Raw genomic sequence first — 71,292 nt, forward strand, 5'->3', positions numbered from 1 at the left:
CCTTTTGCCCTCATTTGAAAGTTCCTGTTAAGATCACCAGCACACCTCATTTTATGAAACCCAGTGGTGGGTTCTCTACCTTTCCTGTTCACTCAGTCACATCTGACAAAACCGATTGCACCCTCCTTGTTTACATGAATGTCTTTTATAGAATTTTGTTTTCTTTTCTTTTCTTTTTTTTTTTTTTTTATTCCCTTTCTGGTTTTGAGACAGGATCTCGCTATGGAGTGCAGGCTGGTCTCAAACTTACAGCGATCCTCCAGCCTCAGCCTTCCAAGTGCCAGGAACACAGGTGTGCATCACCATGCCCTGATTTGCTGAGCTTTTGATAGACCAGGCAATGCTGGTTTCTGCTTTATGTCCTTGCCTTTTCTCAGCATTTCTAAGTGCTGGTACAGCTCCAAGTCCAAACTCTCAGTTCTTTCCTCGCACTCCCTCCCCTGGCTCTGCTCAAGGTCACGGCCCTCCATGTCACCCACAGCAGATCTCAGGCACAACTTGGACTTCATTTTCACTATCTCCGAGCTATAGACTTGAGGTCACCACAGCCCAGACGCTGACAGGACTCTCAAGTGGAAGAGTGTTGTGGGCTCCCAACCCCTCTCCCAGTCTCCCACCCCAGAGGCTCAAGCCCGAGCAGAGAAAGCCCGCTCCACCTGTCCCCTGCACAATGCATGGCCCTGGCCGCCTGCCCCTCCGCCCAGCCCCCTGCGACCACGAGGGTGTGCGAGTCACCGCCTCGGCCTGCCGGTCCCTGTCCTGCTCCCCGCCAGTTCTGCTTGTCCAACACCCCAAACACAGACCATTCCCCAGCCCACAGCCAGTGGTTCTCAGAGAAGGTTGGGCCGGTGTGGTGGAACCACCCGGTGGCGGAAGGATAGGGAGTCTGAGCGTGGCCTGGGTGATTGCCTGGGTGATTTGGGATGACCCTGTGTATGCACAGGTAGATAGGAAGATACATGGGCTGGGGATGTGGCGCAGTGCAAAGGCCCTGGGTTCAGTCCTCAGTACCACCAAACAAAACGACAAAACACCGAAAACTCTGGCTCTCTCTCTCTCTCTCTCTCTCTCTCTTTCACACACACACACACACACACACACACACACACACACACACACACACACACCCTATGTCTCAAAAATCTTACTGGTCGATATCCCCGCAATCCGCCTGTGTCATATTTAGAATCAGGGACTACAGGTGCTGAGAGATGCTTCACAGCCACCTCCCACGTGGCTTCCCACAGCTCTGCCCTGGGGCCCCCCTCCCCATCTTGTTGGCTTTCAATCCACCAGGCCAACAATGATCGCAGGGCCTAAAGCAGCCTGTTATTTTATTTTTCTTAACTTTTTTTTGAGTGAATTGTAGATTCCTGTCAATCGTAAGAACAAATACCACAGAGCCGGTATAGTCAGCACCTCACCTCCCTAAGGGCGACGTCCTGCCTGCCATCCTGGTTTGAATCTCCCTCAATTTGGTACACAGTGAATTTGGCTATAAAACGCTATCAGTGCTTGTCACTGATTTGGAACTTGGCACACGAGCTAGGATTTGTTGGTGTGGACTGGGCTGTGACTCACTGCCCTTCTCCAGCAGAAACAATCTGTGTGGTACTCGTCTCTTGGCACTCACAGGCGCTGTCTCTTGTTGCGGTGAAGTGGACAGGATGTCATCCTCCACCTGGAACTCCGATTCCAGCAGTTTCACACGCACTTGTGTGTGTGTGTGCTGAATTCTATGCAGTTTAGCACACCTATAGATTCATAGGATGCCCACCAGTCATGACACAGAACCACATATTAGCAGTGAAGCAGCCTTTCCTGGTCACAGCAGGTCACCTCTTCCCAGCCCAGCCACTCACCTACCCTCTGCCTCTATAATTTGGTCACTTTACAAATAATAGAATTGTTGGCTATCTCACCTTTTGAGACAGCTCCTTTCATTCACTGTGACTCCCTTGAAGTCCGTCCAAGTCAGTGTGTATCAGGAACGACCTCACCCCCTCTTTTTTGTACTGGGAATGGAACTCAGGACCTTGCGCTTGCCAGGCAGGCACTCTGCCATGGAGCTATGTCCCCAGCTGACCCTTTTTATTCTGAATCATGTTCTATGGGAAGTATGAGTGGCACAGGGTGTTTGCCAGTTCACCTGTTAAAGGCGGCTGTGACAAAGCTGCTATGAGCATTCATAGGTTCATAGGACTCTGCTAGGATTTAGGTTTAGACAAATAAAACTGCTATGAATATTTATACGTTTAGGCATAGGAGGGTTCTGTATGGTCATGTTTTTATTTCTCTGGGATAAATATCCAAAAATGCAGTTGCTGGTCATGTGATAAGCACACTGCTTGCTTTTGTAAGAAAGTGTCATATGCTTTAGAGTGGGTACACCATTTTACATTTTTACCAGTAATGCGGGATGCTCAAGCTTCTCACCAGCAACTGGCACACTCAATATTTTTCATCTTAGTCATTCACATAAGTACACAGTGATATTTCATTGTTGTTTTATTCATATTTCCCTAATGGTTAATATATTCAGGATCTTTTCATGTGCTTATTTGCATCCATACAAGGGCTGATTATAGATTTTAAAATTTAAAAAATTATTACAGGGGGTTAGCTCAGCGGCAGAAGTGCCTGCTTAGCAAATGTGAGGTCACGAGTTTGATCCCAGTACCAAAAAAAAAGATTATTAGAGTAAAGTAGGGCACAGTGGAACACACCTATAATCCCAGCACTTGGGAGGCTGAGGCAGGAGGATTGTGCTGAGTTCAAGGCCAGTTGAATGAGAACTTGTCTCAGTTAAAACAAAGTATGGCTGGGCATTGTGGTGCATACCTACAACCTGAGCACTTGGGAGGCCACGGAGGATCACTGTGAGTCTGAGGCCAGCTGAACTACATGGTGAGAACAAAACACTACTATTCTATTTCATATAGACTGCATTTGAAATTTTATAAAAGACAGTTTATAACATGGTCTAAAATGCTGAAACAGGCCAGGGATTTAGCTCAGTGGCACAGGGCTTGCCTGGCAAATGCGAGGTTGTGAGTTTGATCTCCAGTACCTACACCCATCCCCGCAAATGCTGGAACATAAATAAGGACTATGCAGTATTATGATCGTGTGCTGTGTGTATAGTTACCTGATGCTTACATCTTTCAGATTACAGTGTGTTGTCATTCACTGTGTCTTCTTAGGGCTCACATTAAACTACAGAGCAAGGATCATCACCCCCATAGCACAAGGGAGGATCCTGAGCTGGAGTCAGATCACAGGCCCTGCAGTATCCACCTCTTCTCTTCCTGCTTCCTGGAATGGATAATAACCTACAACTAAACACAGGGCTTTTGCTTTGAAACTGAGCCAATACACAAACAAGTTAGACCAAATTTGGGCTCATATCTTCCCATCAGAAGAATTCTGCCATTCTAAAAAGGTGATCCTAGGAGTAAAGCATAGAACTCAACAGAAGTGATTAAATCATAAGGAGAACACTCCTACCAAGAGTGGTGCACACCTGTCATTCAGCATCCGGGAGGCTGAGGCAGGAGGATCACTTACAAGTTCAAGGTCAGCCTGGACTACACAGTGAGTTCAGTGTCAGCCTGACCTACACAGTAAGACCCTATCTCAAAAAGACAAACAAAATTACTAAATAGCTGTGCATCACAGACACACTTGAGCACTTGGTCAGCTCTCTGTTGTAGTTTCCCTGCCATCAGGCATGGGCCAGTGGCCTGCGAGTGTAGGAAGGACACCAGCGGGGTGGGCCCTCTGACCCCACTCTGGTACTCACCCTGTGTCTCCTCTCCACATTATTCCTTTCATCTTATCCCCGTGTCTCCTGGGCACTGAGAACAGACTCTACTGCTGCTTCCTCTTCAAGCCCCAGTTTCCTGTGGGGTGGTCAGGGGTGTGTCATTTAGTCACTCTGGTTTTCTTTTCCTGTGTGCATACTGGAGGTGGAATCCACATCACAAAAGACCCTGCCTACACAATTTATTTTTTATTTTTATTTTTGGTACCAGGAATCAAACTCAGGACCTTGTGCTTGCAAAGCAGGCACTGTGCTGCTGAGCTAAATCCCCATCCTCTGTCCAGGCAATTTAACAAATTTATTTATTTCTTCATGTCAGGTTACATTCCCAGTCATATTTTTATTTTTATTTATTAATTTTTTTGGTACCAGGGATTGAACTCACAACCTTGAGCTTGTCAGGCAGGTTCTTATGCCACTGAACTAAATCCCCAGCCCCTGTGTTTTTATTTTTTCATGTTAAGACAGAGTCTCCCAAAGTCACTAAGTTGTCCAGAGTGGGCTTGACTTGGGATCCTCCTGCCTCAGCAGCCCACAGTGCTGGGAGCACGCCAACAAATACTCCTGAAGGGTGAAATCCCATGATTCTGTGGTATCTCAGATAAACTCAATTCTGGGGCCAGCAGTACAGCTCTTTCCCCTGGTCACAAGCTAAGGGGAAGAATGTTATTCAGGTTAAGGCTTCTGGGGAGAAAAAGGGAAAGACAAGGTGAGTATGGTGAAGCAGCACCTCTGTCCTCCCGGCCCAAGTCCTTGCTTCCCATCCACTAGGACAACTTCTCCGTCTGCTGCCAAAAAATCTGTGATTTTGTTTGTTTGAGACAGGGTCTTGCTATGTAGCCCAGGCTGGCCTCGAGCTCATGGTGATTTTTGGCTCAGCCTCCTGAGTGCTGCGATTACAGCTGTTCGCCACCCTGACTGGGCAAATCTGTGATTAAATGTGGCTTATTTTGCCACATCTGACACAGCCACTTCCTGTGCCTTCACCACAGCCTGACTCGCCATGAGCTGCGTGGCAGGTACGATGACCCCAATCCCAGCATCAGCGTGGAGACCTCTCCCCTCCAGCCTGTCCCACCTTGGCTGGGGGTTGAGAGTGGTAGATGCACCCACTGAGACAGCTCACAGTCCAAGAGGACGCTGAAGCAGGACAGCCTGTCCTGTGAGGGCCACCTCCCCTGCCCTGCCCCTTTCTTCTCTTGCTCTGCCAGCTGTGCTTCTCTTTTAGGCCATTCTCACTTGGGGAACGCAAAACCAAACCAAGCCTGGTAATACAGGCCTGGACTCCTAGTGCTCTGGGAGACTGAGGCGGGAGGATCCAGAGTTCAAGCCCAACTGGGGCAACTGAGCAGCTTAGTGAGATCCCAGCTCAGAGCAGGAGGAGCAGGCTGGGGCTCCAGCTCAGTGCTGAGGCCCTGTATTCAATCCCAAGGACCTGAAAAGAAATAAACCAAACCCCACACCCCGAGTCCAAGTGCTACTCATTCAATCCTGATAGATGGACTTTCTGGGAAAGGTATTTCCCAGAGGCGATATTTACTGCAAAGCTCAATCTTCTCAACAGTGCACGGGTCACACTGCCTGCTCATTCACTCCGCAACTTGAGGGTTCCTTGTCTTCTGCCCTTATTCTAACACTCTGGGAACCTGAGGCAGCAGGTTTGCAAGCTCAAATCCCGCCTACACAATTTATTTTGTTATTTTTATTTTTATTTTTATTTTTGGTACCAGGAATCAAACTCGGGACCTTGTGCTTGCAAGGCAGGCACTGTGCTGCTGAGCTAAATCCCCACCCCCTGCCCAGGCAATTGAACAAATTTATTTGTTTCTATTTTTAACAGAATAAAATGAAACAAAATAAAACAGAATAAAGCCAATGAAAACAAAACAGTGAAAGTGATGCAGGACTTCAAAACAAGGTAACAGGAAATCAACAATGGGGATTGGTACCTCCTGTCTCTCAGTCCCACAGGAAGGGGGTAGCCTGGCCCACACCGCCACTGGCTCACAGGAAGGGGTTGGCTTTCTTTTTGGTTCTCTTCCCAGATCTCAGGGCTGCAACTGGCTCCTGTGTAGCAAATTTAGCTAAGCCCTGTCTCAAAATTTAAATAGTGAAAAAATATTTTAAAAGGACTGTAAATGTAGCGCAATATAAAGGTCCTAGATACCATAAAACAAAAACACTGATCCTTGTTTGCCTTCTCCATGTTACTATAAATGTACACACTCAGGAGGCTGAGGCAGGAAGACTGTCACCAGTTGGATGTCAGCCTGGGGTACTTAGTGAGTTCAAGACCAGCTTGAACTACATAGCAAGACTCTGCCTCAAAACAAAACAAAACAAAACAAAACAAAACAAAACAAGAACAAAAAAAACCTTAAACAACAGTAATTTTATAACCTCTGCATTAGGCACTGGCAGACGCTACGGAGACCTGAGAGATTTTTCTGCCCTCAGGAGTTCACAGTCTAAGAGGCAGCGGGAAGCAGAGGTCATGGCGTGGGAACTCTGCTTGACACGAGGCTGACAGGGAAACCAGAGTACAGCGCTGAGCTGTGAAGACAGCTGGGGCAGGAGTCTGCTTCCAGACAGTTTCCGAGTCAGGAGGGGCTTAACATCCTCCTGGGACTCCCACGGGTAGAGTGAGGGGTCACCTCCCTCAGTCTTCCTGGAGGTGGGACCTTCAGGGATAGATCCACGGTAGTCCGGTGTCCAGGGTGTTGTCTCCCAAGCAGGGACTGAACCTGTGAAGTATCTCACACAGGCTGGCACACAGAGGAGTGCAGTCCTTTCAGGGAGGCCAGTGTACTCATCTATTTCTGTAGTCCAAGCGCTCTGGGAGGCTGAGGCAGGAGGATCACAAAGGCAAGCCCAGATTGGGCAGTTTAGTGAGTCTATGTCCAAAAGAGAGAAAAAAGAAAGAAGGGGGGCGGGCTTTGAGTGCTGGTGGCAGATACCTGTCACTCCAGCCCTTAGGAAGCTGAGGTAAGCATCACTGCAAATTTAGTACCAGAAATCAAACTCAGGACCTTGCACTAGCCAGGCAGGCATTTATGCCACTGAGCTATATCCCTAGTCCTGAGTACTGCAAATTTGGGGCCAGCCTGGGCTACATAGTGAGTTCAAGTTAGCCTGAAGTACATAGTGAAACCTCATCTCAGCAAATAAATAAATCAATGAGCCAGTACACAGATGATCTGGGATGCAGCTCCAGTGCCAAGGTTCTGTGTTCAGTCCCCATACTGTAACAACCCAAAACAAAACAAATGAAACAACAACAACAAAAAGGCATGAAAGATGAATACCAGACTAACAGCACTTCTTAAAGCTGGCTGCAGGGGCTTTAGCTCAGTGGCAGAGCCATTGCCTAGCATGGGCCTTGGTTTCTATCCCCAGCATGGGGGAAGAATCTGGGTCATTGACTAGGACCAACTGGCATAGGTACAGACTATAAGCTGTAATCCAGGTTTAAATTTATTATAATAGTCTTCAAGGAAAAAAATGGACCAGAAGGTTACAAGGTTAAATAATAGATGTGTGAAATTATAAGGCAACTACGAAATCTATTAATCTAATGTCTTTTTGGGGGTGGGGGCAGGGGTGCGGGGGTGATGGGGATTGAAGCCAAGATCTTCACACTGAACTACATTTTTATTTAGAGACAAGGTTTCACTAAATCACGAAGTTCCGCAGGCTGGACTCAAACTTGGTCATTCTCCTGACTCAGTCTCCCAGAGCACTGGGATTATCAGTGTATGTCACCATGAGTCGCAAAATTTCTTAATTTTTAACGAATAACATTTTTTTTTACACTTTCATTTTGGGTCCAAGGATATACCTCAGCTGCACAGCACCTACCTGGCACAAGGTCTTGAATTCTATTCCTGTTACCCAAGAAACAATACTTGTTCATTTTATTTATTTTCTGAGACAGGGTCTTACTATGTAGTTCAGGCTGGCCTTGAACTTGTAGCAAGGGATCTCCTTGCCTCAGCCTACTAAGTACTGGGATTACAGGCATATGCAAGGCTATATGTTCATTTTAGAAAGTGTTTCTTCTATATTTTTCTTCCTTCTTAAATGCTCATTGATAGTACTAAGTTTAATTAGTAGTAAGTGAAGTCCCAGTGGCAAAATAACTTCTCCAAGACTGTGTAGCAATTCCTAAGCAGGCTGGCCTCCAAACAGTGCTTCTTCCCTGCTGCTAACACCTCAGTGTCCTCACCCTGTCACACTGGAAGAGTGTTCAACCAGGAAGTAAAGGGCAACATACTATAGATTTTGACGTTGGTTATTTAATCCTTAAATTCCGAGTGTTTTTGGTTGGTTTGTTTTTTGAGACAAGATCTTTCTGTGAGATTCAGATTCAGGCTGGCTTTGAACTCACTTTGTAGCTTAGGCTGGCACTGAACTCAAATTCATGGCAATCCTCTTGCCTCAGCTTCCCAAGTGCTGGGATCACAGGCATGCATTACAATGCTGGGTTAGCAAGGAAAATTTAAAATGTGGTTCTTATAGATTTGTGGATATGGCTGATCCACGTTCTTCTTTTGCTGTTTAGATTTCATTAATAATTTTGATATGAATTCTGTGATGAAACCTGGAAAGAGTAACACTTTTCTGGTTGGCATGGAATGGCTCTGTCATAAGGTATGAATGTACTCTTGAGTTTATCATTCTATAGTATCTGTGTGCGCCCAGGAATTCTTCTCAGTAGTCTTCTCTCTGTGTCTACATATGCTTTTCTGTACTGCTAAGTGTGGAAAACAGAAAACTGTCTTGCAAGTTTCTTTGCAGTTGGGCCTCTAGATGTAAATTAGGATGGATCAGTAACTGACTGAAAGGGTATAGTGGCGTGGGTCTGTAATCCTAGCACTCTGGAGGCTGAGGCAGAAGGATCACTGTGAGTCGAGGCCAGTCTGGAGTACAGAGTAAATGTAAGATCAGTGTGAATTACATAGTGAGACCTTGTCTCAAAAAAAAAAAAAAAAAGAGAACTCCCTCTACCACCAACAAAAATAAATGTCTGAGAAAGTAGAAGTGAGGCCAGGCCATTCTCCTGGCTGCCCTCCTGTCACTATGCACCTTGTGGCCATGGGTGACCTTTGTCTCCACATGCAGTGGGCTGCCGGTGCCCAGGCACAAGTTCCGTGGCTGCTGATGCCTGCTGAGGTGTGGAGAACAGGAGCTCTCCAGGTCCAGGTGACAGGCAGCCAGTGTGTTCTCAGGCTCAAGCCATCCAGTCTCCACCGCTCACTTTCTGGTGGGTGGTGGCGACCTTAGTGGTCTCATCTATGGAGCCCTCCCTGGAGTACCAAGAAGATCGTCTCCTGCCAGGATCCACAATTACAGACTTCTTTTTTCTCTTTTCATCTTCCTGAGACAGTTTTGCTATGCAATTAGGCTAGCCTGGAACTCACTTTGTAGCCCAGACTGGGCTTGAACTGAACTCACAGTGATCCTCCTACCTCAGCCTCCGGAGTGCTGGGATTACAAATGTGGGTCACCATGCCAGGCAACCATCTTTTCTACATAAGGTGATTTTTTCTGGAACCAACCATGGCAAATTTATCTCTGTGCACAGTAAGCACAGTGTATCTTTGGTCTTCTACCAGCCCTTCCCTACTTGGCGTTCCCTTTCCAGCTCCATAAATTCCAAATGCAGGGTAACCTGTTGCTTTCCTCTGTGGTCTGCAGAGTTCTTGTAGCTATTTTAGTCCCCTAGAGACAAAAGAAAGTTTTTATTAGATTGTTATGTTGATACATTGTGTCAACTTGAGAAGTTTAAAAATTTAACCAAGAGACTCAGCAGGAACCAGGATCCTTATTCTGTAAACATCCTCATCCTGTGCAGGAGGACACAGAGATGGTGGGAGTGCTACACCTGCCCTAGGGGTAGGAGGAGAGTAGCCTGTTTACAATATAAGGGAGAAGAGGCTTGTTTTCCATTTTGTTCTGGGTGCTGCTTTGTAGTGTTACCCCAATGCCATGCCACTCTGCCTTGGAGCTATGTAGTGAAACCTCCACAAACAGTGAGCTAAATAAAACTTTTCCTTCATTTTGGGCATTGGGTATTTTGTTCCGGTAATGGAGAAAAATAACCAAGACATCATTCAGGGGAATAGGCATCGAGGCCCAGGAGGCTGAAGATTTTCCTAAAGCCCATGATGCTTTTTCACTTAGTATCTTAAATTCTTACCAAACAAGTAACTTACCCTGAGTTGGCAAAATAGCTGACAGTGCTTGCTTAGCATGGTGAAGCTCTTGAGTTTGATCCCCAGTGTCACAATAACAACAATCACTACTTTACATATATACTGAGAGCCTTGGATCTGTGATTAGTAACAACAGCAGTGCTAGGTGTGGTGATGCACACCTGTGATCCTGGCACTTGAGAGATTGAGGCAGAGGATTGCCGTGAGTTTGAAGCCAGCCTGGGCTACATAGCAAGACCCTGTCCCCCCTCCCCCCCCAAACAATAACAACAACAAAAAAACCAGGAATCTATTTCTTTAGAGTTGGTACTGGGTTCTACACTGTCAGTGCCCCCCCCCCCCACCAGTTCTGCCTTGGCTGATTTGGTATAATCCAAGGGAAGTGACAGTGCTACAAGGGGATGAATTATTTTTCTTTACAAATCCATTTTATTTCAAGGAGAAAAAGAAAAAGAAAGAAAAAGGAGGAGGAGGAGAAGAAAAATAAAATAAAATTTCAAAGCACATCAGTCAGGGTAGGGGATAAATTACTGACCAAAAATAATATTTGTATGCTTATTTAACATTACTAGCAACAGAATGCATCCTTTCTTAAAGACTTCTTAAAATTCTGGAAAATGTTAACATCAGTCCTCTCTTTTGGTATAAGCAACATCTTTACCATGCTTGGATTTTATAGACTAGTAATCATTTGTCCGTTGCATTTTTCTTCTTGCAAATAACAAATCTGCTCCTCTTCTTGCTTCTCAATTACTGGAATGACAAGTACATTAAAAGCAGTAGGAGCACTTTGGTTTGCACTTTTATGTCATCTGGTCTAGAATATCCTAGAAAACAACGAAGGATAGGATTACTTTGGATAAATAGAAAATATCTTTGGCAGAATCTTGACCAATAACCCTTCCAGTCCTAGAGGGTAGTCACAATATTAAGGGGACATTTTTGAACTTTACCTCCAAGTTCAGAACACAGTGCTTTTTTTTTTTTTTGGTACCAGGGATCGAACGCACGACTTTGCTTGCAAGGAAGGTGTTTATGCCACTGAGCTAAATCCCCAGCTCCTAGAACACAGTGCTTATAGACATGGTATTGCTGAAATCTAATTATTTAAAAAACTAGAATAAGAAAGTGTACATGCACACTGGAAAGCAAATGATTTCATATTATCATCTATAAATGAGTTTCCTCAGTGCTCTCAAATTCTGAGTTCCTCTTGGAATGTAAATTCTGATTCTAGGTAAAACATGTTCTTATTTGTCACTCACTGGACCTAAAAGTCTTCTCTCCACTAATTGTGTCTATCTTTTCCCTTTTTCTAAAAGGTAGCTGCAGGGGCAAACTGCTTTCAAATGTTAAAGGCCTCTGTGTGTTAAGATAAATGCACATGCATTTTCTCAGGTGGGCTGCTGGTCTGGGAAAAGGTCCACTTTTGAATTACAGCTGAATTAACCATGTGATGAGTATGAAACATTTTTTCAGCATCCTAAATTTGGCGTAGCTAGGTCTTTGGGGGGGGTAAGGGTGAACCCATGCCCTTTGCACAGAACTACATCCCTGGCCCATTTTGTTTGTTGTAATTTTTTTGCTAAATCATTTAGATTAGGCTCAGACTGAAGTTTCTCCTGTCTCAGCCTCCCACCCTCCCGGGACTGATTACAAGTATGGACATCAAACCCATAGTCACAAAACATATCTTGAACACATTCTTTTATTTTTTTGGTACCAGGGATTGAACTCACAACCTCACATTTGCCAAGGAGGCATTTATGCCACTGAGCTAAATCTCCAACTCCTATCTTAAATATACTTTAAAAGCCTACCATTCATCCAGATTTACTCCTACCCCTGCTCTGAGGACTAGACCCACCTTTTTCTTCTTTCTTTTTATTTTTTTTACTTTTGAGGCAGTTCTCCTTAAATTGTCCTTGGTGGTTGCTGGGCATACATTATAAAGGTCTGGCTTGGTTCAGTTCAGCCGCTGCCCACCTACCATGTGTCCCACACAGCCCAGCACTGGACATACCATACTAAAACGCGGTTCTTACCCAGAAAAGCCTCTGTATGAGGATAATGCTCTTCCTCCACAGTTTTATACAGTTCTACACAGTTCCCTTTACATCCTTCCACCCTCCAGTCACTCTGTGCATGGTTTCTTTAGCAAGCTACCTGTTTGGAGACCACGACATACTGTCAGTTTGGCTGTTTATTCGAACTTCGGTTTTTCATCCTTCGCTATAGAGAGAGATAAACTCATGTCCTTTTTCCTCCTGCATTTCACCTATTACCTTAGCCAGCATTAGAAAACGGGATGTCTGGGGCCAGAGGTTCCTGAGTCTAAGCGTATATTCCATTGTACTTTTTTTTTTTTTTTTGAGACAGGGTCTTGCTGTGTAGTTTAGCCTTCCGTTGATCTTACTGTGTAACCCAGGCTGGCCTCGAACTCATGGCGATCCCCCTGACTCAGCCTCCGAGTTAGGTGTGTGCATTTCTGAGGGCCAGCGCACACGCCCGATCTTCGGAGTAAACAGGAAATAATCATCACTCACAGGAAATGAGCTGGTGTGCGGGGTATAAAGGTGCTGCGAATTTCCCTCGTTTTCCTTCAGTTCCATTTACACTCATTTCCGGGTTTCAATCAATTTCGTCCTTCCCTATAATAACAGAGTCCGTCTGGGTCTCCCTGGCCCCACCCTGGACTTCATCCCTGAGAGTGGCCAATAAGCCTTGCCCTTTAGTGGACAACGTCGGCCTGGCTTTACATCACTGCTAACCTCAGCCAATCATCAGCTGAGGTAGGAGGTACCCAAATAATCTTCACTTCCTCCCAAATGGCCATCCACGCCTGCGTCATCCCGTGATAGATTACCTATGCTGCCAATCAGTGAGCAATGATGGACCCAGCCCACCCTAAGCACAGCCAGTTAAAATGAAGGTGGGGGAATTGGGGCGGAGAATGGAAAAGTCCCTCTTATGGACGCGATTTTAAGAGGTGCGTCCGGAACCAGTAAAGTTGCAACTTTCTCCTAGCCGTCCTTCACTCCAAACAGAGTATATCGCGGGCCCAGCTCTGTTCCACCTCGACCCCACCCCAAGATGGGGCCCAAAGCTCACATTCCACCCCGTCAGCGTTTCAGAGGCTCTTGTCCCCATCCCTGAAGTCCCTCAGGGAAAGAACTCAAGCCCAAGGCTGGCACCTGGTACGCTGCTGCCCGGGCCGGTAGACTGGGGGACCAAGATGCTCAGCGCTCGCGCCAATCTTTCCATTCAGCGCTTCTCTCCTCCCTCCTCCACGTTCCCAGACCGTAGCTGACACGGGGGTGGGAGGAGCCACAGTCTGCGCGGAGCAGAGAGAGGCTGAGGCTTCTTAAGGTGGATCAGCGGCTGGCGGGGCCTCCTGTTACGAGCCTCACTCCCACAGAGCCTTGGTTCCACTCTTAGTTTTTGTGTTTTTTAGGGATTAAACAGATCGGTTAGGGGATATAAAATTAATGTCGAAAACTTCAAATCATAAACAGCAGTCCCAGCATTTGGCCAGCTGAGACAGGGACTCCTGGAGTTCAAGGCGAGGCTGGGCTACATTGCAAGATCTTGTCTCAAAAACAACAAAATACAGATATAAAAAAGGAAGCACAAACTATGCAGAGAACTTATTTTTAAAGATACTAGGGATTGAACCTAGGGTTTTGCACTGAGTAACATCTCCTGCCTTTTAAAATGTATTTTTATTTTGAGACAAGGTCTCTAAATCACTAAATGGTCCAAATTAGGCTCTAATGCTGGGATCACAGTCCTGCACCACACCTGGTAGGAGTGTTCTCCTTTTTTTTTGTCATTTTGAGACAGGGTCTCTCTATGCAGTTCAGGCTGGCCTTGAACTCACTTTGTAGCAAAGGCTGGTCTCGAACTCGCAATAATTCTCCTGCCTTAGCCCTCTAAGTGCTGGGATTATGGGCATGAGCCACCACGACCGGTTGATTTGATCACTTCTGTTGAGTTCTATGCTTTACTCCTGGGATCACCTTTTTAGAGTAGCAGAATTCTTATGGAAATATATGAGCCTATATTTGGTCTGATCAGTATCTTAAATGAATTGTTTGTATGTAGGCTTGGTCTCACAACAAAAGCCCTGTGTTTAGTTCAGGTCATTACCTATTCCAGGAAGCAGAAAGAGGGAGGTGGATACAGCAGGGCCTGTGATCTGACTGCAGCTCCCTTGTGCTATGGGGTTGATGATCCCTGCTCTGTAGTTTAATGTGAGTCCTAAGAAGACACAGTGAATGACAACACACTGTAATCTGAAAGATGGAAGCATCAGGTAACTACACACGCAGCACACGATCATAACACTGCATAGTCATTATCTTCCAGCATTTTAAACCATATGCTAGAAAAGTATCTCAGTCGGGTGAGGTGATGCACACTTGTAATCCCAGCACTTGACAGGCTGAGGCAAGAAGATCATTTCAAGACCAACCTGGGTTACAAAATGAGCTCAAGGCCAGCCTGAACTACATAAGCAAGACCTTGTCTCAAAAAGACAAAAAGAAAAGGGGGGAAACAAAAAAGAAAAAAAAAGTCAAAAGTGTCTCTTTTAAAATTTCAAATGTAAGGACTGGGGATTTAGCTCAGCAGCATAAGCGCCTGCTTGGGAAGCGTGAGGTTGTGAGTTTGAACCCCAGCAACTAACTAACTAAATAAATAAACCAGAAGTGGTGGCATATACCTGTGATGTCAGCACTCGGGAGGCTGAGGCAGGATTGTTGCAAGTTCAAGACCAGCCTGGGCTATAAAGGGAGTCCAAGGCCAGCCTGAACTGCATAGAGAGACCCAGTCTCAAGAAAAGACCAATAAATAAATAAATAAATAAATAAATAAATAAATAAATAAATGTAATGCTTAAATCAATCTGACACTAAATACCTTAAAAAAATAAAATTTCAAATATGTATATACAAACGTTGAATAGAATTTTTATTATTTATTTATTTGAGACAGGTTCTCATTATCTAGTTCAGACTGGCCTTGAACTTGACATGATCCTCTTGCCTCAGTTTCCTGAGTGCCGAGATTACCACACCAGGCTTTTTTATTTGACTATTTTTGAAGTAGATTTCAAATATTTCATGTCTCTCTAATATGTACTGTTTGAAAAAAATTAATAAAAACAATTCTATTAAGGCATCTAAAATATAAGAATTTTTATGCCACTATCTCAGTATTAAAATTTTATCAACTGTCTCATAGTTTTTTCAGTTGCTGTGTTCTAATAAAAGTCATCATAATGTCCCCATATTGTACATGATGGACATGTAACTTGGTTCATATAAACTGCAACATGTCTTTTAAGCCTTCTTTTCTTGTGTAGTTTCTCATCTCTTATGTACTTAGCTAAGAGCACTATGTGTATGAAATCACACAGTCCTTTCACAACGCTATGGGAGCACTGGGCAGATATGAACCCATAGACTAAAGTAGCTACTGTCATTATTCCCACTTGGCTGAAGAGGAAATGAATTACAAAGCAGTAACCTACCTACATTCTCACAGTTACTAAGATCAAGGCTGAGATTTGAGTCATTAACTGTTACCCCCTATATTATGTTTCACATTATATATTGGTCTTTAAAATGATTTCCAATTTTTTTTATTGGACACATGCCGGCAACCCCAGCACTTGGGAAGCTGAGGCAGGTGGGTCACAGTGAGCATGAGGACAGCCTAGACTATGTAGCAAGACCCTTTCTCAAAAACCAGAACAATCAAAAGTATTTTCAAAATGTGTGTTCTAGAATTTAGGTAATTATTATGAAGAAGAGTTTTCCTCAAAGTAGACCAATATTAAGAATTAATATGTCCTATAACAGAGAAGCAGATCCTTAGGGTTCCCCCCCCCCCACCAAATTCATTTTATTTCAAGGAGGAAAAAAAAAATCCTGAAATTTAGTTTGGTTTTTTTTTAAAGGGCAAAAAATTATAGAAAAATCAAAAGACAATCAAGCAAATGAACAACAGCAAAAGCAACAGCAACCTTTACAATAGCAACAACAAAACAATAGTGATACAGGATTTCAAAAAAGATGGTGGGACATGGTTGTTACATTGTATAATGTTCAAAATAGTTGCTCAGATTACCAGGTACAAGTGTGCAGAATTGATCAAACAATATTTCCCTTTGAGCAGTTTCTTTCTCTTTCACTGTTCTTATTGTAAATATTTGGATCTTATTTACTTTCAGTTTCTTACACCAGTGAGACAGTATGGTATTTACACACGTGACTCTGATGGTGATGCTTAGGTTTGATTTTTTTTTTTTTTTGCATGTTTCAATAGCTTTCTACAAGCTTTGTTATTACCTTCTTTAGTAGACAGTAATGGAAGAGCCAGGTGTGGTGGAGAATGCCTATAATCCCAGCATTCAGGAGGCTGCGGCATAGAGGATTTCCAAGACTGTGAGGCCAGCCTGGGCTACACAGTGAACTGAAGGCCAGTCTCAGTTACACAGGAAGATCCTGCCTCAAGAAAAAAAAAAGAAGGATAAATGAATGTAAACAAAATAAAGCTTCTCAGGTAAAACACAATTATGTGCATATTAAAATGAAGTAAAAACCTTTAAACTATTACTTTGTAAGTATGTATATACATGTAAATATACCATATACACATTCATACACATTTTATTTTTTTACTTTTTATTTTATTTTATTTTTTGTCTTTTTCCTTTTTATCGGTACCGGGGACAAGGCAGGCGCTTATGCCGCTGAACTAAATCCCCAGCCTCTACATACACATTTTAAAAAGACAACTATCTGATCATATTGGATAAGCTTTAAAACATATGAAAAATGGTTTTTTGAAATTATACTGTTACATTTGGATTTTAGTCTTGGCGTAAAAGCACTACTTATGGGAGCCATGTGTGAACTTAGTCAATGTCCCTGCCCTAGTTCCCCATCTGTAAGAGGTATAAGGACAGCGCTTCAGAGTACTGCTGTGAGAATTTAACCTGGTAACACTTGTGACATGCTCAGCCTTAACATCTGATGCATTACAAATATCGTGTAATTATATGTGCATATAATTTAAAGAAGACATAATAGCATAATATAAGCCAGAAAACAAAGACTTTGTAACGGTGAATTGTGATCCAGAAGCTCTAATCCTGAGAATATAAAAAAATTTTTAAATGTCTTTTTGAGACAGGCTTTCACTATGCAATCCACACTGGCCTTGAATTCACTTTGTAGCCCAGGTTAGGCTCCAGTTAGCAGCGATCCTCCTGCCTCTGCTTCCCCAGTGCTGGGATTACATGTGTGGGCCACCACACCCGGCTAAATGTTGCTTTTTGAGCACTTGAAACATTTCATGAAAAAATCCTTTTTGCCTTCATGTTATCTTATGAGAGACAGTGGTTTGAGAAAAGCTTCCGTAGCAGAGGATGAATTCCGAAGCATCTGCAGCAGAGCCCTGCACCGCAGGGGCCATGCGGGGAGACCACCTCACGGGTGGCCTTCAGGACAAGTCGCTCGCAGGATTTCCGAGTAAAGTGCACAGCAGGCGTATTCTGTCCCCTTGTACACCGCACCGTTAAGTCATTTTTCTCACTTGTCTCACTTGGTGATTGCCGGGCCTGCAGGAGAGGCTGTCGGAGCATTCAGGTCTCCTCTTTCCAACTCAGGACGGTGCACCATTTACAGAGTCGCAGAAGCGAGGGGACCAGACCTTCCCACGCCGCTCGGAGCATTTCTTGAGCTCCCGGGTGCTCCGGGGACCCTGGTAACTTCGCCCCAGTACCCAGGACTCCTGTGAACTTTGCGAGGGAAGAGAAGCCCACCCAGGGCATCTCTGCGGAAGCCCAGGGTGCCCAGCCATCCGCAGGGGGGACGCGGCAGAGCCGCGCTGCCGAGCGCGGGGTTGACAGCTGCAGGGCGGGCGCTCCTCCGGGTCCCCGGCCGGTCTCCGGCCGCGGCGCCTCCTTAACCCGCGCCGGGAGGCGGGCGGGGCGGGGGCGGGGCGCGGCGCGGAGCCGGGGAGGAGCCGGGGCCTGCAGCGGAGCCGAGCCGGGCCCGATCCAGCGGAGTCCCTACCCGCGCGTCCGCCTCTGGCTCCCGGGAGCGAAGACCGGCCGCAGCCCGGGCCGCGGCAGCGCGGGGACCCCAGGTGCCGAGGGTGGCGCGAGCACGGGCTGGGCCTCGAGGGGGCGCTGCAGCCGCGGGAGCCGGGACGCCAGTCGGCTGCGCGGCCTCCGGACCCCGCTGTCCAGGCCGGCGCGGGGAGCGCGGGGAGTCGAGAACCCCGCCCCGGGCGCCCGAGCGGAGGCGGGAGCGGGGCCGCAGTGGCCTCGGCTAGGGCTCCGGGGACGCTCCCGTCCTTTCCGGAGACCCCGGGGTCCCATCCTGGATCGGGAGGGGACCCCAGAAGTAGAGAGAGGTGCTCCTGCCTTGAGGAAGCCGCCGCCCTCCAGACAAGCGCTGCGGACACTTGGGGACTTCGGGGGCGGAGAGAAGGGGTCCTGCCCGCGGGGCGGGCGCCCGGCCCCGGCACTCACAGAGCCCGGAATCTTGACGCGCGGGAGAGGAGGGCGCCCTAAGAGGCGGGGAGCCGCGGGCTGCAGCCGCCCCACGCCGGGCCGGACCGCTCCCTCCACTTCCCCGGGCCCGGACGGTGGACCGGGGCCCAGCCCCTGCGCCCGGGGCTCCTGCTGACCGAGATCGCCCTCCGCCCGCTGGAGACCCAGATTGGGGAAAAGGGGGACTCCCTCGAAGGGGAGGAGACGACTCCTGGTTGGGAGAGGCTCCTCCCCTCCTCCCCCGGGCGGCGGGCAGGGTGTGGGGGCCGCGCCACCTCCCCCAGGTGGGGCCTCCTTCGCCTCCGCCCCCTCCGCCCTCGGCTCCCCATCCTCTGGGCACGCGGTGCCCTACGCCAGCTCGGGAGGCTCAGCCAAGTACCAGAAGAGCCCCCGAGGATGAGACCTGTCATCTGCCTCTGAAGAGGGACCTCCCTCCAACCCCAAACTCCGGGACTCGGCAGTTTCCTCCCTTCGCTGGAGGACGCGTGGAGACAGGTTAGTGCTCCTCTCGGGCGTCTTGAGACACCAGTGGATGTCGGGGCTGAAGCGGTGGATCTCGGGTTTCCTTACGGGGAGCAGCGAGGCCTCAGTCTTCTGGGAAATGTGTTCTGAAGCAACTTCTGGATTTGAACTCACATCTTGCTGCAGAGGCTGAGGAATGGGTTTCCTGGTGTGTGACTAAAGGATGATGTTCATGGTGGGCTTTAGGGAAGTGGATGTCTCTATGCTGAGGACAGAGTAAGCCACGGTTAATATTCCAAAGTCCAGGCATCCTGTGTAGTGAGGCGGGGCAGAATCCACAGACGCCCCTGTGCCTGCCATCCATGAGCCTTTTTGTCTAGACATGTCCTCACCAAAATCGTGATGGCATTAGTGTCCAAGGGCACACCAGCGGGTCCTGTCCAACCCATTGTGACTACTGCCCCCTTAACGAGCAGGGGCAGCAGGCTGTCTCCGTGGCCTACCGTGGAAGTTACTTCACCTGCCGGACTGCCTGTGTGCCTTGCCCCGCAAGATTCAGAGTTCAAAATGTGAACCCAACGTGTCCTCAGATGCAAGTGGACCGGGGTGGGGGGGGGCGTCCACTCCTGGGTTGAAGTTCTTCTTAATACTGGATCTGCCCGGTTCCCTACACTCCTGTCAGTTCCTTAGGAAAACCAGATCTCGAATAGAAGACAGGAGCTTTGCTGTTTGCTTCCTTCCATCCGAGTAAGGTGACCACAGGGAGTTTTGACCTCACAGAGATTTACTAGTTTCCTTCCAGAGAAGCACCTGTGAATCTCACTGTCTCCCTTCCTGTTTCCTGATTGGTTCTGGCCCCTGGAATCTGTAGTTAGCTTTCCCTTCTAAAATGGGGACTCATCAAAGTCCAGAGGCTTCAGAAAAGGCAAAAAAAGTGCCAGGAGGTCTTCTGACCCCAGGAAGCTTCCCAGCCAGCGGGGATGTCTGCCTTTCAGCCTGAAGACACAGCTGAATGGCTGCTTGCCTGTCTCACAATAGGAAGGAACTTTCACTCTGTGAGGGGTGCTGTACCCCACAGCAAGGCCACGGAACAGCTTCATGTTTCTACTCCAGGCGTCTGGGCTATGCACTCCTAAGTTGGTTCCCTTGGTCCTGGCAGATGCCCAGTGGGGAACACACTTGTAGATCTGTTGCCGTGGTGTAGCACAGGTGTGTCTGCTTCTCAGCGGAGGCAAGTGTGGCCCATCTCTGTGTTTTGCATGAAGGGATGTATGTTCAGAGACAGGTACAAGGTACATCTGTGCTTGTCTGGCCATCCCCTGGGTCTCTCAAGTTGTGTTTCCTCTAGGACATAGAGAAGGTAGTACAAGGATGCCCAGCTGGGATGTTAGGATTGCCCTCCCCTAAGCCTGAGCCCGCTCATCCCAAGAAACAGGCAGCCCAGTCTCAGACTGGGACTACTTCTAGGGCCAGCAAGACAACCTCATCACTGATACTTTTCATCTCAAAAACACCCTGGACTCCTAAGTCCAGAGCTGCTTCCCCTACTTTTGAAAGAATTGGTTCTCACATAGCAGCAGCCTATGTCTTACAAAAGCACTTTAGCAGATGCTGTAGTGCAACTTCTAGATGGCTTAGGTTAAGCTGCAGAAACAGCTCGGTTGTATCATATCCTGCGGTGCCTGGCCCTGCTCTGGTGAGCATTTCTGGCTGCTTGCCTGCAAGGAATCCACTAGAAGCAGGTGGCTGTTGAGAGAGGTTAGCTGTGATTTCTAGACCTCGTCATATGACTCCACGTAGTTACCCTAAGAGATGAGATGATATTTCCTCCATTCCTTCATTCTTGGGGTTTTCCAGATCTTAGCATTCATTGGTACTGGCTAATACAATCTCCTAAGGAAAAGTTTGAGATTCAGACATCCTGAAGATCATCACAAACTCAGTGCAGGTTTTGCAACAGAAACTGTTGCAGGCTTGCTGCTGCTAGTCTCACCTCTATGGTCTGTCAGTTTTATGAGTTTTAATTTCTAGTATTCTTTATTTCTCTCTCTCTTGCTGCACCTCTGCACGAATGCTAGTATTATACCACTGAGCCCCACCCACAGCCCACTAGATATTCTTTTTCCCCATTCAAAATTAATAGCTACCCATAGACGGTGCTTCCTAAGTGTTTTACAGATATTATGACAATCCTCATAAACCCTCATAGGTACTTACCATCTTTATTTTGTAGACAGGTGAATTGCAGAGAGGAAGTGGCAGCCAGTGGGTAGTGGGGCTGGGATGATGGAGAGGATGTTTAGCTACTGTCCTGTTACTTTTGGCTGTAGGTACAGGGTAGGAAGCTAGCACTAAGTAATACCTGACTTTGGCACTGCCCATAGGATGATCATGAGCCATTCAGATAAAATGGGAAGGAAACTGGTGACTATTTGGGATCTTTACTTTTCATTGAGCAGTGGTCTTTCCTTCCCACATAGTTCTGCTATTTCTCTCTGCCCTTACTCAGCACTGTGCCTGTGATGTGAGGGAGCCTGCCCTTTGGCTGCCTCTCTCAGGTTCTGGGGTTGTTTCCTTTTGGGCTTCCAACCAGGGCACAAGAATGTGGCCTGACTCAGGTTCTACACAAGCCTAGTGGCATGAGGCCCACCTGGGAGAGAGGTCAGGGAATCAGGTTGGTTGGACTGAGAAGCAGCTACCTCTTGTTTGCCTTTCTAATAATAGCCCAGAGATTAGCCTCTTGCCATTATTTTGGGGAGCGTGGAATGCATGGCAGCCGCAAGCTCATTAAGCTCCATTCCCTTTCCTCCAGGGATGAAGCCTGGCCGGGCGGTGACTTCATTTCTTTTATGGAAAGGGGAAACTGAGGAGTAAGGATGGTAGTGAGCTAGCATCACAGTCAAGATAGAACTGAAGAATCTTAGTCTCCAAGTTCTTCTCCACGTTGAGCTGCCCTTGAGAATGGGGAAGTGCAGGGCTGAGGAAACGGGATGGCTAAGGGAGGATGGGATCAGGAGACAGGAGGACCAGCCCTTCTGGGCCTCTGGCAGCTGGTAAGATTGAGATCCATGCTGAAGCCCGAGTCTTGTCTCTGGAGGGCTCACCGGAGGGTACGGGAGGAAGGTTAGATTTAACTCTGGTATCCTGACCTGGTGCTGGGGTAAGGCTAGGGAAGAGCATAGACCAAGTAGTGAAAATGGAGAGGACCTCTTTTCCAGGTCTTTGGGGTGGCTGACAGGCAGCACATTCACTCTCATGCTCATGTGCTTTGTCGAGAGGGTTTCAGAGGACAGATCAGCTGAAGGTCTCTGTGCTCTTAAGATGGCCTTTTCTAGGGATATTCAGCAGGAGATAATAGGGAATAAGGAGCTGAGTGTGGTGGCACTTGCCTGTGGTCCCAACTACTCAAGATTCTGAGCCAAGATGATCACTTGAGTTTAAGGCTAGCTTGAGCAACACAGCAAGATGCTATCGCTAAAGAAAAGGAAAGGGAGAGAGAGAAAAAGAAAATAGAATCCAGCCTCCCCTTCTGGAGAGGACCGCATTGAGAGCCTGCTGGTTACTGTGTTACTGTTCAGCTGGGAAAGCCTGGCTGTGTGCGATGACTGTGCTGTCACCCAAGCTCCTTGTGATAGCCCAGGGTCTGGATGCTTTGATTTAGTGAAGTCCTAGAAGGTGTGTGGCTTCCTGGAGTGATTAAATGTCCCTGTTATTTTCCAAGTTTCCATGGTTTCGAGCAAGGGGAGGTAGTGGAATAAAAAGGAGCCTAGAGGGGAGAGGGACTGAGGCTAAAGGGGAAACCTTCCACAATGCTATTTATAACCTGGCCCCCATTTCCTCAAGCCCAAAGCTCTGTGGCCACAGTTGGGTGTCCTGCTGTTCAGCGCTGGGGTCAGCCTGGGAGAGATGTGGATGGGTGTGCTACTGCCTAGGAGCTTGGGGCTGAGTGTGAGTGCGTACAAGCAGATTGCATGCGTGGGTCCTGGGGTGGGGATAGCATAGTGGGGAGAGTAAGTGTCAAGTACAGAAGCACAGGCTAGCATGTGCAAAATGCATTCTGACTGGAAGAGGAACTGTGTAGGACTGAGCTTGCAAAGTGTGCACATGGATGTCTGTGCCCAAGCACTTATCTGCTGTGGATTTAGATGTCACCTACAACAGAAGATGTTTCCGTCCAGAATTCTGAAAGCCAGGCAGTCTGCCCTGGCCCGGCAGAGCTTTGCCTCTCTGGTGGGCCTTAGCAAGAAATGCTGAGTGGAATCTGGCAGCTGTGCAGGCATAAACCTGTCAGGCAGCAAGTGCTCTGGGGGTTGCTGGCATCAGATCTAAGTGAGTGCCAAATGGCCCCCCAGTGGCTCCCACTAGCCTTTGCAGACCCGGCCATACAGCTGTCATGCCTCCCCACCAAGATGTCACTGTGGCTGCACCTTGCTGGCAGCAGGAGTGCTCCGGTGGTGCAGTTGGCAGTGGGGCGCAAACCTCAGGCGTGGGTGGCAGCTAGAAGTTTGCATGGAGGTGCGGCAAGCCTGGCTGGAAAGGAAGGAGGGAGGAGGAGGGCGGGAAGGGAAGCCAGCTCTGAGCCCCAGAGTGGCTGAGGCTATTTTTAGCCAGGCTATCTGATTGTCACCGGTGCATGCACAGCTGGGTGTCTCCCGGCTAGGGAGAGGTGGGATGGCCCTGCCTGTGACTCCTTCCTGGTGTCTGTGTGTGGGCGGAGCCAGTGTTAAAGGTGTGAGCACAGCTGTGCACTCCAGATATCTTCTGTGTGGGATTTTGTGCCTGTTGGTGATGTGTGCTGTGCAGCTCATGTTGGGTGTGTGCTCTGCTGTTTGTGTATCAATTTTGTATCATCCTTTCCTGGTTGTCAATATAGTTTATGCCCAGATGGGTCTTGTGTGTGGGATTAAAAGGCCTAATGCTCCTACTGTATCCGATATGAAAGATCTTCACCAGCATTGGCTTGGGCTTCCTTGGCATGTGCTTGTGTTTCATATACATACACGTGTGCTACTTACCTATGGATGTGCTATGGAAATATAACAAATGTCAGGTAACTGACGAATGCACTTCAGCTAAACTTAACTGTTCTGAGTTAGGTTTTCTCCTTTAAACATAATCCATCAGAGTTTTAACATACTGAATTGTAGAGCTCTGCTCAGTAAGGACAGTTGAGGTGTGACGTTTGTTGTCTGGTCCTACACAAAGGGAGAGTCTTAGTTGTGCTGTGCCCTGCGACATGACGTTAAGTAGCAGCCCATGCTTTGTCTGGTGCCAGAACTGCTGGAAGGTTCTTGGAATGCTGGTTGAGAGCCATCCCCTTAGAGGATTTTCTTGGGAATTATAGTGGGAAGAAACTGTTTCCCTGAAATATTAGGAAGTGGGTCTCTCTCTGTCTCTCTCTCCCTCTCTTTCTCTCTCTGTTTCTTTTTCTCTTTCTATTCAGATTGAACCCAGGGCCTTTGCACTGAGCTAGAGCTCTAGTGCTTTTCAGTTTTTGAGACAGGCATTTGCTAAGTTGCCCAGGCTGGGCTCAAACTTGTGATTGTGATCCTCTGCCCTCAGCCTCCCAGATTGCTAGGATTACAGATGTGCACTACTGCATCTGGCAAGAATTGGGTGGCTCTTGCCTGCAGGACCCAGAGGGAACACTCATCTGTTTCATGCCCCACTTTGCTGTCTTTGCCACAGAGCCCAGAAGCACCATGGCTTCTGACTTGGAGAGCAGCCTTACCTCCATAGACTGGCTCCCCCAGCTGACCCTGCGGGCCACCATTGAGAAGCTGGGGAGTGCTTCACAGGCGGGGCCTCCGGGAGGCAGCCGCAAGTGTTCCCCGGGCTCACCCACTGATCCTAACGCCACCCTGAGCAAAGACGAGGCTGCAGTCCACCAGGATGGCAAACCACGATACAGCTATGCCACTCTTATCACCTACGCCATCAACTCGTCTCCGGCTAAGAAGATGACCCTGAGCGAGATCTACCGCTGGATCTGCGACAACTTCCCCTACTACAAGAATGCAGGCATCGGCTGGAAGGTGGGTCTGCACCTGTAACTCAGCCTTGGCCTTAGTCTCTGACAACTCTTTTCTCTGCTTTTGTTCCTTCAGGTAACTTGGTCCAGTTCACTCTGCCTTGTCTCAGAGATGCTTAAACTTAAAATTTCGTGTCTTACTCTTTTTTTGAACAGTTTTCGTAAGGTCTGCCAGTAAGGCCAGGCCTTTTAAGTATGGTTGTGGGGAGGCAGGATGCTGTTGGTCATCACACTCTTTTTATCTTCCAGCTACTTAGAAAGGATACTCCCTCATTTCACAAAGATTTATTTCCACTTTACCATTTTCAAATCAAGGCACAAGGCATGATCTAGTTCCTGTCACCCAGAGGCAGGAAGCCTGTCGAATTTCGCAGGCTTTGTTGCATACAGTCATCATCTTTTGAAAAACTGTATACCAAGGAAAAACAGTGTCTCACTAGGTCCTTTACCAACACCTGGTCTGCCAGGCAAGTAAAGAGTGGTTGTTTGGACAGAGATGAAGAAGGGGCTTCTCTTCCAAGTGAAGGAGGAAGAAGGAAGGCTGATGTCCTCACTATTGCAGAGCAGTTGCTCATTGGCAATAGCACTTGACTGTCATTTTCACCCTCCATTCATCATCAGTCAGTGTACCAACCAGGTGATGTGGCGTAACCTGTGGGAAGCAGCCAGCCTCCCTCTGTAAATGTGCCCCGCTGTACCACAGCTTCCAGCTCCTCATGCACATGTTTACAACCCCGTTTCTGCGCTCCAGGGGTGACCATCTGCTGGGCCATTGAGAACACGGAGGTGATTTGTGCCTGTTTCACTCCTGATTTGTATTTTCTCATAAGTTACAGAAACAGTTTTTCAATCATGCCCTGTAAATTACACAAGCACTTTTTTCCCCCTTTTTGAGACAGGGTCTCGCTATGCAGTTCAGGGCGGCCTCGAATTCACTTTGTAGCCCACGTTGGTCTCGAACTCATAATAATCCTCCTGCCTCAGCCTCCTGAGTGCTGGGATTATGGGTGTGAGCCACAGCCCAACTAAGTCACAGAAACAGTTTAAAAGGTTCTTTTGCTGTAGATGGAGAAGGCTGAGGAACTCAGCAGGTGGTGGTGTGAAGTATTTAAGTACCTGTTGCCAGTGGGAGGCAAGGGTGGGGAAAATGTATAATTGGCTCTGCAAAAGCACTGATAATCACATTTATAGCCATCGTGTCTTAAATTTCTGCATTTTTTTATGCCATTGTCCTGATTTTTCTTTTTTTTTAAAACTGGGGATTGAAACCAAGGTTTTCACACTAAGTTACATCCTCAGACCTTTTTAAAATTTTGAGTCAGGGTCTTGCTGAGTAGCTCATTTACCAAGGCTGGGCTCAGCCCTCTTGCCTCAGCTTCCAGAGTGCTTGTGTTGCAGGTATGCATCACCATCACTGGCTTCATTGCACTTGATTTCTGATACATGATTCCTGCCATTTGTATAGTCAGAGAATCCAGATTTACCTGATACTTGAACTTTATTGTGTAATGTGTTAGAATAATTGGAAGTGTTTGCATAATGCTTACATCTAATTTGCTTCTCTACTTCCCCAGAATTCCATTCGGCACAACCTTTCTCTCAACAAGTGTTTCCGGAAGGTGCCCAGACCTCGGGATGACCCTGGGAAGGTGAGGTTCGGCTGTGAGAACCAGAGGAGCAAGGAGAGGGAAGTAGTTGAGGGCCAGAGGCCATGACTGCTTTAATTATCCCATAGAGGAAATTATGCTAATTAGAGAAGCATTTTGACTTTCCCTGGGAGGAAGAGCTTGATTGTGAAGCTTGTGGGCTCCCACTAGGTGAGTAAGGGAGATTGTGAAAAAAATTTTTTTTTTTACTAGAAATCTTTGTGGTACATTTGGCTTTGAGGCCCCTTTCTTTTATGGCACTGTTTTGTAGATGTAAAAGTTTGATTTCATAAGCTTTTTTTTTGTCTTTTTGAGACAGGGGCTTACTATGCAGTTTGGGCAGGCCTTGAGCTCACTTTGTAGCCTAGCCTGATCTCAAATTTGCAGTGATCCTCCTGCTTCAGCCTCCCAAATGCTGGGATCATAGGTGTGCGCCACTTTGTTTTTTGAGACAACCTTTCAGTATGTAATTCAGGTGGGCCTCGGATTTACTGGGTAGCCCAGGCTGGCCTCGAATTAACAGCGATCCTCCTATCTCAGCCTCCTGAGTGCTATAATTATAGGTATGCGCCACCATGCCCAGCTCAACTTCATAACCTTTATGGAAACTTTTCTATAGAAAAATATCTGGTGTTTGCCTCAAAGGAAGAATGAATGGAGCAGCATACTTCTGTTTGACATGTTTGACAGATATGAATGTAAATTCAAGAACTTTGCCTCAGGTCACAAGGGAAGGGAAGGGCTCGCTGTGGACATTCTTAGCTCTCTGAACTAAAGACCATTGTCTAAGCCTTCTGAATAACTGAGGCCCTCTCTGAGTTCAGCAGCGTGCTGGGACACTCTGAGCTTGTAGGACAGTAACTCCCAGTACCCTCAGGATCCAGAGTGGATGTCTAGCCCTGTCTCAGCCCCTCTATTTGACTTTCTATCTATTTGTGATTCTGGGGATGGACCAAGGCTTCACACATGTTAGGAAAGCGCTCTACCAGTGTTTTCTAACGTGACTGTATGTTATGTGAAAATTTTGCTACATGTCTGTTTCCAAAAGATGGGAACTTCTTTTTATTCTTTTGGTCCCGAGAACCAGGATTAGGAATTTGCACTTGCCAGGCAGGTGCTTCACCACTAAGCTATATCCCTGGCTTCTATGAGAAGTTCTAGGTGATGAGAACTTCTAGGTGATGGTTTTATTCTCAGTGGGGCTGGGTCCTTCTTGCAGGGCTCTTACTGGACGATTGACACCTGCCCTGACATTTCCCGGAAGAGGAGACATCCTCCGGATGATGACGTGAGTCCCTCCTACCTGTCCTTGCTGGGATACCCAGTCCTTTCCAGAGCAGAATTGATGTGGGATGGGGGAGCTACAGGTCACGGCAAGACACTGCTCACTTGCTCATGGATTTCCCTTCCTTCTTGCCTGCAGCTCTCCCAAGACTCCCCGGAACAAGAGGCCAGCAAGAGCCCTCGGGGAGGTGTCCCAGGGGGCGCAGAAGCCTCGATGCCTCCGGAGGGGAACCCTGCGGGGCCACTTCAGAGTCCTGCCTCTGTGGCCGGCTACAGCCAGGTGGGAAGCTGCAGGCATGCAGGGCCAGCGCTGGGTGATGGGGGATCAGCTGGAGAAGAAGGGAAAAGGAAAAAAACCTGGAGAAGAAAAAGGAGAGGCTCGAGAAGGAGACAGGGAGAGGGCAGAGCAGAACTCTGGGAAATATCAGGAAAAAAGTGGAGAGAAGAGTACAAGGAAAGCCAGCAAGCTGTGTAAAGGGGAGACGGATAAATAAGAATATTTGAAGGAGAAACAATGGTGGGAGAAAGGAGGGGAAAGTGGCCTGGTGTCACTGAACATCTGGAAGACGATGAAGAGGATGAAGAGGCCAGACGGTGCCCAGCGCAGGTGAGGGTTCTGTTGGTTCCCCAGCTGGGGCATACCTCAGGGCTTCCTTGTTTTCACAGGGCACAGGGTCTGTGGATGGCGGAGCAGTGACTGCAGGGGGTCCAGGGCGGGAGAGCACAGAGGGTCCCCCTCCCCTCTACAACACCAACCATGACTTCAAGTTCTCCTACTCAGAGATCAACTTTCAGGACCTGAGCTGGTCCTTCCGCAACCTCTACAAGTCCATGCTGGAGAAGTCCTCCTCCTCACAGCACGGTGAGCTGGCATTGGGATGGCCTCAGGGACACCCACAGCTGTGTATCTCTTTGAAGTTTTTTTGCTCTGAACTCAGGACCTTCACGCTGAGCTCTATCCCCAGCCAGGGTGTCACCATGTTGCCCTATCTAGGCTCAAACTTTTGATCTTTCTGCTTCGGCATCCCAGAGTGCTGGGATTACAGGTCTGTGCCACTGGGTCCAGCTCATCCTTGTGTTTTTTAATTAAGTGGTGACAGTCTCTTCTCTCACTTTTTATTTTTCGAAGCAGCTGATAGTGGCAGAAGGAGCATGTCATGAGCTGAAACGAGAGCTGGTTCAGGAGGCCACTGGGTCATATTAGCTTCAGAAGATGAGTTCGAGGATTGCTCCATCCACTGCCAAAGGCAGTCACTTTTGTTGTTCATTTTTCGGTACTGGAGCTCAAATCTAGGGCTGCGTTAATGCCAGGAAGATAGCACTCCCGAGCTGCATCCCCAGCCCAGTTCAGTGACCTTAGGGCTGCAGGTGGGCCATGTAGAAAGTGACCACTAGGGGACAGCAGAAGTAAGTATGCCCTGCCCAAGAGGTCCTGTTTCATTAGAACAATTTATTTTCATTTTTTAGTGTATTTCTATTTACATTACTTTTCATTACAAAAATTTTGAAATAGATCCCAAAACAGAGCAAAAAGTGTAATAAATTTCCGTGTTTCCATTACCTAATAGTTACCAGCATTTTTAAAAGTTTTATTTACTGTCTACATTTTTTGGAAATGAGTAATTTCATGCAGCTTTCAGAATCATTCACTTAGAGCTACAGTTTTTTTTTTTTCCTTTTTTTCCTTATGGTGTTGGAGATTGAAGCTAGAACCTTCACTTACGCTAGGTAAATGCTTTAGCACTTACTATACTCCCAGCCCTTTAAAATATTTTATTTTAAAGAGAAAAAACAAAAAAATTAAGAAGCAAACAGACAGTCATAATACAGCAAAAGCAAACTGACAGTAACAACAACAAAATACAATAGCAATACAGGATTTCAAAATAAGATGGTAGGAATTTAACAGTGGTTGTTATATTGCATATTGTTATTTCCAGAATAGTTGCTCAGGTTACCAGATATAAGGATGAAAGATTGACCAAACAATATAATTTTCTTTTGAGCTGTTTCTTTCCTTTTACCATATCTATTGTAACTGTTGGATCTGATTTAGTCTTTCAGTTTCTTACACTAGCGAGTTTCTTACACATGCAAGCCTGATTTATTTCATTTATGAGTGTGGTTTCTGATAGCATCCATTTGCCTATAAAAGCTTCAAGTTTATCATTTTTTATGGCTGAGTAGTGTTTCATTGCATAAAAATACCACATCTTTTTTATCCATTCCTCAGTTGATGCTGTCTCCCAGGAGGGCCGGGAGGGAATCCTGGAAGTTCCAGAACACTTGTCCTTCTAACCCTACAGCTCCTCTCTGAGCTCTTCCCTTTCAAGCCAGAGAAAGTCCCATTGAGTGAGACATGCCTGGCCTAAGTCATGGTCTCCTTCCTCCCATCCCTGCAGGCTTTTCGTCTCTCCTGGGGGACATGCCACCCTCTAACAACTACTACATGTACCAGCAGCAGCAGCCGCCACCACCTCAGCAGCAGCAGCAACCAGCGCAGCCACAGCCATCTGCCCAGCAGTCACAGCCACCGCAGCAGCAGCCACCAGCTCAGGGCCCCTCAAGTGTAGGGGGCGCCCCACCCCTGCACACCCCGAGCCCTGATAGCTGTACCCCACCAGGGGGGAAGCCAGCTGGGGCTGAAGGCTACGGGCCGCCCCCTGTGATGGCCATGCATGCGGCACCACTGCAGCACAGCGCCTACCACCCTCATCAGCATCACACCCACCCGCACCCTGCCCAGCCGCCGCCCCAGCAGCAGCAGGCGCCAGGCCAGGCGCCCATCAACAGTCCTGGCTTTGGTGAGTGTGGAGAAAGCCCAAAGAGGGTAAACAAGCCTTGTTCTCTCTGCCAGGGAGGCTCAGTGGGCTGGGAACTTCATGGTGGGTCTTCTGGCCTCTGTCCCTGGCAGCTCATCTCAGCAGGTGGAAGTTGCTCCCCAGAGCTGTATGTGGTAGAAGGTTTGGGGATTGAGGAGCTCTTTGCTGCTGCCCCCACCCCCTATCCTATTTTCAAGGACGAATTAGGGTTGTTTTGTATCTTTTCCTATGAGCTGGGCCACACCTAAAGCACAGATAACTGTATCAGTCTTAAATCCAAGAGGGTGTGAAACTTAGCCAACAAGGGACACTGTCTCACAGCCGCTGTTCTCTCTCAGCCTTTCCTCCTGACTGGTGCTCCAACATTGACTCTTTAAAGGAGAGCTTCAAGATGGTGAATCGGCTCAACTGGTCCAGCATTGAGCAGTCCCAGTTTTCAGGTGAGAGCTTAGGGGATGATGTACAGAGGGACACGCAGTAGAGGACACAGCCTAAGCGGAAAAGCCTGCAGAGGTGGGCCTGGGTAGCTGAAGCTTGGAGGTTGAGGATTGCATTGTTTCCCTTCTGAGTTGTACAAGATGACTCACACTGATTACAGTTTTCAAGTTAATTTTGCCTCAACTCATGGTATGGCAGTGGCTTATTCTTGTCAGTTTTGTGTTTGGGAGAGGAAAGGCTCCTGGGAACTTGGAGACCCCTGGATCCTTGCCGTGTAGTAGAGTCACCGAGCCAGTCACTTTGAAATGTGTTATTCATCAGTAAGATGGAAATCGTGCTGCTAAGGAACAAACAGAATGGGAGTTTGAACCCGTGGAGCCCTGACTGATGTAGATTTCTGCTGTAAACACAGCTGACCTGGAGTATGAACTTCTGCTGTGGGCGGGGCAGAGCCAGGGATGGTTAGCTGAGGGCCTTTGCGCCTCTGTGAGCTCAGCATTGCTCCCTCCCTGTTGTAGAACTGATGGAGAGTCTGCGACAGGCAGAGCAGAAGAACTGGACCCTTGACCAGCATCACATTGCCAATCTGTGTGACTCCCTCAACCACTTCCTCACTCAGACGGGTCACATCCCCCCCCAGGGGAGCTCCCACCGACCAGCAGCTCCCGCCCGGATCTCGGACTCCTGTGCCCTCACCAGCGGCAAACAGGAGCCCGCCATGAACCAAGGTACTGCACCAAGTGGGTTGCCAAGGAGGTGGGGGGGGGGGTGAGGTAGAAAGGAGGGGTGGGAAGAGCAGAAGATTCAAGAGAAGACATTTTATGTACATTTGCCCAAACTGAGCTGTGGGCCTTTTTTTTTTTTTAAAGACAGGGTCTTGGTATGTAGTCCAGGCTGGCCTTGAACTCACTTAGAATGATGCTGTTGTCTCAGCCTTCCAGTGCTAGGATGACAGGTGTACACCACTGTGCCCAGCTCTGGAACTGATGTGTTAGTGGCATTGACTGAAAAGTTGTCCTGAAACATGCAAAAGAAATAGGTCTCAGTCTGGGAGATCAGGCTTTGGTCTGGGAGATTGGAGTTGAGGAAAGGGAAGAAATACCTTAGAGACCCCATTCCAAATTCTGTCTCCATGACCCTTACCTGGATCCTATCGCTAGTCAAGTGTATGAGACCAGTGAAAGGTGACTCCATCGTGTCTGTGTTTGTCATACTTGGAGTTTTGATATTTCACAATTCTGGTGTCCTACACAGTGAGGCTGGTAGCATTTGCAGAACTCCTATATTGCCTAAGAAGCTTTAGAATGAGGCAGGAAGGGAGAAAGAGATTAGAGAGAGAAAAAGATACACTTTCTCCGCCCTGTTGGGTACGATGACCACAGCCACCCAATGACTCTTGTCTTGCTTTGGCAGTGAACTCCTATGGACACCCACAAGCACCCCACCTGTACCCTGGCCCGTCACCCATGTACCCCATCCCCACCCAGGACTCCACAGCATACAGTCGCCCAGGTAAGATTCCAGAAGTGAACTTCGTTTGCTTTCCTCAACCTTCCTTCTCTGCCCTTTTGCCTGAGCCTGCCAGAATGGGTGAGCCATCATGATTGTCAAGGCTGGAGGAGGGGATGGGTCACTGACTACAAAGTCACATGTGTCATTGATTCCATTTTTCATTCATGCATGCACATTTGGTGGTGCTGCAGCTTAAACCCAGGGCTTCACACATGTGAGGCAAATGTTGTGAACCACACCTCCAACCCTAGATTGCTTTAAAATACAATTATAATTGCAATAATAAAAGAAAATGAGCATAAATATGAGCTGAAAATACTCATGTGGGCCATTTGTGTCTGGCTTTTGAATCTAGATGGAAAATATACTTACTTAGGCAAATAAAATGAATGTCTGTCACTTGACCACTAGTGTCACGGGCTTGGGATTGGACCCCCTTTTTTTTGTGTAATGCTGAGGACGGAGCTTCTGCATCAAAGCAGGTTTCTCCCACTGAGCTGCTCACCTAGCCCAGGTCTGAACTATCTTTGATAGTGGGGGGAAGAAACACTGAATTGTCACAGTAAAAATTAATGGAGCCTTCATATTTAAATACATTTGGCCAGTTGTGGTGGTGCACATCTGAGATCCCATCATTGAGAGGCTGAAGCAGGAGGATTGTTGTGAGTTCAAGGCCAGCCTAGGTTATAAAGTGAGTTCAAGACCAGCCTGAGCTACCTACTGAGAACCTGTCTCAAAAAGACAAAAACCAAACCAAAGCAAACCCCAAAAACAAAGTGAATGCAAAGCCAGCTGTAACTTCATAATGAAACTCTGTCCAAAAATGCAAAAAATATCCTTGTAAACGCGTGGTTGTAAGTTTGATCCCCAGTACCAAAAAAAAAAAAAAAAAAAAAACCCAAACCAAAAAAATCATATATACATACACACATTTAGAAAACTAACTACAGTGTTTTCCAGTTTTTGGATAACATTTGACTTTTTGTCCATGTGATGATATGACGTAAATACATATTTCTGTACTGCTATTTCATAAAATACTATATTTATATTTTATCATTATGACATAATCTGTATCAGTGAAATTTATTTATTTAGAGTACTGGAGATTGAACCCAAGGTCTTCACAGTGAGCTACATGACCAACTCTTTTTTAATTAATTAACTAATTAATTTATTTTTAGTTTTGAGTTTTTGCTATGTGTTCAGACTGGCCTTGAATTAACTATGTAGCCTAGGCTGGCCTTGAACTCAAGTGATCCTCCTGCCTCAGCCTGACAAATGCTGGGATTATAGGTGTTCCCCACCACACCTAGTTTTTTATTTTGTGACAAGGTCTGTCTAAATTGTGCAGCCTGGCCTTGAATTTGTAGTCCTGCCTCAGCCTCCCAGTGTGTGCTATTTGTCCTGCTATAAGTATAATTTTAGTGGGAGAATATTTTATTACCATGGAACCTAATTTACTCTTATGGATTTTGTGAAGTCACCCCCAAAAGCGGTGGCCTGTAACGAAAGTACCTCTAGACTGATAAAGCAGTAGGTTTGCCCAGCCTTCTTCATATTGTTATGCAGACTGAGCACTGTATCTAGACGGATGGGCAGCTTCTCACCAGGTCTCCTGTAACCCTCTTCTTCCCTGTAGCACACCACATGGTCCCTCGGCCACAGGTCCCGCCTCCGGGTGCCAGTGAAGAGATCCCTGATGACTTCGACTGGGACTTGATTACTTAAAGCATCACAAGTTTGGACATCAGCCCAGGGCCTGGTGGCGAAGTCTGGCCGGGGAAGAGAGCAGCCCGCCTGTCCCCTCTCCACCTGTACATAGATATATATCCTCTTTCTGTTCTTCCTCTGTCAGAGAAGCCACCACGAGATGCTGCCGAAGATACTCCCCTTTCTTGCCTCATTCTTCTCTCTTCTTTTCTGTTTTTCCCTCATTCTTTTATTATTATTCTAATTATATTATTATTGTTAATATTATTCTTGGTTATATACTATCTTCCATCTCTTGTCTCCACACCACGGACCCAGTATATACCTTGCTAATTTAAAATCATTGGGCTGGAAGACGAGGTCACAATAACTGTAGAGAAACGGTGCAGATTCCAGGTCACCTTTCTCTTTGAGAAACTCACTGTTAAGTTGTTAACTCAGCACTAGGTTGTTTTCTGTTCCTGTCTGTTTCAGGCTGGGACTGGAAAGGTTATCTTACCAAGTAGAAGGAATCTAAAACTTTGCAGGTTTTACTCAATGGTGCTAATTCTGCCCTCTGAGCTCTTTTTTGTCCCTCTGTCCCTTCAATCCTTACTTTTTCTGACAATCCTTATTCCTACAGAGGGTGAGAGTAAGATTTTAATAGGATAACAGCCTGGGTGGGCTGAGTAACTTTTACAAAAGAGACAGGATGGAAGCCAGGGGGAAGCCGGGTGTGTGTGCACATCCATGGGCTCCTGCCTGGGTTGGACTCTGCTCCAATTCTGCTTCTATGGTAGCCCAAGTGGACAATATTCAGCATTAGTTCAGCTTCTTGGAGATGATTTCATTTTAGCCATTTTGGCTTTCAAAACAGAATTCTCTGGAAACTAACTGCAGCTCTTACTTGGATTTACAAATCATCCTCCTTTGCCTTTCCCCATTCAGTATATATTATTTTGTCTTCTCATTGGCCGCCCAGATCGTCCCCTCATCTTATATTGTTCCTCCACTTTCTGGGATTCTGAAGAGAAAGGAAGCCGTTGTGACTGTGGGTGTCATCATGACCCTGACGTGGTGTGGGGGTGGGGGTCTGTCCTCACCAGCCATGCAGAGTCAGACCTGTGTCATGGGTGGGAGGGCTGAGGAGAGGGAAATGAGCTGGCATAGATGTGAGGAGGGAGGCTTTCTTGTGTTTAGCTGAATTGGCAGATGCTTCTCTTGAAATCTAGATCATGGGGCTTGAAGCTTTTAAGGGGTGAAGGACACTGGTGAGGGGGCAGATGGTGTAGAGGTGGGGTCAGTCAGGCTCCCGGCGGCTCTTGGAAGAAGGCGTGGGGGCAGCATCTGTCCTCTCACCAGCGTGGCCATGATTCATTGCTGCGGATTCTTAGTATACATTTAATATTCATTGCTGAGTTTGAGTTAGGAGAGAGAGGAGTAGTTTTACTTCTGTTTTTTATTTGACTAAATTTTCCCTTTCTATAAACTGCAGGAGAGACTGTGTGGTGTGAGCCAGGCCGTGCTCTCTGTGACATCTGCTTTTCTTCATCCTCTTTCATTTCTTCACTATCTCCAAGCTGTCGGGCTGCCTCCTCTCCGGCTTTCCTCCTCATCACCCCTGTCCTTTCTTGGAAGGGGGCTCTGCACGAGAGTTTGTTGAAGTCCAGTGTGGCTGAAGTAAGGGGCCAGTAGGGCAGTTCACTAAAGAGCACTTTATTTCTTTGAAGCCTTTGTAAGAAAGATGGGGCGGGTTGGGGAGGGGACTTGAGTCCCCCATTGTGTTGGAGGGCGCTTCGTGAAGGGTGATGCAATACTTCCCACTGGGGAAAGGAGCCTTTCTCATTTCTAGGAGGGGGCAAAGGCCTTTGCCCAGCGTCCTTGTGTCAGGCACCTCTTCTTTATTCCTCCTGTTCAAGGTGTGTCCTACACACAGCTTCCCTTCCGGTCTTCCTGAGATTCCCACTTTACAGATTAACCCACCTCTTTTCTAAACCCCTTTTCCCATTCGAGCCCATGCAGGGTTAGGGAGGGTAGATGATGTGGTACACACAGGCAGCCCTTGTTCTTCTGTGTCTTTCGAAAGTGAGTCACATTAAGAGCTCTGGAGGCAGCCAGAGTAGCCGCAGTGTGGGGCTAGACCTGGAGACCGCTCTTCAGGACCCCTGAGCTTGCAGGTCCTGTTCCCCAAACTCAGCCTTGCTAATAGCTCAGGACAAACCTGACTTTCGTGGGCCTCAATTTTTCCCTCCCCTACATGAAATGGAAAGAATACTACTATTGTGGGTCCAGCTTTGCTGGAAACGAAGTCCAGTCTTTGTTGTCGTATTGGGTGATATGTGCAAAATTGCAGAAGTTCACTGCCCATAAGAGGAAATAAGGGAGAAAGCTAGGGAGCGGGACAAAGGAGCAGTTGTTTGGTGTCAGTCCATCCATCCCAGGCTTCCTCTCCTTAATTCCCGCTCCCCTCTGCCACCATGTTTCTGGTTTGATGAGTCCTTAATGCCACCCATAATGCTTTGCATCGGTGCAGGCTGGGAAGGGGTATGTGGTCTCACAAGTTGTGTTGTTTTTTTTGCATGCTTTCCTAATAAAAAAAAAGATTTCCAATTTTATCTTACTTGTATTGGTCTCCAGTTTCTTTTTTCTAGGGCAGGAAAGGAGAAATGTGGAAGAATTTGGCTTCAGTTGGGTTTTAGCACTTCTCCTGCCTCCCACTACTGGGATTAATTAGTCAGTTGAACCCTGACTTCTCCTTTGTGGTAAGATTGATGATAAGAATTAAGGGTGCACCTTTAACAAAACTTCTTTCAAGTGCTGTTAGAGATAGTGAACGCCTGTTGGGAGAGTCAGTCACTCCTTATATGTTGACAGATGGGTAGACCCACATTGCTTGCATTCTAGGATATAGTTTAAAGATTCAAGGTGCTTGGTTCTGGGGAAGGATTTTGTCCCTGTCTAGGACTACCTGAAAAATAAGAGTACAAAACAGTTATATTCACTAGAAGGAACGTTTTTTTCCCTCCTGGAAATGAGACAATTCTAATTAGAGAAATTTCAAAGTAACAAAAACTGAAAAGGAGTCCAGAAATGCCAATTATTCACTGTGCATTCAGACTTCATAACCATGCCACAATTATTCACCTAATACCCGTTGGTCTTAAATTTGCAACAGTATTATTAACCTCAATAGTTTGGAAACTTATACACCAGGTTTTGTCTGATTTATTTGGGTTCCCAGAAGCCTGGGTAATCCCTTTTGTGTCAAATCTAAGTCACTGTGAGGTTTTTTTGCTTCATAGTTAGAGGTTATGATACATTTGGTATGTTCAAAAGGATCCATGAATTTCTAAATCTTGTAAGGAGCCATGGAAATACATAAATGAAATTTGAGAGGTAACCCCACAAGTCTTGCGTTATTACCTTGCAGACATTATTACCTTGCAGCCTCCTACAGAATTCCTCATGATTTGAAATTTTTCTACTCAGTACTTTACAACAGATTGATAGTCCGGTGTCTCACCTCAACAATGAAACAAATAATAATGTCTTTCAAGTCTTAAATATATCCCATTTGCTACTTTTTAGATTGTAATATATGAGGCTATGTTGTATATAAGGCTGAAATTTCAAAGGTTTAACACATAAAAGTATACACTGAGACAAAGAAGGGGGCAGGACTTGGGTATTTTACAAATCAAAGAAAGTTTATTGCCACACTTTATTGTTGGTAAGGTACAGAATCAGCCTAAGTGCCCATCAACAGATGAACAGAGAAAGAAATGGTATATATAAACCACAGAGTCTTATTCAGCTATGTAGAAGAATACAGTCCTATCATTTGCAGGAAAACAGATGGGATTATGTAAGTGAAATAAGGGAGATACAGAAAGACAAGTAATGCATATGCTCTTACATGTGGAAGTTGAAAAGAGCTAACCTCAAAGAATATTTGTCAAGGCGAGGGGTTGGATTTGATCAGTGTATGCTGCATGCATGTGTGGAAATACCATACTTTAACTAAAGTCAAGAGGGCCTATTAAACATTTAACAGGTCCCCATAGCCAGAAGTGTTGATTTAGGAACCCCAGGATGCGACTTGCATTTCTAACACTTTCCAGGTCAGGGTGCTGTCTATAGTCCAGGCCTATACTGTGAGAACAACTGGATTGATGGCTAGTTTCTGATTAGCATATCCCTCCTCGGAATATCTTAGGTTGGCTGCTCTATCTTTTTGAAACAGGGTCTTGCTATGCAGTTCAGGCTGGCCTTGGGCTCACTTTGTAGCCCAGGTTGGTCTTGGATTTGCAACAATCCTTTTGCCTCAGCCTCCCAAGTGCTGGGATTACAGGAATGCACCACCATGCCTGGTGGCTGCTCTGTATTTTTACACATTTGTACTCAAGCTGTGTTTTTCTGAAAAGGCTTTGGCTTGGATAAAACTGGTAGACTTGCTGATATCCTCAGAGAAGGCTGCCTCCAGAATGCCCTTCATGGACTGTCTCACTCGCTTCCTAAGATCTCTCCCCAAGAGGGCGTAAAGGAAAGGATTAAAGCAACTGTTAGCAGATGCAAGAGCAATGGACACGTGGTCCCAAGACAACAGAGCTGCCCCAACGCGACTTTCCGGGTTAATAAACAATATGAGGACTCCAAAAACATGATATGGAGCCCAGCAGATAAGAAAGATGGTCACCACCACCATGGCCAGGTGAAGGGCTTTGTTCCAAGACTTGACAACGCGGACCCGTCGCATTCGGAAGATGATGAGAGTGTAACAGGCCACCATGATGATCATAGGCAGCAGGAAACCCACCACTAGTCTTGTGAAGGTTATTACTTTTAAAAGTCTTGGTGTTCGATATTCATGTGTGAACGGGCTTAAATCATCCCAGAAGTCTTGTGGTGGCTCAGGTGTGGATAAGCACTTTTGGGTTGCATTGGAGACATCTAAATCAGAGGAGAGAAAAGCAGCATTATGCAATGTGTTAGTTCTGTTCTCTTCCATAGGAAGCCCACAGAGGTTTGTGGGTAAGACTACATCAACATATTTACCTTGACCAGATAATTTTGCAGAATCCATATGAAATGAATCTTCAGAAGGTCTTTGAGATGTTTGAGAATAAAGGGTAGTGGTGACTGACCAAGGGCCATCCTGTGTTTGGAAAGAAGAAGGATCTGATCTATGTTCCATTTCTCCAGGCAGCTGGACAATGGGGTCAGGAGTTCCATAGCCCCATGCATCTCGGTCATAGGCGTAGTCTAAATAGTCGAATGATCCGGGACTAAAATTATAGGTACAGATAGTGTGGTTTTCTAGAGTGAACGTTTCTCGGTACACAAACACAGGTATACACAGGACAAAAGCCACCAGCCAAATGCATCCACAGATAATGCAGGCTGTTCTCACATTGCGATGATTCTGGCACCAGATTGGCTTGAGTACCATCAAGCACCGGTCCAGGCTAATAGCAGTAAGCAGGAAAACGCTAGCGAACATGTTGAAGATGATGACAGTTGGGATAAACTTGCAGAGTATCTCGCCATAGGGCCAGTACCCTCGGAGAGCCAAATGAGCCATGGAGAAAGGCAAGGAGAGGCAGCAGACGAAGTCTGCCACGGTGAGGTGAAGAAACCAAACTGTGTTCACTGTGCGCCGCATCTTCAGGCCAGCCACCCACAGCACCAGCCCATTGCCGGGCAACCCCAGAACAAAAGTGAGGCCTAGGATGGCCATGGCCAGAATTGTTTCGGGTTGATACTGAGGTTCTAAGTGTAGGCCAGTTGAGTTGGTTTCAGCAGAGGAAGACTCCATGGCTAAATGTCTGCAAAAAGATGAAAGAAAACGTGACAGTGGACAGTGTCTTTGAAGGACATGTAGTTCTTAGAATTTTAACCTTTACACGTACTGACATGGTATCACAAACTACAAGGCCCTAAAAGTGTTTTAGTTTGTACTCCTTGTCTTCATATGAGAACGCACTAACATTCTCTGATAGACAATGTGAAATTCATGGAATTGATTTAAGTTGGTATCAAAATAATTTCATTTGAAATTATATCAGAGTAAATTTCTCTCCTCTCTTGTATTTTCAGTGTCTCATTTTCTACCAGCTCTTTTCTTCACTCAGTGTCCTCTATTAAAAATAAACAAATGAGCCAGGCATGGTGGTGCATGTCTACAATTCCAGCACTCAGGAGGCTGAGGCCTGAGGATTGCTGAGAGTTTTGAGGTCAGCTTGGAGACACAGTGGGTTGAAAGCCAGCCTGAATTGCACAGTGAAGCTCTGTCTCAATACAATGGATTGGGGATATGCTCAGTGGTACAGTGCCTGCCTGGCAAGTGCAAGGTTGTGAGTTTGATCACCGGCACCAAAAGAAAACAAAAACAACAGAAGAAGGTCTGTTTATTCTCTCCAACGGCCTTTCAAACAATTCTGCTACAATAAGAGCGAGTCAGTACTCGGTTATATTTGTTAGATGCAACTCTATCTGTTCTTGGTATCACATTTCTGAAGAGCTCTTTTTGTTTGTTTGTTTTGTTTTTTATAGACAGGGTCTCGATATGCAGTTCAGGCTGGCCTTGAGCTCACTTTTGTATCCCAGGCTGGCCTCAAACTCCAGGTGATCTTTTTGTCTCAGCCTCCTAAGTGCTGGGATTATAGGCAAACATTAGCACGTCTGGCTCTGAAGAGCTTTTGATCTTTGAATCAACTTCATCAATCATCTTTTTTTTATTATGTGCAATTTATAAATGTAACAACAGATAGTGTTATTATTGCAAAGCAGAAAATATGTGAATTGGAAAATACAGACGATTGGAGGGAATTGAAAAATTCAGACAAACCAAAACAAGAAAATATAAATGCAATGACCACCAGTGTTTGCTACTTTAATATCTTAATTTAATACCTCTAGATCCTTTATCAGGTATATGTGTTTGCATATGTGTATATATATATATATATATATATATATAATATATATATATTTCCTGTTTTACAAAATTGGATCATAGCATACATGTTTAAAATTTTTTTACATTATGGTGCATAAATATTACCACTTTAGCGGGGAAAAAGAATCATGTTATGTCATACACAGGCACAAATTCTGTATGATAAGTGTGATCATTGTGTATACCTAAAATGTACCAATAAACTTAATTAATTAAAAAATACCATTTTTAACTATTTTTAAATTTATTTTTGTTATTGAGACCGGGTCTTGCTTTGTAATACAGGCTGGCCTTGAATTCACTAGGTAGCCCACGCTGGCCTCAAATTTGAGGGGATCCTCCTATTTAATTTGTGATAATTTCCCTGCCTCACCCTCCCAAGTGCTGGGATTGCAGGCACGTGCCATCACACCCAGCATTAATCATGTTTAAGTGTGCAGTTTAGCAGTGTTTATTACATGCATTTTTTTGTTTGCTTTTTATTGTTTTTTGAGATAGGGTCTTGCTATATAGTTCAGGCTGGCCTTGAGCTCACTATGTAGGCCAGGCTGGTCTCAAATTTGAGGGGTTCCTCCTATTTAAACCTCCTGAGTTCTAGGATTACAGGTGTATGTCAGCATTGCCTGGCTATTAGGTGCATGTTGTTGTATAACTAATTTCCAAATTTTTTAATCTTGAAAAATGGAAACTTTGTATATGAAGCAATTCTTGGTTTTCTCCTCCCTGGTAGCCACCATTCTACTTTCCATTTCTGTGAATTTGCCCATGTGTTTAATGAACACGGAATCATACGGTCTTTGTTTTCTTGTGTATGGCTTTTCCTTACTTAGCATAATGCCCACCATACTGGAGAGTATGCCAGAATCCTTTGTCAGTCTAATACTGCACTGTGTGCATATACCACATTTCACCACTCCAATCCTTCCTCAGTGAACATATAGATTGTTTCCACCTGTGGGTTACTGTGACTAATGCATCCTTGAAATGGAAGTCAATGCATAGTTTCTTTTTGTTCTGTTTTCTGTTAGTAGGCTCCCACTATTCAGTAAGATTATTCCTTCAGGAATACTCAGTCTTTGTCTAATTACCTTCCAACTGTCCCCTAAATATCTTTTACAAACTGGTTCGTCCTCAATGGTATCCAGCATCACTCTTTGTGTCAAAGTGTTAGGTCTCTTAAATTTCTCAAGATCCATCTATCAAGTGTCTTTATTTAGCTTCTCTTTTGCAAGGATGTTAGCTTCTTATGGAGCCTGTTGTTTTGAACACTCACTAATTACCCTTTGTCATGTGTCGTCCGTCTCCATTGCTTAGCTAAAATTTCTTCTAGAAAACAACTCTAGATCTCTGTGGTACCATCTTTCACGATGTGTGATGTGCCATTTGATAAACTGGGTCCTAATAGGGTGTTCGCTGGACTCTGTGACATTTCCTTCCTCTAATTCTGGACACTCCCACTTCCCTGAACCACTCATCCTTCCCAGTTCATGAAATTTTGTGTTCCTTGCCAAGCTTTCACTGTGCAGTTCAGGATGGCCTTGAACTCACTTTGTAGCACAAGCTACCCTCAAACATTCAGTAGTCCCCCTGCCTCAGCCTCCTGAGCGCTGGGATTATAGGCATGTGCCACCATATCCAGCTCATTTAAGCTTATTTCCACACTTAATCTATACCTATTAAAATTCTACTTGTTCTTCAAGCTCAAATATTACACTTTCCTTGAAATATTCTCTTATAACCCTGCTCAGAAATAAATTCTTCAATTTTTAATTGTGTGTTTGAGTCTTTTCTTCCCCAATTTGCTATGCAACAGCACTTCTTATCTTGTATTATTATGTAGTTATCACTGTGGCTGTTTTGTCTGTCATTCTGTCTTAAATTTCACAATAGTAAAAATGAGCTGTGTTCATAAATGCCCATTTCACACAACTTAGCACAATGCCTTATATGACATAAAGGCTAAAGAATACTTAAATGGATGAATGCTCACTGTTGAAGTTTACTATTTGTTTTCACTTAAATTTAAGATTGTAGTTGCTGTCCTTTTAACCCTTACCCAGACTGCTCCCTTAATTTCTTTGCTGTCCTCTCCACCCGCACAGAATCTTACTATTAGTTCAGGCCGGCCTCAAACTCACAGGAATCCTCCTACCCCAGCCTCCCGAGCACTGGGATTATAGGCATGTACCACCTTGCCCTTCTCTAACTTCTTTTTAGCATTTCCAGTTCCTTATCGTACAAGAGCATTGTCTTTCTTTTTATAAAGACCCAAAATGTTTGAAAATAGTTCTGCTGAGTTAAACAGATGTTGTCACAGGGCCTCACAGGATTAGCAGAAGTTAAAATAACAAGTCAACAAAATAAAAAAGGAGAAATGATCTTCATTCTCTTTTCCGTGACTGTTTCTACTCAAACACTCAAGTCCTGGCAAGTCCTTTTTTTCCCTGCTGTGAACAGTAGCTGATCCATTGTCCCATTCTAAAACATGGATTCATGCAAAGCCATCAAATATTGAGAGAATTTAGCCACATGGATTGCTACATTTGAGTGAAAGAAAACTTAGCCAGAAAAAAGAAAAAAGAAAAGAAAAAATTTAACCTATAATCTCAGCACTTTCAGGATTGCAAATTCCAGTTCAGACTGGGCAATTTGGTAAAACCCTATCGCAAAAAAGAGGGAGAAGGGTTGGGGATAGAGCACAGGTCAGGGACCCCAGGTTCAACATCCAGGAACCCAAAGCAAAAACAAAAACAAAACAGAAAGATAATTGTCTCTTATCTCACTACTTTTACTTTGCAACTTTTAATTCCAAAGCTCAGTAAATTGGATTTTTAAAAAAATCACAACCAAGAGGACTAAGTTACTAAATCCAATGATTTAGCCAATACTTTTTCTTTCTTTCTTTCTTCCTTTGAGGCAGGGTCTTTTTTTTTTTTGGTACTGGGGAATTGAACTCACAACCTCACTCTTGCCAGGCATGCACTTATGCTGCTGAGCTAAATTCCCAGTTTGAGGGAGGGTCTTGCTATGTAATTTAATCTGGTCCTGAACTCACTATGTAGCCCAGTCTGGCCTTGAATTCACCAAGATACTCCTGACTTGGCCTCCCAAATGCTGGGATCACAGGTGTGTACCACCTTGTCCTGATTCCAAAAATTTTTTACTGCAAAGATCAGATAATGGAAAAAACCCATAGCACTGTTAACAAAGGGTACTGTTCAAACTGAAATAACAAAGGCTGAACAGGACAAAATTATGAATTCAGAGAAATAAAATTACCTGACATGAGCTATATTTTAAATATTAATCTTATTTGTTTTAAAATGAAAAAATTATGAGTTAGGAGTTAGAAATCTTTCAGAGAAAGATCACTTCATATTTCTCCAAGTTTGGCTTTAAAATATGTCTATGTTTAACAAATAGTAGATGCCTAGAAAATAAAAAAGACTTCAATACTGAATTGGCTAGCACTAATTAAAAAAAAATAAAGTTAATACTAAAATTTATGTATGATAAAAAAAGACTGCAAAACAAAAATCAAGAAAAAGAAAGATAAGCATTGCTACTTTAAGAGAAGGAAAAAAATGACATAAAACTCATTATGATTTCCAGAATGAAGATATGAAGGCAAAGGGAATTAACAGTCCAAATTTTTAGAACTGGAGAGGTGAACATAAAAATATGATCAGAGAGTTAAAATTTGGGATTGGAATTGGGGAAATAGACAGAAAACAATGACCCTGAAAATTTTATCACACTAAGTGCAAGTGACCAGGTGAGTTTAATTTTCTTACCGAAAAGTGGAGATATTAGCTGAAGGCTTCCACAGCAAGCTGTAGGTCTCCTCAGAGCGCGTCAGGTCCCCAGGCTTACCCACAATGAAGTCAGTAGTATGTTTGGGCAATTTGCTGTGTTCTCTCCTTTTCTGTTTCCTAAAGAAAGCCGCATGATCTCCACTCTCTGACCTCACAGGGAGAAGTTCTAAGTTGAGTCATTTCTGGAGATAAGAAAAGCGGTAGAGAACTGGAAGGGTTTGCTCGGAGATATTTTTCTGGAGGACAACAGAACATGACTAAGGCGACAGTACTTGTGAAATAAGCTACTCATTTCATTAAGTATTACTTTAGTTTTAGAAATGCAACTGGAGAAAATAATACCATGAAACAAAAGGGCTGTGATAGGAAGAGACTGGGGGAAGACTCATTTAAATAACCTTAGATAATACTCTTTTTTTTTTTTTTTTTTTTTTTTTTGAGACAGGATCTCAATTGTGGTTCTGGTTGGCCTTGAACTCACTATGTAGCCCAGGCTGGCCTTGAACTCAAGGTGCTCCTCTTTGCCTCAGCCTCCCAAGTACTGGGATTATAGGTGTGTACCATGCCTGGATGTAATGCTTGATGTGTGTAAAAAAGTATATGCCGTACCCAAATCTAGGTGAATAAGCAATAAAGTGGGACTACACACATGCACGCATGCACACTGTGAGATAACCCACATTTATAGTAATAGAAGTAACAATAGAAAATACCAGAACATAATAGCAGTAGGTCCCTGTTTACTCTGGGAAATCTGAGAAAGCCGTAAGGTAGAGATGAGATATAAGCAAGTCCTGCAATATCTCTAGGCTCATCAAGGCAGAAGAAAGTGTTGAGCCTGTTTGTGGAGCCCAGCTTCAGGCAGCAAGGTGGCAGGAGGAGGACAGAGGCCCTAAATTCCTGCAGGGGTCAAACAATGTGGTTCTTATAGGAGAAACGAAGACTGAAGACAATTTCTGCTTACAGGATTCCTTGTGCAGATTACTTACTTGTATCATTTTTTTCACATATTATTCCAGATGAAATGAAGTTCATTTGGTTAAATGTCTTCCAACACTGTTGTCTATGATGAAGACTTTTGTGCATATTAAATTAACTTGTCCTAGCAATTCTTTGGGTCCCCTTGTGCAATGTCTTGTGTCTGGAGGCTTTTTCAAAGGTAGCTGGGTCTAGAATGTGTTATGATAGGATTTTATTATTTATTTATTTATTTTTTGTACCAGGGATCTAACTCACGGCTTCAAGCTTGCCAGGCAGGCACTTATGTCACTGAGCTAAATCCCCAGCCCTAAAACAGGATTAAGAGTTCCTGATTAGTAAACATTTCACTGATTGTTTTGACACCAAATTTAAGCTTGATAGCCTAAGTAGAATATAAAAGGGGCAGAAAGAAGCTGCTAAAGTTGCCTTTGCTTGCTTGCTTTTGCAGTCTTCTGCCTGCCATGAAATGTTTCTCCTCTGTGATGCCCCTCTGCCATGCTACCCTCCCTAGAAGCCGCCTGATTATTGACTGAAACTTGTAAGAAGTATAAATTAATAAATCTTTCCTCCTTTACCTTTTTAAAAAGGTGATAAAGCCAGGCAAAACAAAACAGAATAAAGCTGATCAAAACAAAGCAGTGAAACTGGTACAGAACTTCAAAGCAGGATAACAGGAAAACATCAATGACCACCACAGTATCTCTTGTTATCTTCACAATAGTTGTCCACTCCATCAGGTACAGCAAAATCAAACCAAAACAAAATAGAATAAAACCAATTAAAGCAGAACATTGAACAAAGCAAAACAATCAGAACAAAACAGTAAGAACAACAATGAACCTCAAAAAACGAGACAGAAGGAAATCTCCCATATTTTCTATATTGCATAGTGTTATCCTCCCAACAGATGCTCAGACTGCTGGCCCCAGGCCTGCAAAGTCAACCAACAATACAAGCATTCAGTTGCTTTTGTGCCTCAGCTGCTATCAGTTCAGCCTGTCCTCTGAACTAGCTGGTTACTTACGATGGGCGCGGGGGTGATGGTGCTTGCATGGCTTGTGCAGCTTACTAGAAAGGCTGGCTATTTGGCTTCTTGGTGGGCTCCTCTCAGTCCCAGCATGGCTGATTCTCAGGAGGCACTGACTTCTCTCTTCCTAGGCCCCATGTCTTCCCTCCTCCTTTAACTTTGGATATCAGGTATTTTGTATCAGCAATGAGAAAAAGTAACTAAAACAGAAGTTGGTGCCAGAGAAGTGGAGCTGCTGTGACTATCTGACCATGAGATTTAGGAGCCTTTCAAGCTGGCTTGTGGGAAGGGGAAGGGTTAGAAAATGTCTGTAGATGCCAGCTGAAAAAGTAGAGCTGGAACCCCAAGGCTGTACTTAATGGGAGATTCTGGTTGGAGCTCAGAAGACCAGAATGCTGATAGAAATCCTGCAGGTAAAGACCAGGCCCAGGAGGTTTCTGCAGGGACGAAGGATTGCATTGGCTATTGGACTCCTAGCATTACTACCTTTGTAGAAAGATTGTCTGCGTTTTGCTCATGTCCAGAGACTTTCCCTGAGACTAAGATTAAGGGTGGCAGACTAATTATTCTTGTAGAAGCAATTTCAAGGCAATCTAATGTTGAAGTGTGGCATGGTTACTGTTGGGGGATTTTAGCCAGATTTATGTTGAGAATCAAGAGCAAAGAGCGTGGCGGGATAGGTCAAAATATTGTGAGAACAAACAAACAAAAAATGTAATTTTAACCAAAAAGGAAGATCCGGAAAATCTGCGGCCTGCAAAAATAGAAGAAAGATCTCAGCTGCTGAACAGAAGCAAGACAATAGAGAAGAAGATGGCCTGAGGACATCATAAAAAGCAGCAGAAATCTACCCTTTGCACCTCAAAATTGCAAATGTGTGAAAGACTTTGCTAGAGGGTAAAGGATTATGTGTATATGTGTGTGTGTGTGTGTATATATAATATATATATATATATATATGATCACTATACCACCAATCTCTGTTAGTTCACCCAAAAGAACAGTTTGTGCTTTCATTGATTATTTGATCGTTTTTTCATGCCTAAATCTTATAAGCTGAACTGCTTCTAAGATAACAATATGCAATATGTTAATTAGTGTTAATTTCCTACTAGTTGTTTTGAAATTCTACACATTTCTATCATCTATTTTTTAAATAAAAAAAAGGATTAAAAAAATAGAAGAGAACCCCAGCGTACCATGTTCCAGAATGGCAGCAGTCTAAGGAAGCTGTTCTTCAGGCTTTGGTTCATAGGCACTGGACCCCTAAACTCCAGAAAGAAGGAAGCCTCACTACTGCTCCAGTTGACTGTAGACCTTGGTGTCATCCATGTAACACTGGTTTTACACAAAAGCAAAATGCAAGAATTGTGGGGTCAGGAAGGCTTTCACCAAGATTTTATAAGAACACCTGGGAGGCCAAGCAGGGTGCCCTTGTGAGGCCAGTGTATGAGTGTAAATTTGAAGGTTCAGTGAAGACCCCAGAAACTTGGAGAAGCCAAGAACATGTATTGTCTGAGGAAAACTGCAAGGAGAAAGCAGAACCATCTCAAGAAGGAAACTATGGGAGCTACAATCACAGGCAGTGCCATAGAGGTTCTTTGGAGCTCTTTGGAGTTCACATCTTGCCGCAGATTACTTTAGATGCTGCACAGAGAGCTATAGGACTTGCCCTGCTTGATTTTGGATTTGCTTTGGTTGTATTCCTTTGTAGACCCCTTTTTGTACCTTTTGTAATGGAAATGTCTATTTTATGCCATTGAATGTTGGAAGTGTATAACTTTCTCTTCATTTTTACAGAGGCTTTGTGGCTAAGAGTTTGCCTTAAATCTGAGAGGAGACTTTGGTCTTGGACTTTTCAGCAATGTTAGGTCTTTGTCAACTCTTAGATATGGACTAAATGCCTTTTCATAAGGGGATGTGGATGAGTCTTTGGGGAGCTAGAGGTGGAATGTCATTGCTTGTATCTAGGTGTCCCCCCAACCTAATATGGTCACAGGTGAGGCTTTTTCAGAAGTGGCTAAATCTAGACTGTGTGAGGCTGGGATTAAGGATGTGTGATTACTAAATCAGTTCACTGACTAGTTTGGCACTTCTCTAAGCCAAGTAGCCTAGACAGACTATAAAAGTGGCAGAAAGAAGCTGCTAATGTCTCTTGGACTTGCCTTTTTGCTTGCCTGCTTTGCTATCTTCTGCTTGCCATGAACTGTTTCTCTTCTGTGATGCCCCTCTGCCATGCCATCTTACCTTGGAGTCAGCCAACTATGGACTGAAACCTCTACAAACTGTCAACCAAATAAATATTTCCTCCTTTAACTTTGCATGTCATGTATTTTGTCTCAGGAATGAGGAGAAGTAGCTAAGACAGCTTGTTTGCAGGCAAATTCTGCATTGTGAAATATTTCTGTGGCAGGAAGATCTAAGAAATACCAAGAATTGGACAGTGCTTATAAATTTTTTCTATTGTTATCTAATAAAAAATAGTATAAACTTATAAAAAAGGCAAACTGAAATAATACAGAAGTGTAAAGAGATAAGAAAAATTTAGTTTTTCATGATTAAGTGGGCTTCATCCAGGGATGTAAGGATGGTTCAACATACACAAACCAATAAATGTAATTCATCATATAAACAGAAGCAAGGGCAAAAATCATACAATCATCTTCATTCTGGAATCCAATGTCCATTTCTGATAAAAACACTGAAGAGGGCTGGGGATTTAGCTCAGTGGCATAAGCACCTGCCTGGCAAGGTTATGGTCGTGAGTTCACTCCCTGGCACCAAAAACAATCAACAACAACAACAAAAATCACTCAAGAAAACATGTATAGAAGATCTTTATTTCAACATGATAAAATACATTGATAAAAACATACTGTTAACATCATATTAAATGGGGGAAAACTAAAAGCCTTCTCTCTAAAAGCAGGGTCATGAAAGAAGGTCCACTATCACTACATCTGTTTAATGCAGTCCTCAAAACATTAGCTAGAGCAATCAGGAGAGAGAAAGGAATAAAGAGAGTATGTATAGAAGGGATGAAGTCAAAATATCACTATTTGCAGATGACATGAGCCTTTACTTACAAGACTCAAAAAAAAAATAAAATAAAAAACTCCACCAAAAGATTTCTGGAACTGATAACCAAATTCAGCAATGTAGTTGGATACAGAATAAACACACAAAATCAATAATATTCCTGTATACTAATATTGAGCGCACTGAAAAAGCAATTAGGAAAACAATACCATTCACAACAGAATAAAAACTTAATACTTAGGTATTAACCTAACTGAAAGACTTCTACCATAAAAATTACACAACTCTGAGAAAAGAAATCCAGAAAGATATTAGAAAAATGGAAAGATGTCCTTTGCTCCTGGATAGGAGAACCAATGTAATCAAAATGGCTCTGCTTACAAAACTGATGTACAAATTTAATGCAACCCCAATCAAAGCACCAAAGTCATTCTTCACAGAAGTAAAGAAAACAATTCTGAAATTTAGACAGAATCAGAAGAGACCCAGAATTAGCAAAAGCAATCATGGTAACAAAAGCAAGACAGGCACCATCCCAATCCCAGACTTGACATTATACCACAAAGCTACAGTGACTAAAACTGGCACAAAACATGCATGTGGATCAGTGGAACAGAACAGAAGCAGCAGAAACAATCCCAGGCACATACAGCTATTGGATCTTTGACAAAGGTGCTGAAAACATTAACTTGAGGGGAAGACAGCCTCTTTAGTAAACGATGCTGGGAAGGCTGGATATCCATATGCAGAAGATTGAGTCTAGACTCTTATATTTCTTTTTATTTATTTATTTTTTTATCATGTGTCCTAAGCATGAAACAGCTCTGGCCACCAACCAGGCATCAAGCTAGGATGAACAAAAGACTGTTATCTACTCTGCCTCTGACTGATACAAGAATAACACCACCAATGAGGTGTCTCCTTGCCCAATGCCAGGGGGTAGACTCTTATATTTCACCATGTACTAAACTAAAATCAAAATGGATCAAAGATTTAAATGTTAAAACAGAAATACTGAAATTTTCTGGACAGTAAAATAAGTACAACTCTCGAAGATATAGATATATAGACAAGGACTTTCTGAAAGAACTCCAATGGCACAAGAATAACACTGAGTTGGCTGTGGTAGTGTATGCCTGTAATCCCAGCATGCAAGAGGCTGAGGCAGGAGGATCACTTTGAATTGAGGCTAGTGTGGGCTACATGGTGAGACTCTACCCTAAGAAGGAAAGAAAGAAAGAAAGAAACAAATAAATTCCATTTGACCCAACTATTCCCCTTCTAGATATTTTCCCCAAAGAGTTAAAATTATAATATTAAGGGAATATATGGACACCCATGTTTACAGCAGCACAATTTGTAATAGCTAGATCTTGGAAACAGTATATGTCCATCAGCAGATGAATAGATAAGAAAAATGTGCTATTTATACACAGTGGAATAATACTCTGCCATAAAGAAAGAAAAATGAGGCATTCATAGGAAAATGGGTGCAACTTGAGAACTGTTAAATGAAATAAACCAAACACAGAAGTTGATCTATCACATGATTTCTCTTGTATAAGAAACAATAAAGAGCAAACCAGAAGAGAGATAAATAAGAAATAGGGAGAAGTTAAAATACCTTCCCAAATTACATATTTTTTGTTTCAAAAATATTTCTAATATGTATGTGATTTGCTCAGTTATGCTATTAGTTTATCTTAGATCATTGAAAATCCACTTTTGCGTTATTATTTGTTTGTTTTGTCCAAGAATCTTTCTGCTTATGTCTTGTACTCTGAGTAACTATTTTGAAGATAATAATACACAGTGTATTAACTATTGTTATTATCATATTATTTGTTATAAAATTTTGTTTTATTTTTTTCAACAAATTAAAAAAACAAAGTTTTCACTTCCCAGTCCACTGCTGGCAGTAGCCATTTTAGTGGGTTCGGGCTCATCCTTGCTGAACTAAAAAAATCAGAATATGTTTTTAGAAAATCACAGTTTTTGAATAAAAGTGGGACTACAATTTTCATGTGATTTTATGATTTGCTTTTTCATTTATCACTATATCTCAACTTTTCTTTTTTTTGGTGCCAGGGATCAAACTCACAACCTTGTGCTTGCCAGGCAGGCGCTTATGCCGCTGAGCTCAAGCTCCAGCCCCCATCACATCTTTCTACAGCAGTATGATTCATTTATTTTTATTTCTTTCCCCTACAATATTTGGAAATATTGAATAATGAATATACCAAGAAGGCATATAAAAGATAGGATTACCATGTGCATATATTTAATTATGTAATATAAATATAAAAGATCAATTCCTATGATCAAATATTTTAAATTTTTTTCAAATATCAAATATGGAAGAATTAAAGTAGAAGTTACAGTTTCCTGAATACCAAGTTATTATTGCTTCCTGGAGGAAATTTATTTTACAAATACAAATTTAATTCCATTATACATACAGGTTTGTTGTACTTGGCTTTTCCCACTTAACTTTTCATATTAGGGAAGTCATACTTTTTAAACTGCTTCATATCACTTTATTTAACTAATTATTTCTCTTCCTATGAATGTTCAATTTCTGCCCAATTTTATACTTTTATAAACAATGCTCAATGAGCATTCTTGCATTCCACACACTGATCAATATTTTTGTAGACTAGATCTAGGAGTAGATATAATTATTTTTGAAAGGTACAAAGCTTTCCATTAAATAAATGCTATCAATTTATTCTCTACCATGTGCAAGAAGGATGACAGTATCTTCTCTGCTTGCAGAAGATGCAGTTTTTATCACAAGTTCAGTGTTGCCCACTTACTCTGGTCCTCTGCAGACACATACACCTGCACCGCAGGTTTTGGGAAGCAGAGACAGATGTGTGTGGCTCCAGGGAAGAGGACATGGGGTATTGGGGTTACACAGAAGAGGAGAACTTATTGTCACTGAAGCAAGCAGGAAGATGATGTCCTGGAGACTTAGCATGGAGCTGGGCTGTATGGATAGGCAGAAACTTGGTGGACATCAGCAGTGCCATAGGATGAGTTGTTTCTCTGCTTTTCCAGGCATGACTTTATTTCCATCTTTAGGGCCTGTGGCTGGCCTGGTATATCTTGGTATATCTGCACCCCCTCCCATGCATGATGGAATGTTTGCTTGAAAACTCCTGCATATGATTCAAAGAATTAATATGAATGTTTAAGGTTGTTTTCGGTACAGATTTTTATTGATTTCTATCTCTTTAAAGATTACACAGAGAGAGCTGGGCATGGTGGCTCACACCTATCATCCCAGCACTCAGGAGGCTGAGGCAGGAGGATTGTTGTGAGTTCAAGACCAGCCTGGGCTACAAAGTGAGCTCAAGGCCAGCCTGCACTGCATAGCGAGACCCTGTCTCAAAAAAAAAAAAAAAAAAAAGATTATATAGAGATTTAAACCAGTTTGAGAATTTCTGCTGTATTTCCTGGATATTCAGGTCAGGAAGGGATATATATATATATACATAGCTTTTTCATTTAGCACTATATCTCAACATTATATATATAATATATATGTAATATATAAATATTATATATATATTCTTTTTTAAAAATAGGAATCTCAGGGGCATAAGCACCTGCCTGGCAAGCATGAGGTTATGAGTTGGATCCTTGTTACCAAAAAAGAAAAAGATAGGAATCTCAGCTGGGGACAGTAGGGGACACTTGTAATCATAGCACCGTAATCATAGGGGATGCTTGTAATCATAGAGACTGAAGCAAGAGGGAAACAGTGAGTTTGAGTCCAGCCTAGGCTATGCAATGAGTTCAAGGCCAGCCTGAATTACACAGTGAACCTCTCTCTTTCTCGAAAAACGGACAGTACTCTCACTACGGTGCCAAGGCTCCTCTCAAACTCAGGATTACCTCCCCTGGGCTTCCTGAGCAGATGGGATTACAGGTGCACACAGAAGTGTGCTACCAGCTCAGGAAATTGCTTATTTTTAATATTTTTCTTTTTGTGGAGCTGGGGATCAAAATCAGGGCCTTGACACATGCTAAGCAAGTGCTCTACCACTGAGCTATGTGCATTACCCCAGAAAGCAAATTTAAAACATTTCGTAGTAGTGTTCCTGTTTTTGGAGCATTTCTCTTGCTTTGTAGGAAGCGCTAGCTGTGTTGTGGTATAATGTGGGATAATTCTGGGGAATTTATGTGATTCACTTCTGTTTTGAATATTTCTTTATTTTTAAATTTTTTTTATCATTTTGAAGATAGTAAAATACAACACAGAACAAAGGAGACAATGCAGTGAAATTGGTACAGAACTTTACAGCAGGTTCCCAGGATAACAGTAATAGGTACCATAGTATATTTTGTTATCTTCACAACAGTTATCCATTCAATCTGGTATAGCAAAATCAAATCAAAAACAGAAAATTATAAAACCTATCAAAACAGAATATTGAATAGAGCAAAATAATCAGAACAAACCAAAACAGTATAAACAATGTTGGCCTTTGAATAGAAGACCAAAAGTAATCCCCCATATTTGCTGTACTGCATATGGTGGTCCTCCTAAAGGATGCTCAGACCACAGGCCCCCAGTTGCTAATCAGGGGGTGTTTTGAGTATTTCTTTTGTGTGTGTGTATCTTTTTTTTAAAATTTTATTTTGAAAGTAGTAAAAATGCAACAGCACAAGACAGAACAAAGCCAGTCAAGACAATGCAGTGAAATTGGTATAGGATTTCACAGTGGAATGCTAGGATAGTAGTAATAGGTACTATGGTAATCTGTTTCACTTCACAATAGTTGTCCAGTCAATTAGGTATAGCAAAATCAAACCAAAAGTAGAACATTATAAAATCAATTGAGAATACTGAATAGAGCAAAAGAAACATAACAAAACAGTGAAAACAATCTTTGCCTTCAAACAGAAGATAGAAGGAAATCCCCCGTATTTGCTATACTGCATATGGTCATCCTCCCAAGAGATGCTGAGACTTCTATCCCCAGTAGCTATGGGGTGGGGCAGGGGAAGGGTGCTTGATTTTCAGCCCACCTGGCAGTAGGTCACAGGTAATGGTTCTGCTCCTGGCCCACGCTGCAGATGCTTACCAAGAGGGCAGGTGAATAAGCTGCCTGAGTCTCACCGTGGCGGATCTCAGGAGTCTGTTTTGAGTATTTCTGAGCATAGTTCAGATGCTTTGATAAAAAGTGAAATTTGGAATATATATATTTTAAAAATAGGCATATTAAAATCTTTTATGAGTCACTGATTACTTGACATTGTCAATGATAAAGATCTGTATGAAATAAAAATTGAATAAAAATTTTTAAAAAGTTAAAACAAATTAAAATTAAATTAAAAAATTAGAGTATAGATTCAGTATCTCTAGTCTGTTTTGTCTAAAAGAATTAAATAATGATAAAATTAGTGTCCTTAAAGGACTTCATACCCAAAGATTAAATGTGCATGAAATAATCCACACTCTAAAACCAAGTATAGTGGTGCACACCTGTAATCCCAGCACTCCAGATGTTGAAACAGGAGGATCATGACAAGTTAGAGGCCCAGCCTGGGATACACAGCAAATCCCTGTCTCAAAAAGCTAAAACCAACTCAAACCACACTCAAACAAAAAAGTTTATATTGATAACTAAGGTAAAAAAAAAAAAAAACAAACTGGATGACTCAGACAAACGCATCAGCAAAGGCCAAGATTGATGATGATGATGATTAGCTGGAAAAAGTTCATGGAAGTAACGAATAGCAGACCAGAAATTTGGAGACATGGATTTGACTTCCGGTTTTAGGAATGACTACTTGACTTCAGGCTGGGTGACTGACCTAGGAATTTTCATTATATTTGAGGAGTTGGGGCTGGATGATCTTCAAGTTTGTGCTATATCTAACAGTCTATCATTCTGTTACTAGGGCAGGGGAAAGGGATGCCGAGAAGGCATGGCAAGGGCAGAACCCGAGCACTCAGGAAGCCAAGGTGAGCACCATGGTGAATGATGCATGGGTCTGTGGAGTGCGAAGGAGCTTTGGCTCCCAACTCTGCACTTCCTGCCTGTGCGAGTTTGCAGAAATTATTCTAACTCCGTGTCTTTATTTCCTCACGCGCAAAACAAGCATTGTGCAGGACGTTGATGCTTGGGCTCATCCCCATTGTCCCTTCTCTAGTAGAAACCTGGGTAGGTTTCCTAGACTTCTCTCTCGGGAGTCATAACTGGCGGAGCCAGGAGAGATTGGGAAGTGAAGAATAGGGGCGTCGCTGCATGAGATTCCGGAGCTTGTTTGTGCAAGGAGACCGCAAGTCTGTTTTAAAACGGGGACTGAGAGTGTAGCTCGGTGGTAGAGCACCTGCTTGCTGCCTACACACCCAGTGAAAGAAAAGAAAATAGAACGTTTTAAAGAACTAAAGCGAAAGGAGAGAAGGGAGTTAGTTGTTCAGCTCCTGGCTCCTGCCAGTCTCTGCCCTTGTGCACGGGTGTGGGGTGAGGGGTGGGGGGCACCGGACGCTGCTGGTGACAACAGGTTGCTGGTTACAGCAGCAGCAGAAGCAGCACCAGGCTGGTGCCTAGACTTTTTGCTGTGTCAGGGTTTGCCTGTACATGTCCCCCAAAGTCCTAAGTGGGACTTTTTCAGAGGTGGCTGGATCTGCAGTGTGGAACACTGGGATTGACTCATGGTGCCATTCTGGGCTCCAGGGCACTAGAATTAAGGGTGTGAGTACTACCTGCCCTGAGCAGTCTGGACAGAATAAAAAGGGGCAAAAAGAACAGAGAGGATTTGTTAAGATCCTTGCTGTTTCTGCTACCTTGTGGGCCCCATGAACTGTTCTCGGTGATGCCCCTCTGCCAAGCCATCCTGCCTTGCAGCCAGCCAACTACAGGATGAAAGTTCTACAAACTATAAACTAAGCCTTTCGCTTTCTAATTTTAAGTGTCAGGTATTTTGTCTCAACGAGAGAAAGGAAACTAACGGCAATCAGCAAGAGTGTATGTGCCCATTCCAGATTGTATTATTTTTCATTTCTCTTCCAATTCTAGGAACAGGCTCCTGCAGTCAGTGATATATGAGAACACCATTTTCTCTCCCATATTCCTTCATGTCCTCAATTTTTTTTTGAGATATAGTCCAGACTGACCTCGAACTCATGGCAATTCTCCCGTTTCAACCTCTTGATTGCTCGAATTACAGGCCTGTGCCATCATGCCTGGCTCCATATTACTTCATACCATCCAAAACCTCTCTATTTAATATCTTCTTTTCTTTTCTTTGACATGGTCTTGCTATGTAGCCCATGCTGGCCTTGAACTTGTGTCAGTCCTCTTGCCTGTCAGCCTCATGACTGCTGGGATTACAGATGTTCAGTTTTATTTTTTACATCTTTCCCTTCCTTCCTCCCTCCCTCCCTCCCTCCTCCCTCCCTCCCTCCGTCCCTCCTTCCTCCCTCCCTCCCTCCCTCCCTCTCTCCTCCCTCCCTCCCTCCCTCTCTCCTCCCTCCCTCCCTCCCTCCCTCCCTCTTCCCTCCCTCCCTCCCTCCCTCCTCCCTCCCTCCCTCCCTCCGTCCCTCCTTCCTTCCTCCCTCCCTCCCTCCCTCTCTCATTCCTTCCTTCCTTCTTCCCTCTCTCCCTCCCTCCCTCCCTCCTTCCTTCCTTCCTTCCTTCCTTCCTTCCTTCCTTCCTTCCTTCCTTTTTTAAGTCAAGGTCTTCCTATTAGTTCAGGCTGGCCTGGAACTAGTGGTGATCCTCTTGCCTCACTCTCCAGCATGCTGGGATGATAGGTATGCACAAAACATCCAGGTACAATGGTTTTAAGAATCCAGGCTACACAAAGATTGATTCAGGAATATTTGTTATCTACTTTGCAGGACTGTTAGGAACAGATTAACTAATACTTGCAAAACTCTGAACACAATGCCAGCCTGCAGGCACTCAACAAATAGTCATTATGTCAAAAACTTACCTGAATTCCAGTTGCTTATTAGATTAAAACCATTGTCTTACCTGGAACATGTAGCAAAACATTTGCAGATTGTTCCTTTCCAATGTTAAATTTTATCTTTGTAGGGGCTGGAGGTTTAGCTCAGCGGCATAAGCGCCTGCCTTGAAAGCAGGCAGTCGTGAGTTCGATCCCCGGTACCGATAAAAAGGAAAAAGACAAAAAAGAAAAAAAATTTTATCTTTGTAGTCAACGAAACAGTGACTTGTGACTTTTAAGGATATTGCTCTATGTTTCCTCTCCATGATGAAATTACCTGATAATCTACGTAGTTACCGCAAAACCAAGTAGAAACAGAAACTGAAGAATGAAATTGTCCAGCAATTAAAATAATTCAGTTTCAAAGTAAAAACAAAACAAAAAAGTATTACTCTCATCACAATAACAAATAGTGGAAACATTTATACCATAATTCTGAAAGAAATACCCTAATAAATCAGCCAAATCTGAGTAATTTAAAGGTGATTTATTTATTTTGGTTTTTTGAGACAAGGGTTTGCAATGTAGCCCAGGCTGGCCTTGAGTTTGCAGTGATCCTCAGCCTCTCAAGTGCTGGAATTACAGGTATCTGCCACCACACTCAGTTTAAAGAGAATTTAATAGACGTTGTTCTACTGATTTTTTGGTTATTGATTTTTCTATTATACTGTGTATTTAGAACAGCTGGGGAAGGGAGGTTAAAGGAGAAGTACTCTGAGTATAGGCACATTTCTTTAGCACTTTTTGTAACTTTAGTGCCATGAAGCAGAAGTGGACATGGGGACAAGTTTTCAGTTTGTGTTCAGTTAACCAAATGAGAAGCTAAGGGGACATTTTTTTTTTTTTTTGGCAGTAGGGACTAGAGTGAAGATGACTGGAGGCAGTTGGCTCTCATAAATGTAGGTCAAGATAAATTTTGGCATCAATTCTAAAACACTTTTTTTTTAAGGCTGGCTGTCTTATTTGTGCATTGTTTGGAAAATGACAATTACATTTTAAAATTGTATTCTGTTTTGTATATCTCCTGAAATGTTAAAATATTAATATATGAATCTATAAATTACCCCAACAAACATGGTAATTCTTACTCCAAATGTTAGATTTTTTTTTTTTTTGTCTTTCTGAGACAGGGTTTCACTATGCAGTTCAGGCTGGACTTGAACGCACTTCATAGCCCAGGTTGGCCTTGAACTTACAGTGATCCTCCTGAATCAGCCCCCTGAGTGCTAGGATTATGTATGCACCACAACGCCTGGCAACTACATTGAGGATCTATCTACCAGCCCACTGGGCGAGGGACTTCATCAACTGTATGTTATTTAACACTCACAGCACCCTGATGGTGAGAAATCTACCTCACTGTCAAAAAGAATACTGAGATGCAAAGAGGCTAAAGGGCCACCCAAGTTCACGCCACTGGATAAATGACAGAATTCAAAGCAGAGCATTGGCCTCCAAAAGGCAGGTGCTGAGTCACTCTGCTGCTCTGTGGATGCTAACAGTCAGTTCTCCTGTTCTTCTAGGGAATCACATTCGCATTCTACAAGGTCGCTGGGGTCAGTGTGTTGGCCAGTGCTGAACTTTTGCTCCTAAGGGACACATCAGAGTTAAGTTCCTTTGAGCTTCTAGCCGCTGTATTTTTGTCAAAGAATATCTAACCTCGTAATGTGTGTGTTTCTGTTTAGAGATACCTTATTTAATGTCTGATGATTCATTAATATTTGCCTTGCTTAAAACAGCAGAAGGACTCAGGCAACTGAAGTGCATATCCTATGGATGGATTTCTCCATGAGGTACATTACAACCTGCTCATGCTTAAGGACACTAGAATTACCTTGGGACAATGCTTGGGGCCCATTTTAGTTTGTTTTAATTTTTAAATTATGTTTACTGGTACATTTTAGGTACGCATAATGACCACATTCATTATAGGGCATTTGTGTCTGTATATGATGTAACCTGATTCTTTTTTCTTTCCCTATGCTCCTACCCTGTTTTCAACCCCCTTTCCCCTCCTTATTTATAAAAGCTTTGTTTCCATTTTCCCCTTTTTTTTCCCCAGAAGTCCACAATAGTTACTATATTGCATATTATTACCCTCAAATAGTTGCTCAGACTACTGGCTTTAGGCTTGCAAAGTCAATCAAACAATACGATCAAATAATACAAGTTTAGGTTGTTTCTTTACTTCAGTTGTTATCATCTCACTTTTTCCTTTTCTCATCATTTTTAGTTTTCCCTTCTTTCCTTTGCCCCTCCCCTGTCCTAGTTTCCTTTCCCATTTGAAAATTTTCTTCCTATTTTACAATATCTGTAATGCATTTTGGTCCTTATTTTACTTTCAGCTTCTTGCACCGGAGGAACAATGCAGTATTTTCGTATGTATGTCTGATTTATTTTACTTAAGAGAATGTTGAAGCCCATTCGAAACATGGTAAAACTGGTCCTTACGGTGCAAGCCTATAATTCCAACACTATGGGAGACTGAAGCAGGAAAGATTACAAGTTTGAACTCAGCCTGGGCAGTTTGGTACGTTAGTGACTTGTGAGATGCTATCTCAAAGTAAAAAAGGGCTGGGATGAAGCTCAGTGTACTGGCAGAAAAAAATCAAGGAAATATCAACAAAATCCCCCATAAGAATGCAAAAATGGTGTCATCAGATAGATGATGAATTGACACTCGTTTATAGTATGAAAAGAGAAAGCACAGTGTCATCTTATTCAGCCTTGGCTGGGTTATTTTATGTACAGTGACTTCATTGTTTCTATCCTTTTGTTATGACTTCTGTCTGGAGATACCTCCAAAGCCTCATGTCTTTCTAGGTAAGGCTTTTTCAGAGGTGGTTGGATGTAGAATGTGAGATGCTGGGATTGATTCATGGTTCGGTGCTAGGATATAGGGCTTTAGGAATTTTTTTTGGGCGGGTCCTGGGGATTAAACTCACTACCTCACATTTGTCAGGCAGGTGCTTGTGCTGCTCAGCTACACTCCAGCCCCAAGGGCTCTAGGATGCGAATGCTATCTGCTCTAAATAACCAGGATAAGATATAAGAGATAGAAAGAGCTGTAGTCATCTCTTGCTTGCCTTGTTACCTTCTGCCCACCATGAAATGTTTCTCCTCTGTGATTCTCCTCTGCATAGTCACCCTGCCTCAGTGTAGGCCAATTATGGACTGAACTTCTACAAACTCTGAGCTAAATAAGCCTTTCTTCCTTTAACTTTGGCTGTTGGGTATTTTGTCTCAGCAATGAGAGAAAAGTAAATAAGCCTCAGCCTCCCAAGCGCTGGGATTACAGTTATGCACCACCGTGCCTGGCTACAATGATTCTTGTCTCCCCATTTTATGAAGATATTGAAAGAAAAAGAACAAACAATTGATGTGGAATTATATACTGCTTGAAGACTTGGGTTTGGAGATACAGTGGTACCTTGATTCATGAACTTAATTTGTTCTACTGTTTTGGAAAAGGTGGCTACATTTGTGTTTGTGTGGGAAAGATGGCTGTGGTCATATTTGTCAGCTAATACAGAGTGTGCAAAACAGAAACAAAACTTTGTCAAACACTTCTGTATGCAAACCAAATAGTCTGCAAACAAAAGTGTTTGCAAACTCAAGTACCACTGTAATTAGATCTATGTTGTTACTTTTGAATGCTGACAAATTAATCAATGTATCAGTTTCTTCATCTGTCAAATGGGTAAAGTAATAAGAGTAGTACATATTTCATGTGAGAATTAATAATATAATGCACCTAAGTATGTAGAACAGAATTCAGCACTTAATAATTGTTTGCCACTATGATAATTTAACTATAGACACAGGGAACCTAATAATTTATGTGACATTTAAAAATAAGTTATAGTCTGGTGCCTTGGGAATATTACTACTTAATATGCAAGAATGGTATGAGAAGAAAAGATGAAAGTATATGTGAAAGCATTTTTTGTTCATAGAGGTATGCAGTATAAATATTAGCTAATATCATCATCATTATTATTCAGACTGTTTATTGTTGAAATCAATAACCAGGCAACTTAGCTGCTTCATCAGTTCCTTTTTAAGTTGCATTCTGTGGTATATTATGCATTTGGAAGAGTATATAATTATGTACCTTGTGAGAGTAACAATATTTTCTGTGATTGTCAGTTTTTTGTTGCTGCGATAAAATACCTGACAATAACAACTTAAAAAGAGAAAAGGTTTATTTTGGCTCATAGTTTCAGAGGTTTTATTTCATGGTTAGCTGGGTGTATTGCATTGGGCTGGAGATGAAGCAGAACATCGTGGCAGAAGGGCAAGGCAGAGAAAAGATGCTCATTGTATTGCAGCGAGGAAACAGACAGAATTACAAAGCAAGAAACCACGAAGGTGCTGCGGACAAATATATCCTTCAAAGTAATGTCCCCGGTGACCCACCTCACCCAATTAGACTTCACCTCCCAATAAGCCCAGTGTGCTATGAACTCATCAATGAATTGAGTGACAATATCACCTGCCAAAAGTCCATCAACTGGCAACCAAGCCTTCAACACAATCATTAGATGATGACTCTATCACCACCATGAGATCAACACTGTTTCAGAAGTAGAATGCTGCTAGTTTTTCTCAAACACCTTCTTTGATATTCGTACTCCATGTTGCCCCATTAAGCAATCAAAATTAAGAATTCTATGTGAATTCCTTCTTTACATTCTAAAAACGACTTTATCATCTAAGTGTGTTTCCCAAACTATACAATTCTGGAGGGGAGTAAGGACAATTTAGGTAATTATTTTTATGTACAAAACATTCAAGAGTATGTTTATGCTAGTTTAAAGATAAGTTCTTTAGTCTTGGCCTTTTCCAGCTTGGCAATGTGAATCTTAGATTTTAGGCCCAGGACATTGGCTCCTCAGGGACAGCAGAGTTCATATCTGTCATTGTAGTTGGTCCTTGACAACTTCTACTGGTGTAACCAGTGATCTTTGTCTTCCAAGTTGACCTGTGTGAAGGTGACAGTGGTACACATCTTCCTTTGGACCAGATGTCCCTCTCTGGTTAACTGACTGCCAATTTGAGTGAGAAATGCCCAACTAAATTGGATCAGCATAATTCTGGGTGTGGCTGAGGGGATTTACTGAAGACACAAGACCACCTTGAATGTGAGTCTTGCAATCAACAGGCTTGCTGCCTGAGTGCAATGAAAGGCCTTTTCTGTGATAACTCAGTAAAGAGCCCACATCAGTGGAGGCCAGGCAGAGACACAACCAGCTAGAAGAAGAATCAGGTGGGGAGCATGTTTTGACCAAAAACAATAATTTAGAAGAAAGCTTAGTGACAATTGCCCAAACTACACAATTTTAGATTTGCTTGTTTTTGAACATTATGAAAATCCATTTTTATTTTTTGGTGGTCCTAGGGGTTGAACACAGGGCCTTCATTGACCTACATCCCCACACCCAAGCCCTTTTTTAATCTTTTATTTTGAGACAGGGTTTTGCTAAGACACTAAGTTACCCAGGCTGTGTTTAAAGTTGGACTCCTCTAGCCTCAGCCTTCTAAAATGCTGGGATTACAGATGTGAATCTATCACCATTACAGAATCGATTTTTTTCCTTCCCACGCAACACTGTGCTTTTGTCATCTGTCCTTATTGATGCACAAACCATGTTCATTATTTGTACTATCCCGTTGCGTGTATGAATATACCATCATTTATTCAATGGACTTTTGCATTATTTCCAATGTCTAGTTACTTTAAATGATAAAAGTCTCAGTCAGTGCTTACTAGAAAAACAGATTTAGCGACAGATACAGAAGTACCTAAGAGTTTACTGAGCTGCCTAGAGTTAGGCATGGAAGCATGCAAAAGGTCTGTTTGTACTCTAGGGTACCAAAGGATCCAGTTGAAGGTCTGGAGCTCACTGTAGTGTCCCAGGTGAGTCTGTATCAGGAGGCCGAAGGGTCTGTGCTGGAAACCAAAAGACAACGTCCAAGGCCAATGTGAAGAAACAGAAGTGAGACTTCCCTCATCATTTCCCTTTAGTCCACTCAGGCAGCAAGCCTTGGCGGCTGGCTGTCACTCACACCCAGGGTGGGTCTTCTGCCTGCAGTAAATTCCTGCAGCAGTAGCCACACCCAGAGCTATCCTGATGTGATTTAGTCAGGCATTCCTTCTCCTTCTCCTCCTCCTCCTCCTCCTCTTCCTGCTCCTCCCCCTCCTCCTCCCCCCCCTCCTCCCCCTCTTCCCCTCCTCCTCCTCCTCTTCCTCCTTCTTCTCCTGCTCCTGCTCCTGCTCGTGCTTCTGCTCCTGTTCCTCCTCCTCCTCCTCCTTCTCCTCCCTCTCCTCCTCCTCCTCCTGCTCCTGCTCCTGCTCTTTCTTTTTTCCTTCTCCTCCTTTTGGTTTTTTGACTCAGGGTCTAGCTATGCAGCTCAGGCAGGCCTTGAATTAACTGTATAGCTCATGCTGGCTTCCAACTCAAGGTGATTTTCTTGCCTCAGCCTCACGAGTTCTGGGATTGTGCAAGTTGGGCATTTCTTACTTAAATTGACATAGTCATGTGACTATCACAATAAATGATATTGTAGTGAAATTTTCATGCATTTTCCTGAGTGTATATTTTCAGGACTTGCTTTACCTCAGTGGAGAATTCTTGAGTGACTGGGCAGGAGCATATTTAACCTTACTAGGTACTGCCAAAGGTCTACCCCTTTCTATTGTTCCACATTGTTATTAGCAGTGAGTATGGACAGACATTAAACATTTTTGATCATGTAAGGTGTGAGAAATATCCACTATGACTTTTCATGGAATAGGCATTTTGCTCTGGAAATCCAAGTATTTTTTAAATGAGTCACTCTATGAGCTCAAAATATAATGAGGAGTAGAAATGCCTTCTCTTCTTTCTGGGTTTGTGTTTGATGGTGTAGTTGGAGTTGGAGAGCAAAGCAGACTCATTAGTTTTAGTGCCCGACCCTTCCAGTTACACCTAGCACCTGTCACATGCCTCACACCCTAGTTACAGAGTAGAGATTCTCAGAGGATGAATCACTGCTGCATACCTTCCTGGGGCTGAAGCCTTATGTTCTCTGGCTGTTATTGCTTAAACGGTGAGGAGGAAATAGTAATTTCTTTAAATCACCAAGAAACAGAATTCTAACTCAAAACATCTCATCTGATACACTGAATGTCAGAGCAAGATGTGCCCTTTGCTTTTTAGGGCTGTAAGGCATGATATCCTTTTCTCTGAAAGTGCTAAACGTGGTTTTGAGCCTCAATTCTACCAAGCCAGGGCTCTGATTTTATTTCGCTTTAGATCGTTATTCAAATTACAAACACTGATTGCACACCTAACAGGAGCCAGGTACTAATCTCAGTACTGATGATACACTAGTAAATAAATCAAAGACAGGATGCATTCCTCCTCTGATTGATTGTAAAATTTACAATCAGGGCTGGTTTAACCTGACACAGCAGCTACAGCACAACTGTGGGAAGCCAAGGGTAGGGGTCACTATGCTTAGCTCAGTGCCTATATTACTTAAGGAAGGCATTATGAAATCATGGTAAAAGTTGGGCTTGGTGACACAAACCTGTAATCTCAGCACTCTGGGAAGCTCAAATAGGGGAAGTATAAGTAAGAACCCAGGTCAGTCAGTTTACTGACTTAGACGTAATAAAAAGAAAAACAAGGGTTGGGGATGTAGTTCAATGTGAAGGCACTGGGTTCATTACCAATCTTGGAAAAATAACAAAAACAAAAGCTCAAAACAAAACAAAAAACATGGTAAGACAAAGAGAAAGTATCATATTTTCAACTTTTAGCTGTGTTCATTTTTTCAGCTTACAAAACCAATTCATGCTCTTTGTAAAAATCAAATGCAAGAACTTAAAAATGTTAAAGTTTTTTCTCTACTTCCTCATCCATGTCTGTTTCCTGGGTGATTGTTACAAAATGCTTGTTGTATAAGCATTCTCAATTTTTCTATGTGAATTTAAATATATGAGTGTGTTATGGGTTTTTGAATATTACACATTATTTATTTTGAACAATATAAAAAATTCTACAGCTTGCCAGGAATGGTAGTACATACCTTGTAATCTTAGTGACTCAGGAGGCTGAGGCAAAGGGATTGCAAGGTCAAGGCCAGCCTTGGCAATTTAGGAAAATCTTGTCTCCAAATGAAAAAATCAGAAAAGGTTGAGGAGACAGCTCAACATTAAGATTCTGGATTCATTGCCCTGGTCAGAAAAACAAACATAAAACTTGAGGCACACATTGTGTAGTTACTTTTCTTTCATTTGCTGAGACAAGATGTTCAATATCCAATGTTAAAGAGGGAAAGGCTTGCTTAGCTCACGGTTTGTAGAGGCTTCAGTCCATAATCAGCTGGCCTCAAGGCAGGGTGGCATGCCAGAAGGTCATCACAGAGGACAGTTAATGACACCCAGAAGGTAGCAAAACAAGGGCTTTAACAGCATCTTATTGCCTCTTTTATTTTATCCAAACCTGTTAGGGTGACTAGCACTCATGCCCTTAACCCTAGTGCCCTTGACCACAGCATCGCACTATGAATTAGTCCCTGCATCACACACTGTAGATCCAGCCACCTCTGAAAAAGCCCCATCTGTGAATGCATGAAACTTTGGAGGGACGTCCAATTGCAAACCATAACACATATCTTTCAGTACTTTGTCAGGGAGGATCTTCATTATTTATTTTCTTATTTTTATCCTTTGGATGCCCCCATTTTATTATTATGAAAGTTAAAAAAAAGACAAGTATATAAAATAGCCAAGTGTGGCAGTGGATACCTGTAGCCCCAGCACTTGGGAGGCTGAGGCAGGAGGACTGCTGTCAGGCCAGCCTAGGCTACATTGTACGTTCAAGTCTATCCTGGACTATGTAGTGAGGCTCCATTTTAAAAAGCCAAATACAACAACAAAAACAAAATAATATAGTTAATATTAGCTTTAGCAAGTCATAACTAATCAAGGAGTCAGTATTCTGTCATATTTACTTCAGGTGTTTTTAAAAGTTATAAAAATTTTTTTTTGTCTTTTTGAGAGAAAGTTTCACTATGCAAGTCAGGTTGGCCTTGAACTCACTTTGTTACTCAGGCTGGTCTTGAACTCACAGTAATATTCCTGCCTCAGCCTCTCAAGTACTGGGGTTACAGGTGTGTACCACTATGCCTGGATAAAATTATAAGATATTGTTTTGACTGACTAGACTCTGTTCTGCTCTATTTGATAGTATCAAGTTTGAGGGTATAGGCAACTACTTTGAAGGCAATAAGATTCACTATGATGCCCATTCTGGTTTGACTATTATCTTCTTTTGAAGTCCTGTAATGTTTACAATGTTTATTTATTTATTTTTTATGTTTGCAATGTTCAGGTTTTATTGGTCCTGTTCTGTACTGTTTTGTTCAACTTAATTATACCTAATGATATAGGCAATTCTTTTTAAGGAAGCAAGTGGCATTATGGTAACCATTATTGATAATCTTGTACTCTGTTTTTACATCATGTGCTACGTCTATCCTTGTTTTTTTTTTTTTTTGTCTTTTTCGGTACCAGGGATTGAACTCACGACTGCCTGCTTGCAAGGCAGGCGCTTATGCCACTGAGCTAAATCCCCAGCCCCCGTTAAATCCCCAGCCCCCTTCTGACAGCTTTGTTTTGTCATATTTGGCTTTATTTTCTTCCAAAAAAAAGTAATAAGAACTATGGGAGTAATCAAACCCAAAATGTGTAAATTTTGTTGTAAAAAAAAGAGAGGAAAATAAAGTGCTCTAAAGGATACAACTGCAAGTGTGTTTAGGTATGTTAAGATAGATGACCATATTACGGAGTTTTTGTTGGATCACTGAACACAACTGCTTGCAGTCTTACTGTTTGAATGTCCACTTTGTGTGCTTTGATCCTGTGACTTGAGCAGCTGTTTCTAGGATGACAATGTGTAATCTATTAACTGGTGATTTCTTACTTTTTTTTTTTTGTAGTCCTGTATTACTTGTACCTTTACACTGTTTTGTTTTTTCTTTTAAATAAAATTAAAAAAAAAGAAAGTGTATAATTTCTGCATACTCTTTTCTTGTATCTTTTCTACCTGTCTTTACCCAAAGTAATCACTTTTCTTTTTTTATATGTTTTCATACTTCAATTATATATGCATGCCTCAAATATTTTTATATTTAAAAATATGCATATTATTACTTCTCTTGTAAGTGTAACGATATAAAATGTAAAAAGATCTCTCTCTCTCTTTTTTTTGGTACTGGGGATTGAACTCACGACCTTACAGTTGCCAGGCAGGCACTTATGCCACTGAGCTAAATCCTCAGCTTGTTAATCTCAGTTTTTAACAGTCACAGACACACCATAATTTATCAATTTCAGGTGGGTAGAAATTTAGACTATTTCAATTTTTATTACAAAAATACTGCAAAAGTATTTTATCTATTTTTGCATACCTAGGAAAATATCTTTGTGGCTTAAACAACAACAACAACAACAAAACCCCACATGTTTGTGCAAAACTACATAGAGCTCTTGGGAGGGCTCCTGAGGACTGAACCCAGAGCCTTGCACAGAGCTACATCCCCAGCCCACATTTTATATTTTATATTTTATTTTTATTTTTTGGTACTGGGGATTAAACTCACAACTTTGTGTTTGCCAGGCAGGTACTTATGCCACTGAACTAAATCTCTGATCCTTATATTTTATTTTGATATAAGGTCTTGCTAAGTTTCTAAATTGCTCAGGCTGGCGTTGAGTTTGGATACTCTTACCTCGTCACCTCCAGAGTGTTGGGATTATAGGTGTGTGCCAATATGCCTGGGCTGTGTATTTTTTTTTTTTGAGACAGGATCTCACTGTGCAGTTTAGGCTGGTCTCAAACTCACTTTGTAGCCCAGGCTGGTGTCAAATTTGATCTTCCTGCCTCAGCCGTCTGAGTGCTGAGACTACAGGTATGTGCCATCACACCTGGTTTCCTGTATGTTCTTTTTAAAGCAGTGCCTGGCTGCTTTTTCTGTTAGATGGTGTGGTACAGTGAAAAGTAGTATTTTGTAAATCACGGGCTAAGAAGTCCCCATTCAAGCTGGGCATGGTGTTATTTACCTGTAATTCCAGCACGTGGGAGGCTTAGGCAGGAGGATCCCTGTGAGTTTGAGGTCAGCCTGGGCTACATAGTGAGGTCAAGGCTACCCTGCACTACATAACGAAATCCTATCTCAGAAAAGAAAACAGAAAAAAAAACAAACAAAAAACAAACAAACAAAAAAAACCCCTCCCAATCCTTATGGCACCTCTGTATCACCAGCTAAGTTTGGAGAAACAATTCATGTCCAACATCTTTCACATGTAAAATGCAAGATTCCAGTTAACAAAAATTTGTAGACTATGATTGAAATGTTGTTATAATTTTTATTATCATTGCATGTGTAACAGAGTCAAGATTTAGAAAAACTATGCTTTAACAAATATCACTGACAGTTAAGTCCTGAGCAAAGGTAAGTGGGAATTAAAAAACTTGTGGTAAATAACTGAGTGTGTGGGTGAAGAGAGAGCCAGAAAATATGTTATTAGTAAGGATAGGCTGAGAAAACTATGTCTTATTTTCCTGTTAAATTACATATAAGAGCTGGGTGTGGCATCTCATGCCTATAATCACTTTAGCACTTGGGAGGCTAAAGCAGGAGAAAAACTGTGAGTTTGCAGCCAGCCTGCTCTACGTAGTGAGTTCAAGGCCAGCCTAAACCACACAGTGAGACCCTGTCTCATTACCCTTCCTCAAAAAAAAAAAAAAAAAAAAAAAAAAAAAAGAAGAAAATAAAAATAAAAATAAATAAATAAAAGTAATCATGGTTTGAGAGGGCCAAGGCCTTTCTAACAAAAGTGGTTTCGTTGAATTTGATTGAATCACGAATATTTGGAAAGTCACAAATAAGAGATTAGCCTGATTTTTAGCAGTCATTTGGTCTCCAGCCTGGAATCTCTGACTTGTGAGACCACTACCCTCCAGTGGTGACAGAGGTGAATTCCAGTCAAGACATTTTCAAGTATCTTCATTGAGAAAAAACAAACTGGGTAAAATGATCGTTTATTTAATAACAACAGCAACAGCAAAAAAAAAAAAAAAAAAAAAAAAAAAAATTGTACAGATCCATTACAACATTCTGGAAACTGATAGACGTTAGGAAAATACACGTTTCTTGCCCTGTAAAGTAGAAGTGCCAATAAAAATGAATGTATGTAATGAGAGCTAAAGCAGATATAAAAATGTTGTAGGGTCACGGAGGTGGTTATTAGTTTCTTTAAGAAAGCTGAACAACACTTGCATAGAAATTTCTTACCAAAGAATAGAAGAGGAGGACATTTCAACCTGTGTGACTATGTCCTGCAGAAATAAAAATGGTATCATTAAAAAATTATGGCAATATGATCAGTTAACTAGAGGCTACTATGAGAGACTATGGAAGATGGTGTACTTATTTTATATTTGTATGGAGATTATTACATGCTTTTTCTTCATTCCTTTAGTACTGTCTTACATTTGTTGATTTCTCTTTTTTTTTTTTTGAGACTTCTCACTGTGTAGAGCCGCTGAACTTAAACTTGTTTTTGTGACCTAATCTGCCTCGAACTCACAGCGATCTTCCCGCTGGGATTATAGGCATGCACCACCATGCTTAGTGTGATTTTTAAATACCAACCTTAAAGTTTTGGGTAAACTCTATTGGTCACGGTGTACTATATCTTTTTATATATTGTTGGATTTGATTTTTGGTATTTTGTTAAGAATTTTTGGTCACATGGAATAGTGATACAGAATTTTGTTATGATATCTTTGGTTTTGATACCAAACTAATGATTGTCTCATAAGGATTAGTTGGGAAGTGTTTTCTTTTTCTTCTCCTTGTCCTTCTCTTCTTTTTCTTCTTTCTTCTCATAGCATTCATATGAGATCTATAATATTTTTCTCCTAAAATGATTGATTTTGCTGATACTATGTAGATCT

At 43.3% G+C, this 71,292-nt stretch overlaps 2 protein-coding genes, 1 long non-coding RNA gene and 1 other non-coding gene across 9 annotated transcripts; 1 reads left to right on the top strand and 3 right to left on the bottom strand.

The window, feature by feature from the left end:
- Nucleotides 1-5,510: 5,510 nt before the first annotated feature.
- On the bottom strand, nucleotides 5,511-14,134 carry LOC106027857 (uncharacterized). Of its 6 annotated transcripts, XR_010043856.1 has the most exons (5): nucleotides 13,233-13,641; nucleotides 12,585-12,689; nucleotides 10,039-10,865; nucleotides 9,495-9,544; nucleotides 5,511-6,717 (listed from the first exon to the last, which is right to left on the bottom strand). It is a non-coding gene; the product is annotated as an uncharacterized LOC106027857 (long non-coding RNA). The 6 variants fall into 6 exon arrangements; XR_010043853.1 differs by having other exon boundaries at nucleotides 8,909-10,865; nucleotides 13,233-14,134; XR_010043852.1 differs by having other exon boundaries at nucleotides 9,292-10,865; nucleotides 13,233-14,062.
- Nucleotides 14,135-18,790: 4,656 nt separating this feature from the next.
- Nucleotides 18,791-37,106, top strand: Foxj2 (forkhead box J2). The gene is made up of 11 exons (XM_003470281.5): nucleotides 18,791-19,099; nucleotides 24,755-25,101; nucleotides 26,672-26,746; nucleotides 27,963-28,031; nucleotides 28,167-28,307; nucleotides 28,694-28,889; nucleotides 30,430-30,831; nucleotides 31,188-31,289; nucleotides 31,806-32,015; nucleotides 32,701-32,799; nucleotides 34,442-37,106. Exons 2-11 carry the CDS (start codon nucleotides 24,769-24,771, stop codon nucleotides 34,528-34,530), a joined length of 1,716 nt encoding a protein of 571 aa, XP_003470329.1. The 5' UTR covers nucleotides 18,791-19,099; nucleotides 24,755-24,768; the 3' UTR covers nucleotides 34,531-37,106.
- A 1,085-nt stretch (nucleotides 37,107-38,191) lies between these two features.
- C3ar1 (complement C3a receptor 1) lies at nucleotides 38,192-45,316 on the bottom strand (the record flags this gene model as incomplete). Its single annotated transcript, NM_001173118.1, is given in 2 exon segments — nucleotides 38,192-40,316; nucleotides 45,244-45,316. A coding segment is annotated over 1 exon segment (1,428 nt). The 3' UTR covers nucleotides 38,192-38,878.
- A 5,793-nt stretch (nucleotides 45,317-51,109) lies between these two features.
- On the bottom strand, nucleotides 51,110-51,252 carry LOC111757047 (small nucleolar RNA SNORA48). Its single transcript, XR_002791431.1, has one exon. It is a non-coding gene; the product is annotated as a small nucleolar RNA SNORA48 (small nucleolar RNA).
- Between the last annotated feature and the right edge of the window lie 20,040 nt (nucleotides 51,253-71,292).

Source organism: Cavia porcellus, unplaced genomic scaffold (assembly GCF_034190915.1).
Source record: "Cavia porcellus strain 051 isolate PalLab524CR breed Dunkin Hartley unplaced genomic scaffold, mCavPor4.1 scaffold_27, whole genome shotgun sequence".
NCBI classification, from domain to species: domain Eukaryota; kingdom Metazoa; phylum Chordata; class Mammalia; order Rodentia; family Caviidae; genus Cavia; species Cavia porcellus.

What these genes read in the sequence shown, in the direction of transcription:
- Foxj2 (XM_003470281.5), top strand. Translation starts at nt 24,769, where the DNA reads ATGGCTTCTGACTTGGAGAGCAGCCTTACCTCCATAGACTGGCTCCCC. An exon ending in CTGTGGCCGGCTACAGCCAG is followed by an intron (nt 28,308 to 28,693) that starts GTGGGAAGCTGC and finishes TTGTTTTCACAG; the next exon opens with GGCACAGGGTCTGTGGATGG. An exon ending in CACAGCATACAGTCGCCCAG is followed by an intron (nt 32,800 to 34,441) that starts GTAAGATTCCAG and finishes TCTTCCCTGTAG; the next exon opens with CACACCACATGGTCCCTCGG.